This window comes from Pristis pectinata, chromosome 3, assembly GCF_009764475.1.
Source record: "Pristis pectinata isolate sPriPec2 chromosome 3, sPriPec2.1.pri, whole genome shotgun sequence".
Lineage (NCBI taxonomy): Eukaryota > Metazoa > Chordata > Chondrichthyes > Rhinopristiformes > Pristidae > Pristis > Pristis pectinata.
This window is the reverse complement of record NC_067407.1, coordinates 136,253,401-136,314,348: the sequence shown is the minus strand read 5'-3', so window position 1 is coordinate 136,314,348 and position 60,948 is coordinate 136,253,401. Positions and strand designations below refer to the sequence as shown.

The following is a 60,948-nucleotide window of genomic DNA, read 5'->3' as shown; positions in this document are numbered from 1 at the left end:
CACAAGCTGTTGTTGGATATCCTCTGATACAACATACAACACACGATGCACCCGCAAGGCTTGGAGAATCATAGATGACCCCCCTCATCCCTCCCACAACCTATTTGTCCCACTGCTGTCTGGCAAGCAGTACCAGAGCATCCGGGCCAGAACTACTAGACTGTACAACAGCTTTATCCCCCCAGGCTCCTGAATACCCTGGAGGCAGTTTCAGACAAATGCCACGTCAAAAGTTCTGGTTTGCACAACGGCGCATAAGAACTTTGGCTGCTGCTGAACATGTTTATACACTTAGTGCAATACACCGAGTTCTGTATTTCCTTTGTCCAACTCAGTTTTGCACTAACCCTGCACTAATTTTGTATCCTGTATATACCATTTTTTGCACTATTTGTGCTTGCACAATTTCTCTGCCTGCGTTTATTGTATGTCCTCTGTTGTGAGAGTCTGGGGGAAATGACATTTCGTTCCATGTGGTTTACAGCATATCGGTGAATGACAAAGTATAACTTGAACTTGAGGTGATGATTCTATTCTGTGCGCTGGGGAGAGGGTCAGAGAAAAGGCAAAACTCAAGAGGAACAACCTCAGACAAGACGGTCAGATTACATTTAACGACTTTATTGTGGAATATCATTGTGTGAGCACAGAGATAGAGAGAGAGCACACTGTACTCAGCATGGGTAGTGCTGTGTGCATTTAACTACATTCTCTGCCTTCCTTCATTCAGTAAACCACTGCTACCTCTTCCCACCATGGGAAGTGAGCATATATGATTAGCTGTAGAATGGTGATGTAATTTAAAAATAAAATCACTCCTCTGGCTTTTGGCTTGAAGGGTCAGCACCTCTCACTGGCCTGTCCAAATAAAGGATAAAAAGCCAAGGTGCCAGGTGGCCACCGTTCCCAACTTCAGAGGGGCTCGTTTTAATCAGACAACCTTCTCCCTGCTGAGGAGAATTAAAACTGGTACTCAATACCAAATGACCAGCACACATGAAAGCTATTGCACAAATCAGTGCAGACTGCTGTACACATTCACTCACATTCTATGTATGCAGACTAAGCAATGTGTTGAATGGGAGAGTTCTGCAATTGCACGAATATGGACTGTAAACACAAGGGCACTGCCAGTAATGTGCAATAAAGATTGGGTTATACTACAGCAGCCACAGTAAGTCTGCTACAGCAAAACTACCCGCCCACCCTCCCCCCCACATCACCCCCTCTTACCCTGACTAATAAAGTGCTGTGATAACGCAGAGAAAGGCAGGACATGTGCTGTGGGCAGGGAAAACAGGATTCAACAACAGTTGGTTCAACAAGCAGCGGCAGATGATGTGCCAGCTCGCTCTGGGCACCACCATTTCCTGGTCTCTGCAGCAAAAGTCAGGCAATTTGCATCTTTTATTTTTCCTTTTGTGGAGATATGGTTCTCGCTGGGGATGAAGCCCCCTGTTTCTGTAAGATGCTGTCAGTCCCCTCACCTGTTCCTCAGAACTATGGCTGGGTGTGTGGGCTCAACAGGGACCAGTGGGCAGGTAGTTCTGAGGAACGGGTGAGGGGAAGCACCTTACAAAAACAGGAGCTTGCGACCTATCATCCTCATCCCCAGCAAGAACCAAATCTCCACAAAAGGCAAAATAAAAGATGCAAATCGCCCCACGGTTCTTGTTGTTTTGTGAAAAACCTGACAGAGAGTGGGAACAAAACAGAAAACTTGGGACATGGTTCCTTCCCCTGACCTTGTCAGGATTTCAAACCCTTTTGCCAGCTACCCTCTCCCCAGGTTCACAGCACTGAAACAGCAGCCATCCACGTAATCGACTGATAATCAATACTTGGCTAATTAGCTGGTCTGCTAATTGTGGTGGAAGTCAGAGAACTGGTCCAACTACTGGTAATGGGATCAGAGTGTCCATACCTGCCCACCCCCTCTCTCTCTGGGTCACCCTGCCCGTCTCTTGACACACTGAATCAGAGCAGCTTTCTTTCTCAGGCCAGAAACTACAAGCTACAATGGCAGAGTAAGCAGGAAAGCCAGTGCTGACCCCGGACAAGAGTTCCGGCACACACCCACCTCCGCCCCAGACTTTCAGAAGCAGAGCTGACTGTCAGCTACCTGAAATGGGCTTGGGTGCGTGGGCTTGACAGGGACCAGTGGGCAGGTAGTTCTGAGGAATGGGTGAGGGGAAGCACCTTACAGAAACAGGAGCTTGCCACCTATCACCCGCACCCCCAGCGAGAACCAAATCTCCACAAAAGGCAAAATAAAAGATGCAAATCACCCCATGAAACTTGATGTTTTGTGAAAAACCTGACTCTTTTGCTGAGGATAAGTTGGAGGAACATAGTCTGTTCGAACCATTTGCTCAGTACTCCAGCAGTAGTGGGACCTTACAAAAAGAAAATGGACAAGTCGCATCGCCAAGAATGCCAGGCAGCTGACCGTGGTACAACTGATGCATCCCATTCCTTCGAGACTGGCCACTTCGGAGAGCAGAGCTGTGAAGACCAGCACTGGCAGTGGTTAATGGTAGGTGCAGCAGACTCTCTCGGAACTTCCGGCAAGAGGCAGCGCCAGTACTAGAGAGCAGGTTCAGAGAACGGTGTCTGTAAATAAGAGCACAGCATGACACTACTTCATCAAGTACAACTGTCAACTGGTATTTGCGTGGAGCTGAATTCATAGACCCCCCCTCCCCCCCTTCCATCCTCAGGAGGTGGACGCTCTTGGGACATCTTGATTATCAGCCAGGTTCAGTTTCTGACTAGTATACATGGTGGGTTAAGAGTGAATAACAAACAGCTCAAGTGCTTCACACTCCTCCCTTCCCTGCCTTTCGAAAGCTTGTGCTAACCACGTGGTATCACCTATCGTGCAGATAAGAAGGGAACAAGGTAGTCCTTCAGCAGCAAGCCATCTGCTGGAGGACCTCAGCGAGTCGGGCAGCATCATTGAGGGGAAAAGGAACTGTCGACGTTTCGGATCGAAATCCCGTATCAGGACTGGGTGGAGACACAAGAGACTGCAGATGCTGGAATCTGAAGCAACAAACAAGATGCTGGAGGAACCCAGCGAGTCAGGCAGCATCCGTAGGGGGGAAGGAACTGTCAACGTTTCGGGTCGAAACCCTGCATTGGGACTGGATAGTCCTTCAGCTCCAATTTAGAGGGCAAAAGGGGAGAGGGGAAAGATTTAATGGGGACCTGAGGGGCAAGGTTTTTCCACACAGAGACTGGTGGGCATATGGAACGAGCTGCCAGAGGAAGTGATAGAGGCAGGTACAATTACATTTAAAAAGACATTTGGACAGGCACATGGATAGGAAAGGTTTAAAGGGATATGGGCCAAATGTGGGCAAATGGGATAAACATCTTGGTCTGAATGGACAAGTTGAGCCAAAGAGTCTGTTTCCGTGCAGTATATGACTCTAACTGTAGAGACTACTGTACATGGAATAGAGCCATAGAACACTACAGCACAGAAAACAGGCCATTCGGCCCTTCTAGTCTGTGCCGAATGGCTGGCCACATTTCAAAATGCTTTTCAAGAAGCTGTAAAGTGCTTCGACACATTTTAAAATCATGAAAGGTAGTATGGGAATACACTTCCTTTGTTCCTTTTTCCTTAAGCACGATCTTGATTACTTCTGTTGGCGGGGAGTGCAAGAAGTTTAACCAGATAAAAGGATACATCGAAGAGCTCAGTTCCTCCAACTGCAAGAGAGAAGAACAAATTCCTGATTACAGGAGATTAATTAAAAATTTGCACCAGTTTCACTATACAGGATACAAGTGATATCCCAGACACAGCTGTGAGTCAGAAAATGGAAGGGAGGGAAGAACTCAGAAAAGTTACAACCGCCGGGGAAGTGGTACTGAGCAAACTGTCGGAGTGACAGATCTCTGGACATCACCCTAAGGTCTTAAAAGAAGTGGCTGGTGCGATAGTTGATTCGTTGGTTTTAAATTTCCAAAATTCCCTAAATCTGAGAAGTTCCATTAGATTGGCAAGTAGCAAATATAATTCCTTTATTCAGGGGTAGCTTCTTCAGGCAAAGGGTGGTGTGTATGTGGAATGAGCTGCCAGAAGTAGTGGTTGAGGCAGGCACATTAGCAAAATTTAAAAGCCATCTAGGTAAGTACATGGATAGGAACAGGCGTAGGGACAAATGGCCCACTCCTGCTCCTAATTCACATTTGGAATTATGACATTCTGCACAAGTTCTTAACATGAATAAAAACATGAGTCCCTTCAGTGTGCAAGAGGGACTACGGTATTTCTCCGTGTGGACAGAAATATCTGAAAGCTCCAATGGGGATGGCACAGACAGGGCAATGGTTAAAACAGTACACAGAAGTGTGATTGGTCATTTCTTTTATAAAGAAAAACATACTTTGAATGTGAGCAGCAGTGCAAGGCTTTGATTTATCACTCAACCTTAGTGCCCTGACATCAATAAATCTGAGTGCGGATCAAGGCAAACATTAGTGTGCGTGACTGTGACTGTTTACCACAAGCAATGAAGCATGTCACCTACTTCCTTTTCTACTCAGGGTCTGAGGGACAAGCAACCAGCTCACTTTTGCTGCAAGGTGCTGACCACCTGATCTGGACAATAATTTTAAAAAGTTTCAACAAGCCACATGAAAGAAACCGTTGCTGTGGGAAGGTGAATTCTTCAATCCGTTGCAGTGGAGTGGTACAAAATCAGTGGCTTTGAGGCCTTTGTGCATATGACAATAAACCCGACTTTGACTACAGAAAATAGTTCACAGTCAAACACTTTACGTTGGTGTGAGAGTGGAATCACCTAAAGGCAAGGACCGGACAAAGATGTAGAAGTGGTGTCACAGGTAGACAGGGTGGTAAAGAAGGTTTTTGGCATGCTGGACTTCATCAATCATGGCACAGAGTAAAGGAGCTGGAATGTTATGTTGCAGTTACGAGACGTTGGTGAGGCTGCACCTGGAGTATTGTGTTCAGTTTTGGTTACCCTGTTATAGGAAAGACGTCACTAAGCTGGAAAGAGTGCAAAGAAGATTTAGAGAATTTTGCCAGGACTCGAGAGCCTGAGTTATAGAGAGGTTGGGCAGGCCAGGACTTTATTCATTGTAGCATAGCAGACTGAGGGGTGATCTTATAGAGGTGTATAAAATCATGAGGGCCACAGACAGGGTGAATGCACACAGTCTTTTTCCCAGAGAAAGGGAACCAAAAACTAGAGGGCATAGGTTTAAGGTGAGAGGGGAAAGATTTAAAGGGACTTAAGGGGTAAGTTATTTACCCAGAGGGTGGTGCGTATGTGGAATGAGCTGCCAGAGGAAGTGGTTAAGGCAGGTACAATAACGACATTTAAAAGACACTTGGGACAGGTATGTGGATAGGAAAGGTTGAGAGAGATATGGGCCAAATGCAGGCAAATGGGACAAGCTTAGATGAGAATCTTGGTCGGCATGGACAGGTTGGGCTGAAGGGCCTGTTTCTGTGCAGTACGACTCTATGATGGGAGATTGCCTCCTTTCATGAACCAGTTGGGGTTTTATAATACGTGTACCAGCAGAGCTCAGGGCAGTGAATCCAATGATCACTCAGTTCGTGGGAGTCTCTGGGAACACGACCTGGCAGGATCACATCCTCTTCACCTGCTCCAAGGGATCCGAGGTGAATTGTCACAATTCCACTTGTTATTACTTCCTCACGAGGCTAAGGAAATTCAGCACGTCCCTCTTGATCTTCACCAACTTTTATCGATGCACAATAGAAAGCATCCTATCTGGATCCATCACGGCTTGGTACGGCAACTGCTCTGTCCAAGACCGCAAGAAACTGCAGAGAGTTGTGGACACAGCTCAGCGCATCACGGAAACCAGCCTCCCCTCCATGGACTCTGTCTACACCTAATCAAATCTACATCATCTACAAATCTACAAATCTGTCTACATCTAATCAAACGCCCCACCCAGCCTGGTCATTCTCTCTTCTCCCCCCTCCCATTGGGCAGAAGACACAAAAGCCTGAAAGCACGTACCACCAGGCTCAAGGACAGCTTCTATCCCTCTCTTACTAAACTATTGAACGGTTCCCTAGTACAATAAGATGGACTCTTGACCTCACAATCTACCTCATCATTGCCCTTCAACCTTATTGTCTACCTGCACAACACTGTAACTGTAACACTATATTCCCTGTAGATCACTCATGTGATGAAATGATCTGTATGCATGGCATGTAAAACACAGTTTTTCACTGTACCTCAGTGCATGTGACAATAGTAAGCCAATTACCATTTTGACTTAACTATGAGCACAGAGTCCCTGTACTTCTGGATCAGGACACTTTTGCATTGAGTGTTACAGTTTTTAAAATTCTTCTCAGCCCTCTCCTCCCAACCCTCGGGTTCCAAAGCTGATGCAGCCGGCTGCTTGCACTGGGACTTACGTTCGTCAGTAGTTTGTCCAGGTTCACGTCCACAGCTATATTCCCCTGTTCATCTCCAGGTTCTTCGAGGTCGCTGTAAAGGTCGAAGTGCAGGCGTGCCAACTTCTCCTGCATCTCACGCACGTGCTCCATCTGCTCAATGGAACACTCGTTGCCTGTAGTGACAGAGAAAACAATCAGCTCTCATAAAAGCAGAGAGGACAGAGTAGAAAAACAGAGGCATGAGCCACAGATGGTGCACTGGGAGGCAGGAGGAGTTTGGGCCAAATCACTTATGCAAACAAAGGTGAGCACTTCCTTGTGGACCTTTGCCCTCTTTCTCCCAGCCTAACTTTAACCACTTCTCTCCACTTCACCATCCATTCTGCAAATTGCCCAGTGACCACAGGTGCTGTGACCATGGTAAGGAGTCTATTGTGTAGTACTTTTGCAAAGTTTGGCCTGAGTTTTACGGAGAGGTTGGATAGTGTAGGACGTTATTCCTTGGAGCGTAGGAGGCTGAGGGGTGACCTTATAGAGGTGTATAAAATCACGAGAGGCAGAGATAGGGTGAATGGACTCAGTCCGTTTCCCAGGAAAAGGGACTCAATGAGGGTAACACGGTAGTGTAGCGGTTAGCATAACGCTATTACAGCACCAGCAACCTGGGTTCAATTCCGGCCGCTGTCTGTAAGGAGTTTGTACGTTCTCCCCGTGTCTGTGTCGGTTTCCTGCGGATGCTCCGGTTTCCTCCCACATTCCAAAGACGTATGGGTTAGGAGCTGTGGGCATGATATGTTGGCGTTGGAAGAGTGGAGACACTTGCGGGTTGCCCCCAGCACAGTAACACAAAAAGACGCATTCCACTGTGTTTCGATGTACATGTGACTGATAAATATCTTATCTTATAAAAAACTAGAGGGCATAGGTTTAAGATGAGAGCAGAAAGGGAGCTGCCGAGCAACTTCTTCACACAGAGGGTGGTGTGTATATGGAACGAGCTGCCAGAAGAAGTGGCTGAGGCAGGTACAATAACAACATTTAAAAGACATTTGGACAGATACATGGACAGGAAAAGTTTAGACGAATGTGGGCCAAGTGCAGGCAAATGGGACTAGCTTAGGTGTGCATCTTGGTCAGCACGGATGAGCTGGGTTGAGGGTCTGTTTCCACGCTGTATGACTCAACAACTCTATAATTTCAGTCACAGCTCATTAAAGTTGTCACTGTGCCTCAGATTCAGCCAAAAAGTTACGGGAAATCCATGAATGGGGTCTCTGTAAAGGAGGTATGCCAGGTGCACTTCAGCATGTAATGAAGAGCTTTGGTGATCTGCATTGGGTCTCTGCTGAACTGAGTCCAGCTCCACTAGGAAATGCAGGTGTCAGTTCAGAGAAAGAAAGGCTAAGTAATATCAAGCACGCAACCCTGTGCACCTTGTATAGTCAAGGCTGAGGTAATGAGACCCACGCTGTACTTTGGACAAGGATCTTCGAACCAGACAGAAAGAGCCTTTTTACCAAACGCTTGAAGCTTTCCAGAGTGGAAGTCGTTTAGGAGGCTGAGCAATCCTCTCTCCATCTCTTTCACATCAGATACATCGGTGAGGAAGGAATGCTGGATGGGGGCTGCCTGGGTGTTCTTTCCAGCTGAAGTCTGTGGTTTAGGCTTCTCTATAACAACCCTAAGGTCAAAGAAGGGAAAGAAGGGAAAGAAGTGAGAGTCAGGGTGGTTTAAAGTGGAAAACCAGGGCTTCACAATAAGAGCAATTTGTGCTCCCCAGGCGTTAGGACAATTGCTTCACTGCTACATACCATAGGGTCCTGCTTTATGACCTGCTGATCTTCCCCCTTTAAGACTACAAAGTAATAGGCCCGATATCAATCAAAAGCTATTTAGTCCTGCACATCCTAACTGCTGAGGAAAGTTAAAAACTTCTTCAGAAACCCAAACCAATCTTGACTGACTTCCTTATTACTTTATAACATGGACATTTGCAAAGGTGTCAAATGTCCACGCTTGTATACGAAAAATATAAATGCACAAGTATTATTACCTAAAGGAGGAATGGGTGACAAAAAAAAATCAATCTAAAAGCTTAATCAGTTGTTCAATTTATGTCACCATCAGCTGATAGTGTCATCTCCTGAAGATTTAACAAAGGCCAGCACAAACTTTACAGCAATTCACAGTGAGGAAGTGTATTTTTAAATATAAGAATCAATTATTTGCAACAAGTATACATGCATCTAACTTTTTAAAAAATATGTATTCCCTCCTTTACTGAAGGTGCAGAAGTAATTCTACAAGGCAGTACCTGGACACAACAGTCTGGATGAGGCTACAGATAGTGCAGTGATGTCAATGTTTAGAAAAACATTCCTCCCTGGTTTCTCCCCTCTATCTAGCCAGTGAGGTAATGTTAATCACAACATCCTGACCCAGCTGAGATCAGCTCATTTAAGCTCTTTAAGAAGTTGGACTTGGGACCTGTCTGGTCTGTACCGTCTTGATACCACATCAGATTTATTTACTCAGTACACCATGGTACTGCGGTCCTTTGTTTAATGCAATCAAAATTTCCGTAAATCTTGGTAAAACATTAATGAATCCTATAACAATATATCCTTCCTTATCGGGTTTTGGAGGAGTAGTAATGATTGATTTACTTCATGTTCACTCAGACACAGTGGAAGCTCACTGTTTGAATCATTGCTGCTGGTTTCAGTGGAGCCACTCTGCTGAGTAAAAGGTGAGGGTATGAAAATAGAACAATACAACAATTAATACAGTGACGAGCGCAAGAGAGCAGAATGGTGTGAAGTATAGTAGTGCATACTGAGGGAGTGCAAAAAGAAATGCTAAAGTGACAGTAACAGAAGAGGTAGAATGAAGGGTTTGAGGGTGTAGCAGCATCACCAGGAAGGGGAGATTGGTTCAGAAGTCAGATAGCATACTCTTACTGTTGCTATCAAAAAGAAATTGTGATAGCAGTGATCTCCAAAGCGGCAAATTAATCCACAACTCGATACAGACCAAGGGGGCAACTGTTTGCACGTACTTGTGGCAACACAGCTGGAGGCCATTTGGCCTGCCGGTCCCATGCTGGCTCCCAGCACAGCAATTCCATCAGGTCCCGTTCCCCCCTCCTTCTTTTCCCTGTGGGCTTGAAAAAGTCTTATTCTCTCTCACCTGCCCAGTTACCTCCACAAAGGGGCAGTTTATAGTAGCCAATTAACCAACCGGCACACTTTTGGGATGTGGCAGGAAACCAGAACACAGAATGGTGGGGGGAGATAGAAAGCAGAATCAGGAAGAGATTGTAACTCAGTCTGATCTTTTCTTAACACACTGTGGACTGCTGGGCAAATGACTACCAAAGGCAGGAATATCAGTGATGGTATCCAACGTGTTTTCTGTGTGGAAGCCCACACAGTTATGGAGAGAATGTGCAAACTCCACACATTGGGCAGTGCCCAATCAATGAATTCAGCATCTAATCTCATGTAAATCTTGGACCTTGTATGTGGCAGTTACAAGACAGGGGTAGCCAATCACACAGACTTACATCTGACGTCCTTCCATAGGCCTGTCCCAGAGTGATATTTTGCAAATGGAGCTGATGTCATGACCTTCAACACTGCAACATTTCCACCACAGGGTTAGGATTGCAGAGTTGTTAAGATTCGGAAGCACGGACACTGTGTCCTGCCAGTGCTCTTGCCTACAAGTAGACTAAGTTAACACGGTTTTCCATCATGCAGCTCAGTGGAAAGAGCAGTATAATTGCCCTCAATGTCACAGAATGCTTGGGAGAAGGAAAATACTTCTGTGTTGTATGACTTTATGACATTGGATACCATCAACTGATATTCCTGCCTTTGGTAGTCATTTGCCCAGCAGTCCACAGTGTGTTAAGAAAAGATCAGACTGAGTTACAATTTCTTCCTGATTCTGCTTTCTATCTCCCCCCACCATTCACCTCGGGGAGAAAAATAAGAGAGTTGGAGGATCTGATTGATGGCTACTAAGCTAAACATGATGGTCCTTGCAGAAACCGCTCTGGTCAACACCCACGTTGATCAAGTAGGTCCTTCAGTAAGGCACAACTATAATTAAGGGTCCTGATGAAGGATTTCGACCCGAAACATCGATATGTGGCAGCCCGCACATGCGCGACTCGAACCGCCATTGGGAGGTGCGGGCAGACACACGGTAGCGCGTTTTGAACTACCTGCTCGGGGCGGACCCTCCGGGGACAGTTTGACGTCATTTCCGCCCCGCGGGATGCAGGGGCCCATGGGTAGGGAGATTTCACATGCTTTGGAGAATCAGTAAAGGATTTTGAGTTCAGTACTCTCTGCCTCGTGTTCCTCGAGTAGCACGTTGCGTGCGGCTACATTGGTGACCCCGATGTTCCAGACAGCATCTGGAGCCAGCGACTCAGCGACCAGCCATGAGTTCGAACAACTCGCACAGCATGGTCTCTCTGAAGCTCCCGACCTTCTGGGCCACTCAGCCCCATGTTTGGTTTGAGCAGGCTGAGGCCCAGTTCAATATCAGAGACATTACAGCCGACACCACGCGGTACTACTACGTGGTCAGTGCACTCGACCAGGACACGGCAGGCCGGATCATCGATTTCCTACGCCAGCCACCAACGGAGGACAGGTACACTAAGCTTAAGGCGCTCCTGATCCGTATCTTCGGACTCTCCCGCAGCGAATGGGCCGCGCGGCTCCTACACATGGACGGTCTGGGTGACCGCACACCATCCGGGCTCATGAATGATATGCTGGTGCTCATGGACGGCCATAGGCCGTGCCTTTTACTTGAGCAGTTGTTCCTCAAGCAAATGCCAGAGGACATTCGCCTACTCCTTGCGAGTGAGGATTTCAGCGACCCATGCAGGGTGGCGGCTAAAGCAGACGTCCTTTGGTAGAGTAAGCAACACAGAGCAGCCTCCATCGGCCTAGCCACGAGCGCACGCCCCAAAGCCCAGGCCCCGCAACCGAAGCTGTCGAGACCCATGGGGGAAAAGGACGAAAGTTCGGAACAATGGTGTTTCTATCACCAAACTTGGGGTTCAGGCGCGCGCTACTGCTGTCCACCATGTGCTTTTCCGGGAAATGCTGGGGCCAGCCATCGCTAATGGCTACGACAGCTGGCCACCGGGACAGCCTCCTGTACCTCTGGGACTGACACTCCGGGCGGCGCTTCCTGGTAGACACCAGAGCCAAAGTCAGCATACTTCCCCCCTCGAACATGGACACTCGTAACGCGGTCCCAGGCCCCAAACTCACCGCTGCAAATGGCACCAGTATTCGGACATACGGCTCACGAACTATCCAACTACGTTTCGGGTCCAGCCGTTTCACCTGGACTTTCACATTGGCAGCTGTGTCACAGCCACTACTAGGGGCAGATTTCCTACAAGCCAACTGCCTCCTGGTCGACCTAAAGGGCCGGCGTTTGGTCCACGCCAAGACGTTCCAGACTTTCCAGCTAGGAGAAGCCAAGCTACCAGCCCTCCACCTGGATTCCGTGACCCTCTCGGGTAATGAATTCGCCAGGGTGTTGGCAGAATTCCCCTCCATAGTCACCCCCCAGTTCTCCACGGCCGGCCCCAAGCACGGCGTGCAGCACCACATCCCCATGCAAGGACCGCTGCTGCACGCCCGAGCTCACAGGCTCCCACCCGACAAGCTCCACCTCGCCAAGGAGGAGTTCCGTAAGATGGAGGAGATGGGAATTGTAGGCCGCTCAGACAGCCCGTGGGCATCCCTGCTGCACGTGGTGCCCAAGTCCGCAGGAGGGGGGAGGCCCTGCGGAGACTACAGAAGGCTCAACGATGCCACAACTGCCGACCGATACCCAGTGCCCCACATCCAGGACTTCACGGCAAACCTGCACGGAGCGACCATCTTCTCGAAAATCGACCTGGTCAGGGGATACCATCAGTTCCCAGTGAACCCCGACGACGTGCCCAAGACAGCCCTCATCACCCCGTTCGGCTTGTTTGAATTCCTGAGGATGCCTTTCGGTCTCAAGAATGCAGCCCAAACTTTCCAAAGGCTCATGGACTCGGTGGGACGCGGTCTGGATTTCGTTTTCATTTACTTGGACGATACCCTGGTGGCCAGCAGTTCACACCAAGAGCACGTGGCACATTTGCGCCAGCTCTGCCAATGCCTGAGCAACCACTGACTGGCAATCAATCCGGCAAAGTGCCAGTTCGGGCTGACAGAGATCGACTTCTTGGGCCACAGAGTCAACCGACATGGCACAGTTCCCCTACCGGACAAGGTCCAGGCCATCCGCCAGTTTCCCAAGCCCAGCACGGTCAAGGGCCTGCAGGAGTTCGTAGGGATGGTCAACCTTTATCATCGGTTCGTGCCGGCGGCGGCACACATCATGAGACCCTTGTTCAGCCTGATGGCCAGCAAAGCCAAAGAGGTGGCATGGGACGCGGAGTCCACGGAGGCGTTCAAGCAGGCCAAGGAGGCGCTGGCAAAGGCGGCCCTCCTAGTGCACCCGAGAGTCGAATGTACCCACGGCACTCACAGTCGATGCTTCCTCCGGCAGTCGGCGGAGTCCTGGAGCAGCTTGTCGAGGGCCAGTGGCGACCATTCGCTTTCTTCAGCCGGCACCTACGGCCACCAGAAGTGAAGTACAGCGCTTTCGACAGAGAGTTGCTAGTGCTTACCTGGCTGTCCAGCATTTCCGTATTCCTCCGAGGGAAGGGAGTTCACCGTGTATATGGACCACAAGCGCCTCATCTTTCGCACTGGCCAAGGTATCGGACCCCATGGTCGGCTCGGCAGCAGAGGCACCTGTCCTTTATTTCAGAGTTCAGCATGGGACATCTGCCACATCGCGCAGGGAAGAACAAGTCGTCGCCGACACACTGTCTCACCCCTGCCTCCACTCAGTGGGCATATCGTCCTCAGGAATAGACTTACGCAGCAACTGGCGGAAGCACAACGGTCGGACACCGAGATCCCGGCTTACCGCACCGCCGTTTCGTGGCCCCAGTTGGAGGACGTCCCCATCGGCCCCGGCAGCAGATCAACTTCCTGTGCGACATGTCTACCGGCAGACCCCGACCTGTGGTACCAGCAGCACTGGAGGCGCCGGGTGTTCGACACTCTGTACGACCTGGCCACCCGTCCATCAGGGCGTCCATCAAGCTGTAGCAGACAGATTCGTCTGGCACGGTGTTTGCGCAAACAAGTTGGACCCAGAGTCCGTGACCTGCGTACACTTGTCCAGGGATCCGACCAAAGTCCCAGCGGGCACAGTGAAGGCTCCCATCCAAGCAGTTCCAGCTGACCGCACAGGCGGTTCCAACACATTCATGTGGACATCATCTGGCCCCCTGCCAGTCTCCCGGTGGAGCACCAGGTATAATTCTTTACCCATGGTAGACAGGTTCAACCCCAGGATGGCCGGAGAGCCATACCGCTCACAGATCACCGTCCACTGAGTCCTGCGCCAAGGAATCGCTACATTACAAACTGGATCGCCAGGTTCGGCCCACCCAACGGACATCATCTCTGACAGAGGGGCGCAGTTCACGTCTGGTTTGTGGACAGCACTGGCGCAGCTCCTGGGCACCCAGCTGCATCACACCACAGCGTACCATCCCCAGTCCAACGGTTTGGTAGAGCGATTCCACCGGCATCTCAAGTCAGCCTTGGTGGCGCGCCTCAGGGGCCCCAACTGGACAGATGAGCTTCCCTGGGTCCCACTGGGCATCCGCACAGCCCCCAGGAGGACCTGGGCACCTCCTCGGCGAAATTGGTCTACGGCGCCCCCCTGACGGTCCCAGGCGAGTTCATACCAGAGGCCTGAGGTTCAGAAGAAACTCCAGCAGCGGTACTAATGAGGCTGCAGGACAAGGTAGGGACCCTGGCACCGGTCCTGACCTCCAGGCATGGTCCCATGCTATCCTTCACCCCTGAAGACCTCCGAGGCTGTGGGTACATTTTTATTTGCAGGGGCATGCACAGGTCACCTCTACAGCGGCCGTACGAAGGACCCTTCAAGGTGATCCAGCACAACAGATCCACCGTGTGTCGTGGAGGTGGGTGGGCAGGAAGATATTTTTTACAGTGGACCGCCTCAAACCGACACACTTGGACATTGAGCAACCAGTGAGGGTACCCGCACCGCGCCGGCATGGCAGCCACCCCGGGCAAGCCACATGGATTGGGGGCTCCATTCCCCGATGGACGTCTCTGGGTAGCGCATTGAGTAGAGCATCTACTGAGCATCGTTGAGCATCCTTGAGTAGTGCGTTGCATGCAGCTACAGATAATTCCTTTTCTCCCACAGATGCTGCTGCTCAACCTGCTGAGTTCCTCCAGCAGATTGTTTATTGCTATAACTAAGGGTTGCCGTAAATAAGGATTAAAAGCACCCTCACCGTTTAACTCATGCTAGATGTAAATTGTCAAAATAGGAGGCCAACAGATATCATACAAGGACAATGTCACTTCCATAATCATGAAGGGCAAAAGAAAGCCTCAACATGCAAACTTGCTTTGCGATGGATTATAGCATTTCTCCACTTTACCTTTAGAGTGCCTCCACTCAGTTCAGTAGCCCCTTTGCATGAAGAAGCTCCAAGCAAAGGCTGATGGTTGAGAATCTCGGACACGGTTCAAAAATACACAATAATTTCATTAAAATATTAGATCTTGTGATGTCACTCACTAATAACTAGATCTTGTCTGACCTCTGACCTCATAATTGTAAGCAAGAGAAATGCAAGGATTCTTCCCTCCTATTTATGGTTCAGGTCTCCAGTCAGGACTTCTCAACCTTCTGGACTCAGCAATAATCTTACCATGCAACCACTGCTCACGTTCTCTCAGACAGAAAGTGCTGGCAATCTCCCTACTGGCCAATTCCCACAGATTTCCCCATGAAGTAAGGGAGGGGCAGGGGGTGGGGATATAAAGCAGAATCAGCTAAAAATAAATCACAGCTCAGAGACCGCAGAAGCTGCAAACTGGAGCAAAAAAAAAACAACTGCTGGAGGAACTCAACAGGTCGATCAGCATCTGTGGGGGGGGAAGAGGAACTGTTGAGGCAACACACTCAAATCCTGGAGCAAAGAATGAGATGCAGGAGGAACTCAGCAGATCAGGCATTATCTGTGGAGGGAAAGAGACTAATGAAAGGTCGCAACTCGAGATGTTGACTGCCTGTTTCCCTCTACAGATGCTGCCTGACTACCCGAGTTCCTCCAACAGCTCGCTTGTTTTTTGCCCCAAGACTCTGACATCTGCAGTCTCTTGTGTTTCCATATTCAAATGCTGACTGACAGTCACCACCTGGGCATGCACATGCAGAATGGCCACTTTGTCAAGGCGCCAGAAGGCTGTTGGCACCCACGGAACTGCACACACAAGCCGAAGAGATAATAAATAGGTTACATAAAAAAAAGAAGTTCCTCATATTTAACCTATGCTTAAAAGGACCTGCACATCTGAATGTAGTAATAGATGATTACAAAACAGGAGTGTGTTTTTTCCATGAAGCTAACAATTATAAAATATATAATGATCTTTTACGTTTGCCTAAAAGCAAAAGGATTAATATTTCAAACAAATCTAAAACAACGCCTATTTTCTCTGAACTACACCTTTAGTAAACAGGTTTAAAAGATATCAACACTGTGAGAAAGGAACCTTAAGCTCCAACACCCTTCACCTACCACGAGGGGGAGACTGGCTAGTTGGAAAACTTTTTGTCAGTTTATTTCAGCTCCCAAACGTTCATGATAAATCCCTCCCTTCCATATTCAAATGATCCAATCAGTGTTGGTTCTCACATTTTGACTGCACTAAATGAAATGCACCTCTTTAACTAAAATGTTTCTCTCCTCTACCACCAGGCACACAAGATAGAGGGTTCAGAGGAGATTTACGAGAATGATTCCGGGAATGAAAGGGCTTACGTATGATGAGCATTTGTCGGCTCTTGGACTGTACTCACTGGAGTACAGAAGGATGAGAGGGGACCTCGTAGCAACATTTAAAATGTTGATAGGAAAGGATAGAGTAAATGTGGCTAGGCTGTTTCCCTTGGTGGGCGAGTCCAGGACCAGAGGGCACAATCTTAGAATTAGAGGGTACAGTTTCAAGACAGAGATGAGGAGAAATTTCTTTACCTAAGAGGGTGGTGAAATTGTGGAACTCCTTGCCACGCACAGCAGTGGAGGCCAGATCAGTGGGGGTGTTCAAGGAGGAGATAGACAGATATCTAAATAGTCAGGGTATCAAGGGATATGGGGATAAGGCTGGAAATGGGATTAGAATAGTTTTTTTCCCACCCCATTTCTTTTTCCCTTTTCCTTGGAGCAGACTCGATGGGCCGAATGGCCTGCTTCTGCTCCCTTGTCTTGTGGTCTTGTGATCTTGTGATAACCAGATTCTCAACCCAATATACTAACAGCATATTTTAAAAACTTATTAAAGTTGAAACAGTGAATGCAACTTGAATGTAGCTTATGTAGATACAGTCACTGTAGAACATATAGCAGAATCCCTGCCCTCTGAATGAAGTTCAACCTGTGACTTCCACTTCTTCCTTCTCAAATCGTTAATATTGATGAAGATCTGGCTCAGTGGGTGCTCCCCAGGTCTGAGTTGTCTAGTCATAAGAGTTATATAGCACAGAAAACAGGCCCTTGGGCCAACTCGTTCATGCCGACCAAGCTGCCTAACTGAATTAGTCCCATTTGCTTGCGTTTGGCCCATATCCCTCTAAACCTTTCTTATCCATGTACCTGTCCAAATGTCTTTTAAATGTCATAATTGTATTTACCTCAACCACTTCCTCTGGCAGCTCATTCCATATACCCACCACTCTCTGCATGAAAAAGTTGCCCCTCAGGTCCCCTTTTAATTCTTTCCCCTCTCACATTAAACCTATGCCCTCCAGTTTTGGACTCCATTACCCTGGGGGAAAAGACTGTGGCCATTCACATCTATGCCCCTCATGATTTTACACCTCTATAAGGTCCCCCCTTAGCCTCCTATGTTTGAGGGTAAAACAGTCTCAGCCTATCCAGCCTCTCCATACAACACAAACCCTCCAGTCCCGGTAACATCCTCGTGAATCTTTTTTGCACCCTTTCTGGTTCCTTTCTCGTATCTTGGTTTCCTTGATTGTGGAGGGTAGAAGAAACGTCATCAAACCCATCAGTGTCATTCAGTAACAGAACACATGCGAACAAACCAGCCTGACTGTAGAGCAGAAGAGCAAGTGGACAAATAGGTTAAGATGCAGCTTAGCCATGAGCCAACAGGCTTCGGGGGCCACTCTCCATTTCCCCATGTTCTTTTCCTCACCTCCTCTCTTTACTCCTGCCCCCATTCCCACTTCCCTGTCTGCACAAAAAAATACCTAAAACTCTATTCACAAAACAAAACATAGAACAAACCCACTATTTCATACAACTGGAAATTTATAAATGATTCACTCCTCAATGTAGTGTACCCAAGCAGTGTATGGAACAAAAGATCTGATGTGACAATAGCTCCACTGCTGTCACTGAGCCCAATGTATTAACACTAATATGCTGGGAAAATGATGGGTAGCCACATGATGTAATTAGATCATTACCTGAAACTTCTTCACCATTCCTGACTGATCTGTAACCTACAGCTACTCACGGCAATGTCAGGGCTCAAAACACCATGCCCAGTTCAAACAAAGCCCATGTCATACAGTACAAAACGAACTCAATTCAAAACCTGATGACAGGCTAAAACTGCAACTCTTGACATTGAGACACGGCTCTCCATCAAGTAAAAATAACCAGTATGCATTCCTCCATCTTTACTTTGGAAGAGCTCCAAACCTATGCTGCTTAGTTATATTTCCTGATTGTAAGCACCCAATGTGAAATCAGCATAAGATATGCTCTCTCCCAGAGTTATTGCTCATGCTATGCAGGCAACAAGTATTCATAAAGGGAAAGCACATTAAAAAAGAGCAACTGCAATGGATTTTCCTAATGCTATGAACTGAACAGTTTAAGTTACTGAAAGCTTGTTGAGACCAGCCTAGAAGATAAGTACAATAGCGAAGCATTCCAATTCCTATAGCATATAAATCTGCCTATGACTAACATAAATTAGCAGTGCCACTCACATTTTTGTTTCATTTTGCAGCTTCTTGTTCTTTTATGGGCCTGTCCCAATGTTCAGACGTTCCTCATGCATGGAATAAAATGTGCAATGCACTGTTATGGTTATATACCCCAGCAGTAGGCACGCACTTTGCACACTTTAAGAAAGTTAATGGCAGATCCTCTGACAGACTGTTTCCTAAATTCAAGCAGCAAGTCAACCTCTTCTGAAATGATGGGGGAGTAAAGGGTAAATAGATTTAAACATGTTATAATTCTTCTGGGAGCTCCTGAAGTTCGAGAGGATAATAAAATGTTGCACTGTTCCTGTGCAAGTAAAATACAAAAAACAGTTGAAATAGAACGTTTGATGGAACATTCTTCAGTCACCTCTAGAAAACTTTACAAAATGAACAAAGTGGAACGGAATGGAAAAGTTGGCTCAATCAACTCCTTCAGGGAGGGAAACCTGCTGTTCTTACATGCTTGTACTGTACATGATTCAATCCACATCAATATGACTGACACTTAAGTGCCTCAGAAGTGACTTAGAAAGCCCAAGGGCTCACCTCACTAGAGATGTCCACATCTCAAGGAGGAGAATAAAAAGTATTATACCTTCTCAACTTTTGTCTTGGAGCAGCCGTCTGTCCTCCTGCGTTCATGGCCACAGTCTTACCGGGTACCACGTTTTTCTTGCTGCTCACTGGAGGAGCTTGTTGATTTGTAGAGGTCTTAGGGCTTCTGCGTTTCAGTTTCTTTTCCTCCATTCTGTTGACTTCTCAGAGTCTGCCAACAGGAATACAATTAAAACAAATGTTAGAAGGCTTAAAAAATATCCAGATAACTAGCAGCTGATACCCAAACTGCTTCAAGTAAAATGCAGCTGAAATCCTTTTCATTTCTTCCTCTTAAGAATATTGTTGGGAGCGAGGCAACCCTGACCTATACAGGAAATCGAGGTATGACCTTCGTAAGCTATCAGGAATGCCAAGAGACAATACCAGTCCAAAATTGAGTCCCTGACCAGCCATCAGTTGTGGCAGGGCTTACATGCTATAATGGACTACAAAATGAAATCAGGCAGTATCGCTGACAACATTGCAGCTCTCCCTGATGAGCTTAATGCATTCTATGCATGTTTTGAACAGAAAGGCAATGAATCGACACCACCTGCCCCGACAGCTCCAATGCACCTGAACCCACAGTCACCGTTGTAGAGTCAGATCAGCCTTCTGGAGAGTAAACCCGTGGAAAGTGTCCAGCCTGAATGGAGTCCCAGGCCGTGTCCTTAGATCCAGTGCAGATAAGCTGGCGGGAGTACTTGCAGAAACTTTTAACCTCTTTCTATTCCAATCAGAGGTTCCTACCTGCTTTAAGAAGACCACTATCGTCCCGCTGCAAAAGAAAAACAAGCTAATGTGCCTTAATGACTATCACCCAGTGGATCTAACATCCACCATCATGTAGTGCTTTGAGAGGCTGCTCACGGCACACATCAGCTCCAGCTTCCCAGACAACCTTGACCCACTGCAATTCACCTACTGCCAAGACAGGTCCATGGCATGCGCCATCTCCCTGGCTTATCTCTGGAACATCTGGATAACAAAGACACCTACATCACTGAGAGGTGGCACATGAGATAAGTAGCCCATTTTGATCAAGGAAAGGAGATCATTTTGATCATTGTGCTCTCTGCCACAATGAAGGTCATTGGCAATGTCCTCCTCAACTTGCTTCTCTCAGTGGCCAAAGAGTTGCTCCACGAATTGCAGTCTGGATTCTGTCCATCTAGAGTGGATGTGATCTTCACTGCGCGACAATTCCAAGAGAAATGCAGGGAGCAGAACCATCCACTATACGTGGCCTTTCTCAACCTCACTACAGCTTCTGACTTCATCAGTGAGAGAGACAATTGAGCACCCTCCTTAAATTCAATGGCCTGCACAAATTCACCTCCCTCTTACTATTGCTTCATGATGGCATGCAAGCCATGATCCTAACTAATGGATCCAAAACAGAGCCAATCTTAGTGAAGACTGCGTCAAGCGAGGCTACATCACTGCCCCCATTTATATTTCAGTCTTTCTTGCTGCAGTATTGTAGCTCACCTCAAACAAGCTTCCTACTGCAGTGAAACTAATCTACAGGACAAATGGAAAATTGTTTGCCCAGCGTCATTTCCACTCCAGAACCAAGGTCACCCCAGCCTCAGTAGTTGAGCTGCAGTGCACAGACAGCTTGCACGTTAAGGGCCGAGCTGCAAATTATTGTTGATTCAATCACTGAAGTATACAAAAAGATGGGCTTTCACTCAACATCTGTACAACAGAGATCCTCTACCTGCTGTATAACACCATCCTCTGACAATAAAAGGTTGTTGCTGACGTGATGTACCCCAGGGAAAGAATAAAAATGAATAAGAACAAATATGTTGTTCTTGCCATGGTCAGTGGCAAGGTTCAGGTACACTGGCAGGTTTAACACAAGAAGAATGACAACTAGTAATTGTTTCAGTACCTACGTGAACATTAGCTGCCACATTCACCGGTGCTACAACTGTGGTTATAGTGCAAATTAATAATTCAAAGGCACTTCATTGCAACCTTACCATTTTAGTTTATCCAAGGCTTTGAAACAAAAATTAAACTCATTAATTAAAATTCTACACTGTATGAATAATTTGGAGTTGATCTGTGAGATTACATAATTGTTTTGTAATGTTCTAATAAAATTTGGTTTCATGAAGCAACAAATCAAGTGCACAATCTGTGTTCCAAACTGTCAGGCTTTCTTTGTTAACATAAGTGGCATGACATGATAGGAAAGTTCGGAATCAGTAGACAGGAACCACAATATAAATTCCACCCTGGGATGACTCAGGATCCTGCGCTGGCTGATGCAAAAACAAGTATTCACTTGCTTATAGATGTTGGTCCAGTGGTTAAGTTCCAGAAACAAGACCCAAGATATAAATTAAGTGTAAAAGGTACACCAACAGCTTGATAAAACTAAAAAAAACTTAACACTTTTACTGTTTCACCAGTAACATAACAAACATTACATTTAAAATATATGAACACAGCAACTGGAAACATTCACAAAGAATATTGAGTCAGGGGAGTACCATAAATGCATTTAAAAAGAAGTTAAATGAACAAGCAAGAAAGAAAGGAAGATGCTGATAGGGTGTGGTGAAGTAGAATGGGGAGGAGGTTTTTTGGAGCACAAGCTCTGGCAAAGACCAGATTGACCAAATGACCTGTTCCTGTGTAAAAATCTCAACCAGTCTGAAGTCAGCATTATGTTCCTACTGGCAACAATTAGATCAAACATTGTTCTGGGAGAGCATAACTTGGCAGTCACCGTTCTTTAACACATTCTCTTGACTCGCAACCTTCTCAGAACCACCTTTGGCAAAAGATCAAAAAATTATTTTCTTGATCTTATGCCAAAGTTGCTCTGTGACCAGACAGAAGGAAAAGCTATTCCTGATACACTTTCACTTCTACTCAACATCTGTAAAACAGAGATCTTCTACCTGCTGTATAACATCACCTTCTGACAATAAACCTGCAACAACTTGGCCATAACCTCATATTCAGCAATTCTTTTCAGTGTTTCATGAGCACCCAGTAGGCTGGAAAGTAAAAGTCAACCTTCTAAAGTGGGAATTATCATCATTTAAAACTGACAATACCAAAAGTACGTACTCTCCAGTTTCCTCAGGGAATTACAGTGTTGTTAGCACATTACTTCTCCAATTTCCTTTGTCCACACTGTACTAGAACCTGATGCTAGATCACAGATATTGTACTTTAACAAATTCCCTCTGATGGACGAGTCATCCACAAAGGAGAGGAGCAGGAGAGAGAGATGGAAAAGACAGTGAGAGATACTAATTTGTATAGGATGTTATCACATTATCAGTGTATCACAAAGCCCATAGTAACCAATGAATTACTTTTTATACACCATCACTTGTCCTTGCATATTGCAAGAAGGAGGAACATAGAACAGTACAACACAGAAACAGGCCCTTCAACCCACAATGTTGTGCCGAACTAATTTAGCTAATGACACTTAATTAGTACACACATTCCTAGTGGTGTTAAGAAATTGTTAACCAGCTCTTCTTCAGATAATGCCATGGACCTTTAATATCTAGTATTTAAGATGCATATTAAAGATTCCATCCAAATGGAACCCCTTTGGCAGTGCTGTGTGTGCTCTTTTCCATCATCATCTTTATTGTTTTAACTCCAGATTGTTAACCAAATTAAAATTCCACAGCTGCCGTGCTGGGATTTGAATTCTGACTGTAACTGGATTGCCAGTCCAGTAACTTAACCACTGGACCACCAATGTTGCACCGTAATGTTAGCATTGATTAGATACTCAAATTTTGGAGTGGGTCAAATCTATAAATGAAGAGGAGCCCTTCAAGCAGTTTATTATTTGAGAAGAGAATCTATTTAGTTCTCTGAAATATCCTTTTGCCTTGCCTCCTCCTGAGGAACATTAAGGTCTTGTTTGAGAGCACCATTACTAAATACGCTGTTCGTGTGAATCCTAACCAGCAAATTGGATAATCCTGTCCTTGCCCAATGTCCCCACACGCAAGTGTACACGCATATTCCAACAGGCACCACTGAGTAGCAATTAAGAGGCTGAGCTGACTTTTGCCCTACTGGGAGATACAAGCTAAATGTGTCATTGTGACTGCCAGTCAAGGTGAGATCAAATCATTTAAATATAAATCTAGCTCCTCCCTGCCCCATGGAAAATCAGAACTATAGCTGGGCAACAGAATAGCAGGCAATTGGCACTGTCTTACAACTTCAATGTCCTGGGCGTTGTCTGTGTGGAGTTTGTTCTCCCTGTGGTCATGTGGGTTTCCTGCAAGTGTTGCGGTGTCCTCCCACATTACAAGACATGCTGGCTGGTAGATTAGACTCAGGGGATAGTTAATGGGCATGTGAGAGAGAATGGGTTACAGGAAATGCGTAGGGAGATAGTATTGATCTGAGAGCCGGCATGGATTCAATGGACCAAATGGTCTCCTTCTATTCCATTAGGAAATATGAAGGGCAATCAGAGTAACTAGATCAGCTTGGGACCCTTATCCTTTAAAAGTGATGTCTCAGAGCTGGTCTTTCAGAGTCATGCATTAACAGAGAAAGCAACACCTGAATAAAACTTTTGGATAGATCAGAATAGCAGGAATAAGAGTGCCCAGGTTCAAGGCTGCAAAGGGAACATTTAAAACATGTCAAATATTGCTTTACAAGGTGATGATCAGCAGCTGCAAAAGTCCTCAACCATCTTATTGGGAGCCCATAATATTTGCTTCATTTAGAAAACAGCTAATTAATTGCCTACCATTTGATTGAAGATAACCACAGTAGGGTAAAATTGTAACTAAGATTTTAAAGCAATAGAAAATGCTTAGTTCAGGTCTCTAACACTCCAAAGCATACACCCTTTTGCACCAGAAAAAATGGACAAATGAATGCGATTATTTAAACTCCCTACACTATCCAAAGTACTCCACCCAAACAGCTTGAGAAAAACAGTTTAACAGCACTGATATTACTGCTGATTATTCTGATGGGAGTTAAGTGAAGGAAGTGGAGAGCGTTAACACAGTTGTTTGCACACACACCAACTATTAAGGTAGTTGGTTGAAGTCTCTCATAGTTTGGAGCCAGAAGTGGAATACGGAAAAAGTGCCACATTGTCAGAGAGTGACTTTCCAAAGGAGAACTTAAGGCCTCCCCCATGTGCTCTATTCTTTGAAAGGTCTTAAGTATCTGGAAAATATATTGGGATATTCTGAAGCAGTGAAAGGAATTATAAAAAGTACAGGTTTCTTTTACTGAGGAAGAGAATTGAAGAGCAGCAGCCACATTCTTCTTCCATCGCAACAGATTTCCTGGACTCGAGCAAAACAAAACTACAGGTTCTCTGGTCTGGTCATTCTGATCATTGTGGGACAACATTTGAGGGAGATAGACTTGCACCTAAACAGAGCCTTTCCTGATCAGAGGGCATCCTAAATTGTTATGTAGCCAGAATAAATACACTTACGGTTTGATCTCAGTTGCAATGCAAGAAATATACTCAATTTTGTACACAACAAGCTTCATAAACAGGTTGCAACCCGTTAAATTTGTTTGTGTGTTGTTAACTGTATTACAAATTCAGCAAGCTCACAAAACAATACAAAGAGAAATTCTGTGGATGCTGGAAATAACAAATTCAAAACAGAAAATGCTGGAGGTCAGGCAGACAAAAGAAGCAGAGTGAACATTTCAGATCAATAAACCATGCAAAGAAAAAGGCCAGCTTCTAAATAGGACTCCCATTATAATGCAGTAAAACTGGTGTCAAAAATCTCTCCAATATTTACTTCGACTACACTTCCTCCCATGACTATTTGCAAGGACTCCATTCTCCAATTCTTTATTCCTTGGCAATATCGTATCTGTTCTGAAGATGATACTTTCTACACCCAGTGCTTCTGAAATGTTTTCCTTCATCCTTAACTGTGATTTCCCCTACACTGTGGTTAGCAGGGCTCTTAACCACGTCCGTTCCATTTCTTGCATTTCTGCTCTCAACCCCTCTCCTCCCTCCTAGAGCAAGGATAGGGTTTCCCTTCTTATCACCTTCCACCCCACCACTCTCCACATTCAATGTAATTTCCGCTACCTTCAACATGATGCAATCACCAGACATCTACTCCTACCCTTTCAGCACAAAGGGACCATTATCGCCATGAAGTTTTGGTTCATCTTCATCTGCTTCCTTTCTTAGTGTGTTCATAGGGTCACACAGCACAGAAACAGGCCCTTTGGCCTACCACGTCCATGCCAATCATCAAGTAGCTATACTAATCACATTTATCGGCACTTGATCCAGTGCCTTCAGTGACTTAGTAATTTAAGAGCTGGTCTAATTCCTTCTTAAATTTTGTGAGAGTACCTGCCTCCACTACACCCTCATGCAGTGCTTTCCAAACTCCAATATGATTCAGGTGAAAAAGATCTTCCACAGATTCCCCTCTAAACCTCTTACCTTCCCTTAAACCTATGCCCTCTGGTTATCTACCCTATCTATGCTCCTCATAATCTTGTACACCTCTGAGTGTTTTAAGTGAGCTCATCAAGAGATATGGGGATGTTGCAGTAATCCATTATAGTCAAAGGAACAGGGACTCATTCACTGATGTGTTAACATTCGCTGCAGATGGACCTGCAGAGCAGGATGTGGGAGGACGTTATACATCATCTGGCTAATGAGAAGAAACCACAGGAGATACCCTACCTACCCTTTTACCTTCCAGTCATCCAGTGACAGGTACTTTATCCAATTTAGAAGCAGAAGATACAAAAGCCTGAAAGCATGACCACCAGGCTCGAGGACAGCTTCTATCCCACTGTTACAAGACTATTGAATGATCCCCTAATATATTAAGATGGATTCTTGACCTCACAATCTACCTCGTCGTGGCCCTTGCATCTTATTGTCTGCCTGCACTGCACTTCCTCTGTAACTGTGACACTTTATTCTGCATTCTGTTATTGTTTTCCCTTGTACTACCTCAATGCACTGATGTGTTGAAATGATCTGTATGGATGGCATGCAAAACAAAGTTTTTCACTGTACCTCAGTACGTGACAATAATAAACCCAGTTATCATATTTGGCATGCAAAACAAAGTTTTTCACTGTACCTCAGTACGTGACAATATTAAACCCAGTTATCATATTTGATGCTCATACAGACTACATTGCAGAAACCAAACACAGATTTCACAGCATTTTTGTTCAGTCCACAGGGATAATCCTGAGATTCTAGCTGCTTGCCAATTCAGTCCTCCATCCCACACCAACTCTGATTTCTTCCTCTTTGACCCCTTACACTGTCCTGCTGAAACCCAACTTGAGGAAGGGCCTTCATCTTCCAACCCGATCTGGCCAGCTCTGATAAAAGGTCATTGACCTGAAATGTTAACTGCCTTCACAAATACACCTCACCTGATAAGGTATTCCCAGCATTTCTTTCAAATTTCTAAATACTTGTTCTGTAGCTCACTGCTCCAGCAACTTTTTCCTGTGTCCTCATATTACTCATTAAAATTGATCAGCTCTGATCAATGATTCACCACCACACTCCAGCCGGCACTAACCCTATTTGCATCATTCAGTCTCTCTTTGTCTCTACTACATCACAGACATTCTCTTTCTCCACACCTCCCTCTTTGCAATTTAAAAACATCTTTGATTTCTAACTTTTCCTAGTCCTGATAAAAGGTCATCGGCCTGAATCATTAACTGGTTCTCTCTCCATAGATACTACTTGGCCAATTGAGTTTTTAATTTCAGATTTCCATCTGTCACAGAAGGATATGATTGTGCTGGGGAAAGTTCAGAGGACATTCACCAGCATGTCAATTGGATTGGAGGACTTTAATTGTGGTGAGAGATTGGATAGGTTAGGCTTGTTTTCCCTGGAGCAAAGAAGGGGAGGGGAGGTGACCTGGTATAGGTATATAAAATTATATGAGGCATATTTAGTTAATCTTTTTTCTCCCATGGTAGGCCATCAAAAACAAGAGGGCACGGGTTTAAGGTGAGAGGAAGCAGTTTTAAAGGGGACCTGATGGGTAAGTTTTGTTTTTACACCAAGAATACTTTTGTCAGAGGAAGTAGTTGAGGCAGGTAGAATAACAACATTTAAAAGACATTTGGACAGGCGCAAGGATAGGAAAGGTTTAGAAGAATAATAACCAGGGAAATGGGACAAGCTTAGATAGTCATCTTGGTCAGCATGAACAAGTTGCACTGAAGGGCCTGTTTCCCTGCTGCATTACTCTATAAGAGATTGGATAAATTGGGTTTATTTTCCCTAGAGCAAAGAATGCTGAGGGATGACCTGATAGAGGTATGTCAAATTAGAAGAGGCATAGATAGTTAAAAATGTTTTTCCACAATAAGAGTATCAAAACCAAGAGGGCATAGGTTTAAGGTGAGAGAAAAGGAGTTTGAAAGGAGATCTAAGGGCTGTTTGTTTTACACACAGAGAATGGTCGATATCTGGAACTCGTTGCCAGAGGAGGTGGTGGAATCAAATACAGTCACGTAGATGCCACGGCCAAGAAAGCTCACCAGCGCCTCTACTTCCTCAGGAGGCTAAAGAAATTTGGTTTGTCCCCTTTGACTCTCACCAACTTTTATCGATACACCATAGAAAGCATCCTATCTGGATGTATCACGGCTTGGTACGGCAACTGCTCTGCCCAGGACCGCAAGAAACTGCAGAGAGTTGTGGACGCAGCCCAGCGCATCACGGACACCAACCTCCCCTCCTTCGACTCTGTCTTTATGTCTCGTTGTCTTGGTGAAGCAGCCAGCATAAGCAAAGACTCCACCCACCCAGGTCATTCTCTCTTCTCTCCTCTTCCATCGGGTAGAAGATACAGGAGCCTGAGGGCACGTACCACCAGACTTAAGGACAGCTTCTACTCCACTGTGATAAGACTATTGAACGGTTCCCTTATACGATGAGATGGACTATAACCTTATGATCTACCTTGTTGTGACCTTGCACCTTATTGCACTGCACTTTCTCTGTAGCTGTGATACTTTACTCTGTACTGTTATTGTTTTTACCTGCACTACATCAATGCACTCTGTACTAACTCCATGTAACCGCACTGTGTAATGAATTGATCTGTACGAATGGTATGCAAGGCAAGTTTTTCACTGTACAATAATAAACCAACACCAATGTTGAAGAGACAGTTAGACAGACACTTAAATAGGCAAAGCATTAGAAGGCAACACAAGAGACTGTAGATGCTGTCATAGCAAGTATAGAAGGATATGGTCCTAATGCCGGCAACTGGACTGAGTGAGGATGGGCAAACGGGCCAGTATGGATATGATGGGCCAGTATGGATATGATGGGCCGAAGGGCCCGTTTCCGTCCTGTATGTCTCCATGGCTCTTGTGAAGCGTCTCTCCTCTTTAAATGCTGCTTATTGTTGTTGAGGTGAAAATGCTGAGCGTCGTGCAAGCGGGGCTCCGTCCTTACCAGGCGGGGCCAGGGCCAGGGCCGGGGAGGTCACGTCCCGTCTACGCCGGCACAGAAGGAAGGGCCATGGGGCAGCAGGCACCGCTAGTCGGCCCGCGTCCGGAGACGGAGCGGCAGGTCCGGGAGAGGAGAGGCGAGGCGAGGCGGCCGGGCTTGGACAGAGGACGCGCGTCCGCGGTAATCGGATGTGTTCAGCTTGAATCTCCCGGCGCCTCAGGCCCTCGGTGATCCGACCAGGCCGCCCGTTGCCATGGCGCCTGACGGCCTCACACACCCTCCTCTCTGTCGCCGGAAGCTGCGGCCGTGTCTGGGCATGCTGGGAGTTGTAGTTCTATTTGGCCCGACGCCAGTGCCAAGCAACCAAGCCCGAACTACAACCCCCAGAGAGCCAGCGGCGGGCCAGTGGAAGACCAGAGCTTTCAACAGACAGCAGCCCAAGTCCATAATCATCAAAACAAATGGGAAGGTAACTCACCTCAGCAACTACTCGGGGCATAACTGACAGCACTAACTAAATACTAACTAAAGAGCTCACAATCTACCTTGTTGTGACCTTGCACCTTATTGCACTGCACTTTCTCTGTAGCTGTGACACTTTACTCTGTACTGTTATGTTTTTACCTGTACTACCTCAATGCACTCTGTACTAACCCAATGTAACTGCACTGTGTAATGAATTGATCGGTATTCTAGACAAGTTTTTCACTGTACCTTGGTACAACTGACAATAGCGTAATGCTATTACAGCGCCAGTGACCCAGGGTTCAATTCCCGCCGCTGTCTGTAAGGAGTTTGTACGTTCTCCCCGTGTCTGCGTGGGTTTCCTCCGGGTGCTCCGGTTTCCTCCGGGTGCTCCAGTTTCCTCCCACGTTCCAAAGATGTACGGGTTAGGAAGTTATGGGCATGCTGTGTTGGCGCCAGAAGCGTGGTGACACTTGTGGGCTGCCGCCAGCACATTTTCAGTAACGCAGAAAGACTCATTTCACTGTGTGTTTCGATGTACATGTGACTAATAAATAAATATCAATACCAATACTGCATCACTGAACCAACAAAGGACAAGAATAAATGGACAGAGTGGGATTCTGGAGCAAAAAAACAGGATGTTTGTGCAGAATCAGATTTACTATCACTGACTTGTTTGATGTGAAATTTGTTGTTTTGTGGCAGCAGTACAGTGCAAAGACATAAAGTTACTGTAAATTACAAAAATAAATAGATTGTCCAAAGAAGAGGAATAACAAGGTAGCATCTGTGGATCACACAGCATCTGTGGAAAACAAAACAGAGTTAATGTTTCAGGTCTGGGACCTTTCATCAAAACTAGAAACGTGAGAAAACAAGCATGTTTTAAATTTTGGTGGGGGTGGGGTGGGGAAGGTCGGAGAAAACGGAGAAGTCCAGTCTGACCTGCCGGACATGTCTTCCTGCCCTGCGTTTTGCAACTCCTACATTTTTTGTCGACGTTCTCACTCTCTAACTGCTCCCATTCACTCATTGACCAGATAATCCTGTTTACAGTTTATCCCCATGCTCACCCTATGAGAGACTTCCCCCTCTCTGTAGCCTAACAAGCTTCCCAGTTCTGATGAAAGGTCTTTGACCTAAAACATTAACTTCCCACAGATGCAGCCTGACCTGCTAAGTATTTCCAGCATTTCATGCTTTCATTATAGACTAACTGGGAGACCAAAAAACACTCTCCCTTTCAGAACACTTTACCTTGCAACTGTAATCTGTCCTTTTATCTCTTCCCTTCCTAGACCCTCCAGATAAAGCAGCAATTCACTTTCACTTCTTCCAACTTGGTGTATTTAATTCAGTGCTTATGGTGCAGTCTCTTCTACATTGGAGAAACCAAATGCAGTTAAAGTGACTGTTTAAAAGAACACAAAAGATACAGTTGGTGCTGGAATCCAGAAGAAAAAACAGAAGGCTGGAAGAACTCACTGGGTCAGGCAGCTTCTGTGGAGGCAAAAAGTGTAAGGTAACATTTCAAGTCAGGACTGAGAGGGAAGAGGAAAGATTGCCAGTACATAGCAGTTGGAAGTGGGGGTAGGTCGAAGCTGGTAGGTGATGGGTGGGTACAGGTGGGCAGGGGATGATGGGCAGATGGTGCCAGGTAGGGCAAGGGAGTGGGAAAAGTGAACAAAGGCAGAAGGAAGCTAGGTGGACAGGTGAGTGTGTGTGGGAGGAGAACACGGGGGATGTGGGTTGCCTGAAATTGGAAAATTCAATTTTCACACCATTGGGTTGTAAGCTACCCAAGCAGAATATGAGACATTGTTCCTTCAATTTGTGTTTGGCCTCTCCTTAGCAATGGACAAGGCCAAGGACAGACAGGTTGCTGCAACAGTGAGAAGAAGAATTAAAGTGACATATATCTGGCTTTCTTTGCGCTTTGTTCACCTTTTCCAGCCCCTCTCCCCACCTAGTTCCATCTGCTCTTCAGCCCCCCACCCCCCCCCCCAATCTGGCTCCACCTTTCATCTACCAGGCTCTATCCCACCACCCCCGACCCCTTTCGTACTGCTACACGTCGGCAATCTTTCCTCTTCCCCCTCAGTCCTTATGCAGGCTCTCAACCCAAAACGTTGACTTACACCTTTTGCCTTAGCTGCTGAGTTTTTGCGGTGTGCTGTGTTTTGCTTTAAAGAACACCTCTGTCCTCTACAGGGTGACACTCGGCTTCCAGTTGCTTTTCTCTTTAATGCTCCATCACACTTCCCAATCTGACCCCTCTGCGTTTAACCTTATGCACCGTTCCAGCAAAACTCAACATAAACTGGTGGAGTAACACCTCACCTGTTTAGGTACATTGCAGCCCTTGAGTTCAGCAATTTCAGACAACCAGCCTTTCCTGCTTCATGTCAAAACTGAAGAGTTCTGCTTAGGGTCATAAATCTGTAACATTTTTCTCTCTTCACAGATTTAAAAGGGACATCAGGGGCAGCTTCTTCACATAAAGGGTGGTGTGTGTTTGGAATGAGCTGCCAGAAACAGTGGTTGAGGCAGCCACACTAAAAACATTTGAAAGCCATCCAGATAAGTACATGGATGGGCAAGGTTTAGACGGCTATGGGCCAAACACAAGCGGATGGAACTAGCTTGCTGGGCAACACAGTCAGCATGGATGAGTTGGGCTGGTTCGGTATTGGTTTATTATTGTCACTTGTACCGAGGTACAGTGAAAAACTTGTCTTGTATACTGTTCGTACAGGTCAATTCATTATACAGTGCAGTTACTGTACATTGGGTTAGTACAGAGTGCATTGATGTAGTACAGGTAAAAACAGTAACAGTACAGAGTAAAGTGTCACAGCTGCAGAGAAAGTGCAGTGCAATAAGGTGCACGGTCACAACAAGGTAGGGACATGTTTGGCATCGCTTTATGGGCCGAAGGGCCTGAATTGTGCTGTAGGTTTTCTATGTCATAGTCCATCTCATCGTATAAGGGAACTGTTCAATTGTCTTATCACAGTGGGGTAGAAGCTGTCCTTGAGCCTGGTGATATGTGCCCTCAGGCTGCTGTATCTTCTACTTGATAGAAGAGGAGAGAAGAGAGAATGACGCGGGTGGGTGGGGTCTTTGATTATGCTGGCTGCTTCACCAAGGCAGCGAGATGTAAATACAGAGTCCAAGGAGGGGAGGCTGGTGTCCGTGACACGCTGGGCTGCGTCCACAATTCTCTACAGTTTCCATGCTCTATGACTTTATGACAGATGCTACCTGATCTGCTGAATATATCCAACATTATTTGGAGACAAGAGACTACAAAGTCAAATCGAGTTTATTGTCACATGCACAAGTACGTGTGTGCTGGAATCTGGAGCAACAAACAATCTGCTGGAGGAACCCAGCAGGTCGAGCAGCATCTGTGGGAGAAAGGAACTGTCGACATTTCGGGTCAAAACCCTGAGTCCTGATGCAGGATTTTGACCGGAAACATTGACTATTTCTTCCCCCCCCCTCCAGATGACCCGCTGAGTTCCTCCAGCAGATTGTTTGTTGCTCCTTCATTTCACACTTTCAGCACCTGCTGCGTTCTGCATCTTACAGTTCCAGCAATTTTTGCTCTCTCTTCTGCTCTTTGACTTGCACTTCCTCCAGGCTGATCAACTTATAATTAACAAACATTCACCACCTTCTGTGAGACAACTGTAGCAACCTCTGTGTCACCTGCATTCTTTTGGTCTCCACCCTCTCACAGACATTCCCTTTGTGCTCTCCACCCTTCCCCCTTCTCTGCAATTTAATATATGCTTGGTTTCTCACTTTTCCAGTTCTGATGAAAGGTCATTTATCTCAAATGTTAATTCTCTTTCTGTCTCCACAAATGATGCCTGACCTGCTTTGTATCTCCAGAATTTTAAAGTTTCCAGCAATTTGAAATTGGAATTGCTTTATTATTTTCACATGTACCAAGGTACAGTGAAGATCTTGTCTTGCATACTGTTCATACAGATCAACTCATTACACAGTGCATTGAGGTAGTACAAGGTAAAGACAATAACAGAATGCAGAGTAAAGTGTAACAGCTACAGAGAAAGTGCAGTGCAGGCAGACAATAAGGTGCAAGGTCATAACAAGGTAGATTGTGAGGTCAAGAGCATCTTATCGTATGAGGTAACTGTTCAATAGTCTCACAACAGTGGGGTAGAAGCTGTCCTTGCTGGTGGTACGTGCTTTCAGGCTTTTGTATCTTGTGCCTGATGGGAGAGGAGAGAAGAGAGAATGTCCGGGGTGGGTGGGTCTTTGATTACACTGGCTGCTTTACCGAGGCAGCGAGAAGTATAGACAGGGTCCATGGAGGGGAGGCTGGTTTCTATGATGTGCTGAGCTGTGTCCACAACTCTCTGCAGTAAATTTTCACTTTTATTCTAAATGGGGGAAATATCTAAATGTAGGATAATTCACCATAGTATCTACATGCAAGGTAATTCACTATAGTCACTAAAATATAGGGTAATTTTTTTTCATATTTGGGATCTGGACGCTATTGGCAAGGCCAGCATTTAGAATGATAGAGTTATACAGCATAGTAACAGGCCCTTTGGCCCAACTCGTCCATGCCGACCAAGTTGCTTACCTGCGCCCAACCCCAACTGTTCATAAGAAGGTTGTCATGAGCTGCTTTCTTGAATTGTTGCAGTTGTTCTGATGAAGGGCTCCCCCAGTGCTGTTGGGCTGGGCTGATTGATGATGAGGGATTGGCAAGATATTTCCAAGTCAGACTGATGTGCAAAGTTGGAGGAGAAGCTGAAGCCGGTGATGTGCCCATGCGTTTGCTGTCCTTGTTCTTGTTGGTGGAAGAAGTCGGGGGTTTGGGAGGTACTGTCATAGTAGCCTGGGTGCATTTTGTGGACTGTGTGCTCAGAGGCTAAAGAAATCTGGTTTGTCCCCTTTGACTGTCACCAACTTTTACCAATGCACCATAGAAAGCATGCTATCTGGATGTATCACGGCTTGGTATGGCAACTGCTCTGCCCAGGACCGCAAGAAACTGCAGAGAGTTGTGGACACAGCCCAGCGCATCACGGACACCAGCCTCCCCTCCTTAGAGTCTTTACCTCTTGTTGTCTTGGTGAAGCAGCCAGCATAATCAAAGACGCCACCCACCTGGGACATTCTCTCTTCTCTCCTCTTCCATCGGGTAGGAGATATAGGAGCCTGAGGGCACGTATCACCAGACTCAAGGACAGCTTCTACCCCACTGTGATAAGACTATTGAACAGTTCCCTTATATGACAAGATGGACTCTGACCTCACGATCTACCTTGTTGTGACCTTGCACCTTATTGCACTGCACTTTCTCTGTAGCTGTGACACTTTACTCTGTACTGTTATTGTTTTTACCTGTACTACATCAATGCGCTCTGTGTGAACTCAACGTAACTGCACTGTGTCGTGAATTGACCTGTATGATCGGTTTGCAAGACAAGTTTTTCACTGCACCTCGGTACAAGTGGCAATAATAAACCAACACCAAATCGATGTTTAGGGTGGTGAATGGGGTGCCAATTGATTGGGCTGCTTTGTCCAGAATGGTGTTGATCTTGAGAGTTGTTGGCACTGCACTCATCTGGGTACATCCTGTTCACAAAAAGCAGAAGAAATGCAATCCAGCAGGCTACCACCCAATTGCTCTACTCTCAATCATAATCAATGTGATGGAAGCCATCGTTGACAGGGCTACAACGTGGTACACTCACCAAGGACTTGTTCACCAGTGCCCAATTTTCAGTTCACCAGGACCTCTTGGCTTCAGTCCTCATTAAAACCTTGGTCCAAACATGGACCAAAGAGCTGAATGCCAGAGATGATGTGGGAGACTCTGCCTTTGACATCAAGGCAGCATTTGACTGAATGTGCTTTCAAGACATCCTGGTAACAGTTGTCAATAGGCAGCTAATGAAAAACACTCCAATGGCTTGAGTCATTCCTCACACAAAAGAAGATGGTTGCAGTTGTTCGAGGTTAATCATCTCAGCCCCACAAAATCTCTGTAGGTGTTACTTAGGGTGGTGTCCTTGGCCCAACCATCTTCAGCTGCTCCATCACAAGGTCAGAAGTGGGGATAGAATCATAGAATAGTATGGCACAATACAGGCCCTTCAGCCTACAATGTTGTGCTGACCTTAAAACCTTAAAAACTATCTAACCCCTTCCCCCCACACATCCCTCTATTTTAAATTCTTCCATATGCTTATCTAGCAATCTCTTGAATTTGACCAATGTACCTGCCTCCACCACCACCCCAGGCAGTGCATTCCATGGGTTAAAAAACCTCCCTCTGATATCTCCCTTCCCACCCATTACTTTAAAGCCATGAGCTCTTCTATTGAGCATTGGTGCCCTGGGAAAAAGGCGCTGGCTGTCTATTCTATCTATTCCTCTTAATATTTTGTACACCTCTATCATGTCTCTTCTCACCTCTCCAAGGAGTAAAGCCCTAGTTCCCTTAGTCTGTCATCATAATGCATACTCTCTAAAGCAGGGATGTTTGCATGTTCAATTGTACCTCGGTACAAGTAACAATAATAAACCAATACCAATTCCATTGCAACTTATCAGCAAATGAAGCAGCCCATGTCTCAATGCAGAAAGACCTGGATAAAATATTTAAAATATTTTCATTATAATGACATTCAGACCGGCTAACATGTGGCAAGTAACATTCATGCTAGACAATGACCATCTCCAGTAAGAGAGAACTTAACTACCTAACTTTGACATTTAGATCAGATTAGTTTATTGTCATATACACCAGGGTGTAATGAAATTCCTTGCTCACGTGAATGTCATTACCAATGTCAAGTCCCCCACCATCAATATGTGTGCCATAAATGACCAGGAACTCAACTGGATAAAACATATAAATACCATGACTACAAGAGCAGGACAGAGACTAGATATCCTGCAGTGAGCGCTTCACTTCCTGACACCCCAATGTCTTTCCACCATCTCCAATGCACAAATCTGATGGAATACTCTCAACTTGGTGAGCGTGCCACGTTGTAGCCCTGTCGACGATGGCTTCCATCGCTTTGCTAAAGATTGAGAGTAGAGCGATTGGGTGGTGGGTTGCTGGATTGCATTTATTCTGCTTTTTGTGAACGGGATAAACCTGGGCAACTTTCGACATTGTTGGGTGGATGGCAGTGTTGTAACTGGACTAGAACTGCATGCCTGGAGGAGCAGCTAGTTCTGGAGTGCAGTGTTACACAGCTCTGTCCAGTCCATCTTCACGGTGCATTGCTTCAGGAAGCCTAGTAATATTGTCAAGGATGCCTGCTGCCCTGGCCATTCACTTTTCTGGGAGAAGATACAGGAGGTTGAAAGCCTGGACATCCAGACTTAAAAACAGCTTCTTCCCCACTGCTGTCAGACTTCTGAACCAATCACTTCTTTCACATCCCCTTTGGTACTGCCACATTATTGGGCTCTTAATTCTACCTGTTCTGTTATTGTCACTTCAGTATTTCTTTTGCACTACTTCAGATTACAGTACAACCTTTGCACCAGTCTGCCATTTTGTGCTCATTATTGTATTGGTATTGGTTCATTATTGTCACTTGTACTGAAGTACAGTGAAAAACTTGTCTTGCATACCAATCATACAAGTCAATTCATTACACAGTTCAGTTACATTGGGTTAGTACAGAGTGCATTGATGTAGTACAAGTAAAAACAATAACAGTACAGAGTAAAGTGTCACGGCTACAGAGAAAGTGCAGTGCAATAAGGTGCAATATTTATTATTATCATGTATACTGTTTACTCTGTGAGCTTCATGTGAACAAGGAATTTCATTTTACCCTGGTGTATATGACAACGTGAGGTGTTGTACTTTGGGAGATCAAATGTAAAGGGTCTCCCAAAGGACTCTCCAGTCCTGGTGAAGGGTCTCGACCTGAAACGTCGACTGTTTATTTCCCTCCTTAGATGCTGCCTGACCCGTTGAGTTCCTCCAGCACTTTTTGTGTATTGCTCCAGATTCCAGCATCTGCAGAATCTCTTAAACCTTACTGCAGTAATAGGGTGTAGGATAATTCATTACAGGAACAGAATGTAGATTAATTTGTTGCAGTAAATAAAATGCGTGGTTTAGATGTAAATAAGTGCAGGGCAATTCACTGCAGAAACTAAATGAGATAAGATGTTATAAGATATTTATTTATTAGTCACATGTACATCGAAACACACAGTGAAATGCGTCTTTTTGTGTTACTGAGAATGTGCTGGGGGCAGCCCGCAAGTGTCGCCACTCTTCCAGCGCCAACATAGCATGCCCACAGCTCCTAACCCGTACGTCTTTGGAATGTGGGAGGAAACCGGAACACCCGGAGGAAACTCACACAGACACGGGGAGAACGTACAAACTCCTTACAGACAGTAGCGGAATTGAACCTGGGTCACTGGCGCTGTAATAGTGTTACACTAAGCGTTACACTACCGTAAATAAAGACTGATTTCCTGGAGTTACTGAATGTAGGGAAATTCAATACGGTAACTGTAGGCTAATTCGCTGTAGTAACTAAATATAGAGTAATTCATTATAGTAACAAAATGTAGGGTAAATCCCTGCAGCACTAGATGTCGAGTAATTTACTCTGATAACCACATATAGTATGAATCACCTGAATTAATAACTAAAGAGCAGTTCATGAATTGATAAATGTAGGGTAATTCACTGTAATGACTAAATACAGTATAGTTTAATCCATTATAATTAAAAGCAGGTTAATTTATTTCAGTGACTAAATGACAGTAGTACAGTAAAGTTAAATTCTTTACAGTTGCAAAATGTGGAATAATTCACTGCAATAACGAAGTCTAGGATAATTTCACTACAGTAACAAACGTAAGGTAACTTAACACAGTAGTAACTGTGCAGTAATTCACTGGAGTAACTAGATGTAGAGTGACTACCTGACTAAAGGTCAGGTAGTTTATTGCAGTAACCAAATGTCAGTAGTTTACTACAGTTGAAAATACAGGGTAATTCATTATGTAGTAGATGTAGATACTTCAAAAAAGTAGTTAATGTGACCTAATTCACCACAGTAGTAATTGTCAAGTAGTTACTTACAGTAAATAAATATTGGGCTATTTACTGCAAGATTGAGTAGTTATCCACAGTGTGTTAATTCACTGCAGGGTAATTAATTTGGTGTATAAGAAGGTATTTCACCACAGTTGTAAATGTAGGGTAAGTCACTAAAGTAGCAAGTGTAATAGTAATTCACTACAGTGAGTAAATGGAGAGTAATTTAGGATAATTCACTATAATAACTTAATGTTTTGTAATTAATTCCAGTAACTAAATATAGGGGAATTCACTACAATAGTAGATTTAGAATAATTCAATAATGTAACAAGGTAATTTGTTTCAGTAAATAAATACAGTAGTTTACTTGTCAGTTTATAGAGGATGATTCACTATAATAACTAAATGTATTGTAATTTATTCCAGTAGCTAAATGTAAGGGGAATTACCTACAGTAGTAGATATCATATAATTTACTATGGTAGTAAGTTAGTTACAAAATAGAAAATGGAGGGTAATTTACTGCAATACTAAATGTTGGGCACTTTACTCCAATAAGATAAGATGGTTTACTATAGTAGTAGATTTAGGTTAATATACTACAGTAACATCGTGTAATTTATTACACTAAATATTTAGAGAGTTGATCACTTGTTAGTAATGTAGTGTGATTTCCTATGATCAGCAGGTTTAGGATTATTCACTATCATAACTAAATTACCTTTGACAATAGTAATTGACTGTAGGGCAATTCACTAAGTCAGTGGCTATAGTATAATTCATGACAGCAGTAAGTGGAGTATTAAATGATGGATATCATGGTAGTGAATGTAGATTATTACAAAGTTGAGTTTATTGTCACATGCACAAGTACGTGTGCACAGGTGCAATGAAAAACTTCCTTGCGGCAGCATCAGAGGCACATAGCATCAGATAAGCAGCATTCACAAGAAAAACATACATTATACATAATTTTTGCAAGAAAGGACACAATTAGAACAAAAGAAAACAAAGTCCATTTTAGTGCAAAGTGATCAAAGTGGTCATAGTGTTGCTGTATTGAGGTGGTGATTAGGGCTGTGCAGGTTGGTTCAAGAACTGAATGGTTGAAGGGAAGTAGCTGTTCCTGAACCTGGTGATGTGGGACTTGCTTCTGTACCTCCTGCCCGATGGTAGCTGCAAGATGGAAGGTGGGGATCTTTGATACAGTAGTAAATGTAGGGTACTTCACTCCATTAACTAAATATTGTGTAATTCTATCCAGTAACTAAATGTAAGGCAGTTCACTACAGAGTGTAATTTAGTGCAGTAAATATATATTGAGTAGTTCACATGTTAGTAAAAGTAGGATGAATCAATAGCTAAGTTTAGGGTAATTCATTGTAACTAAAAGTTGGAATTCATTGCAGTAACTAAATTTAGGGTATTTCGCCATAATAAGTGTACAGAAACTCACTACAAAAAGTGAACGCTGGAAATCTGAAATGAAAACAGTAAATGCTGGACAAACGCAGCAGTTCAGGCATCATCTGTGGAGAGAGAAACAGCATTGATGTTTCAGGTTGATAATCACTCATCAGCTCCGATACAAACTGTAAAGGCTGGTTATCTGAAGTTGCTGATTTCATTAAGAACATGAGAAGAGCATAAGAAAACTGGAGTAGACTGTTCGGCCCCTCTGACGTGCTCCATCATTCAATATGTCTGTCCCAGGCCTCTTCATCTGTCTCAGTTCCCCTTCGTCCTCAATTCACTGATCTTACAACAATTTACCTCCGTCTTCTTTAAAGCCAGTTTGTGCCATCTCGGGGATGCAAAACAGCAGCTCACCACAACTCCTTAAACAGCACCTTCCAACTCCAATTAAGTAATTCCACCACCCCTATGAGAAATTCCTATGCACCTCAGCTTTAAATGATTATCCTCTTATCTCGTAACTCTGTCCCCTCATTCAAGATTCTCCCACTAGTGGAAGCATCTTGACCTCTACCTCATCATGCCCTCTACTTCCCTGTTATGTCCCTTATGATTATAATGAGTAAATTTTAATCAAAATAACTGCAGATGCTGGAAATCTGACAAAGGGTCTTCAACCTGAAACCTTAACTCAGCTTCTCTTTCCGTGGATGTTGCCTGACATAAGGAATATTTCCAACTTTTTCTGCTTTTATTGTTGGATTAACTGTTAATTCATTTTTTATATATTCATTCAAGGGATGTGGGCTTTGCAGGCTGAACCAGCATTTAATTGCCCATCGCCTGTTGCCCTTAAGAAGGTGGTGGTGAGCTGCCTTCTTGAACCGCTGCAGTCCTTGAGGTGTGGGTGTACCCACAGTGCTGTTAGTTCCAGGATTTTGACCCAGCAACGGTGAAGGAACGGCGATGTATTTCCAAGTCAGGATGGTGTGTTGGCTTGGAGGGCAAATTCCAGGAGGTGGTGTTCCCCATGGTTTTGCTGCCCTTGTCCTTCTCGCTGGTAAAAGTGGTAGGATTGGGAAGCGCTGTCTAAGGAGTCTTGGTGAGTTGTTGCAGTGCATCCTGTAGATGGTACAAACTGCTGCTACTGTGCGTCAGTGGTGGAGTGAGTGATGGCTACAACACATCTCGTTGAAAGATGAGATGGTGTTCTCCAAACTTAGAATGAGCTCTGTTGGAACAGTATAAAGACGGCAGTGTCAGAATGGGATGGAGAATTAATGCGGTGGGCAACTGGAAGCTCAGGGTCACCTTTGAGCCTGAAAAAAAATGTGTTGAAAAGTAGTCCCCAATCTGTTTTTGGTCTCCCCTGTGTAGAGGCAACTGCATAGTCAGCACTGAATGCAACACACTAAATTGGAAGAAGTATAAGTGAATCGCAGTTTTACCTGGAGGCAGCATTTGTGTCTGTAGACGGTGGGAAGGGCAGATGTAAGAGGACCGGTTTGCCTCTCCTGCTGTTGCATGGTCAAGGCTGTGAGGTGGCTGCAGATGGAAGAGACCATCACAGGGAATGGGCCCTCCGGAACGCTGGAATGTGAAGGGGAGGAGAATGTGACTCAGGATGGCACCACGTTAAAGGTTTTGGAAATTGTGATCTGTGGAAGGTGAGAGCAAGTTGTTCTGGGCGGGCAACGAGGGGTGGGAGCGGAAGTGTGGGAAATCATACAGAGATGGTCGAGAGGCCGTTGACTGTAGGGAAAGGGAAGCCACTGTTAAGCAGAATAGGAAGACATTTTGGAAGTGTTGTTAAGGTATGATCGGAAGAGATATGATGGAATTGAGAGACTGAGAGAATGGAACATCTTTAAGGGAAGCAGGGTGGGAAGAGTGGGATAACTGTGGAAGTCTGTGGTCTTGCAATGAAGAGTCATCACTGACCTATCCCCTGAGCTGAAGACAAAGAAGTCAAGAATGGCAAAAAGGAAGTGTTGAAGATGGACCAAATAAAAGTGAAAGTAGGTCAGACTGTTACGGAGCAGGTTGCTATTTGGTGAATGTCCCTTTAAAATACAGTACAGTAGAGAAGTAATGTGTGTGTGATGTCATTACAACAACAAGACAACAACGTATTCTCTCTCTACATTTTCTCTTCAATCAACTGTAGTTTTGCAAAAGCCTTTGCTCATGTTTCACCTGATGACTTGCTGAACTGAACTTTGAGACTTATTCCTGGACTTGGAGTTTGGGAATTTGCCGCACACACACTTCAAGTTTAGTTTTGGGGTTAATGTTTAATATCTAACATTTTTACTTTTCTTATTATTATAAGTAGTTATTAATAAAATAGTTTCTAACACATACATGACGGTGTGTTTCTTTTGTTGCTGGTACGTAACACAGACTAAAGTAAGGACTGCTCCATGTACCCCACAAAGAGAACGGCATACTTGGACCCATGACCAGTCCCACCTTTGATTTGGAGAGAGTGGAAAAGTTGTTCAATGCAGGAACTTTTAGTCAGGCGAATGTGGATGGCAGTGGAGGAAGATGACCGACTGGACCTCTGTTCAAGGAGGAAGTGAAGGCCCCCAGACATCCTGGTAAAGCATGGAGATGCCCTCTCACAGCTGATGCCACCAGTACTGAAGTCATTCATTTTGTATCAGCCTCATCTTATCACAAATATTCCCTTTGTACACCTCAGCCCTCGGCCTCCTCCGCAACTTCAAACATATTTAGTTTCAGGTCACTGGGCTGAAATGTTAATTCTGCTTCTCTCTCCCCACAAATGCTGACTGACCTGCTGAGTTTTTCCAGCATTTTCTATTTGTATTAAAGAGGATTTTAAAATTAATTTGTTGCTTAGCTGAGAGCTAACACAGGTGTGATGCATCAATGGAGCTTAATTTCTGTAAATTATTAATCCCCTGAATGGTGTGGCATTGAGCTGATTATAAAATATCAGGTTTAATCCTCACTTTGATAAGTGATTTCCCAGTCAATGTGGGAAATCATTTATCAGTCTCTGTTGGTAATGAAAAGTCAGCGATCCAGACTGCTGTGGGAAGAGAGCATATCAGATGAGAATATGAATGGGGAAAACCAACGCCTCCTCACAGTCAAATGGATCGCAATCAATGTTCAGGAAGTGTACACTTGGCAAAAGGTGTTGTAAAATGATCTTGCTATGGATTCGGCAGTTAATGTCAAATCTTTTTGAGTAAAGTGAATAGCATGGTTAGTTATAATACTCAAAGTCAAAGTCGAGTTTATTGTCATATGCACAAGTACATGTGTGCACAGGTGCAATGTAAAACTTACTTGCAGCAGCATCACAGGCACATAGCATCAGATAAGCAGCAGTCATGAGAAAAACATAATGTAAATACAATTTTTACAAGAAAAAACACAATTAGAACAAAAAATGTTCATTTTAGTGCAAAGTGGTCACGGTGTTGCTAAACCACAGTGATTAGGGTTTTGCCAGTTGGTTCAAGAACCGAATGGTTGAAGGGAAGTAGCTGTTCTTGATGGCACCCAAGCACTCCACTGTCATTGAGCAATGGTGGATATTCAGATTCAGATTAGTTTATTGTCATATGCACCAAGGTACAATGAAATTCCTTGCTCGCACGAAGCTCACAGAGTAACAGAGAGTGAGGGGAACAGTCAAGTCCTGTAGGTGGTACAGAAAAGAACCACAATCCTGTTTCTGGTATTGAAAGGTTATTGAACAGTGCAGCACAGGAACAGGCCCTTCGGCCCCCGATGTTGTACCGAACTAATTAAACCAGTAATTAAATGCCTAACTGAACTAATCCCTTCTGCCTACACAATGTCCATATCCCTCCATTCTCTGCACATTCATGTACCTAAGAACCTCTTAACTGCCTCATTTCAATTACACTGAAAGGCAGGAGAAACACACACAAAATGCTGGAATTCAGCAGGTCAGGTAACTTTTATGGAAGGAAGTGAACAGTTGACACTTCGGGCCAAGACCCTTCAGGACAGGGGGCTCTTTAACTTTGAATGAAGCAAACTGAGAAAGGGACTTTAAAGAAGGGCTAAGAATAGTAAAAGTGGTGTAAAATAAAATTAGCCTGGAACTCAAATTCACAGTGATCCAAGCCATGGGCATAAAACAGTACAGAACAAAGCAGAAACGATTAGGAAGAATTTATTCTCGTGAAGAGTAATTGATTTTTGGAATGAAATTTTAATTTAGTGAAGGCCAAAAAACATAAGGAGACTAATTTGAGACAGAGTAATAGGAATGGAAGATTATTTTTACTTTGAAAGGAAATCGGGAGACCACAGTCAGTGCGGATCGGTAGTAACATCTCCTCCTCGCTGACAATCAACACAGGCACACCTCAAGGAAGCGTGCTTAGCCCACTGCTCTACTCTCTCTACACTCATGACTGTGTGGCTAGGCACAGCTCAAACGCCATCTATAAATTCGCAGATGACACCACTGATAGCAGAATCTCAGATGTCAATGAGGATGTGTACAGGAGTGAGATAGATTGGCTGGTTGAGTGGTGTCAAAACAACAACCTCGCACTCAACGTCAGCAAAACCAAAGAATTGATTGTGGACTTCAGGAAGGGGAAGTCAGGAGAACACACACCAGTCTCGTTCAGGGGTCACTGCTGGAAAGGGTGACCAGCTTCAAGTTCCTGGGTGTCAACATCTCAGAGGATCTATCCTGGGCCCAACACATTAATGCAGTCATGAGGAAGGCACACCAGTGGCTGTACTTCATTAGGAGTTTGTGGAGATTTGGTATGTCACCAAAGACTCTTGCAAATTTCTACAGATGTACGGCAGAGAGCATGTTGACTCACCGCCTGGCTCCAACGCGCAGGATCTAAAGAGGCTGCAGAGGGTTGTAGGCTCAGCCAGCTCCATCATGGGCACAACCCTCCCTGCCATCGAGGACATCTTCAAGATGTGGTGCCTCAAGAAGGTGGCATCCATCATTAGGGACCCAGAACATGGCCTCTTCATGTTGCTACCATTGTGGAGGAGGTACAGGAGCCTGAAGACCCACACTCAACGATTCAGGAACAGCTTCTTCCCCTCCATCATCAGATTTCTAGACGGTCCGTGATCACTACCTCATGATTCCTCTTTTGCACTATTTATTTATTTTTATAACACAGTAAATTTTATGTCTATGTCTTGCACTGTACTGCTGCTGCAAAACAACGAATTTCACAACACATGTCAGTGATAATAATTCTGATTTTGAGGATGAGCCAAGTGGTCTGAATGCCTCCCTCATCCATATTGATCTTGTGACCTGATGACTTCTCCTCTGTCCCTGCAGACAAGCGACCAGCTTCTCTCCAGTGATTAATTCATGTTTGTACAACAGCACTTTAATTTTCAATGGTAACATATTCATTCACAGTGTGGTGGGGGAGGAGGGTTTGTTTCCCCATTTATTTCAGATTAGCGTCGGCTCCAGACATCCTACTCTCTCATTTTATATTTTCCTCATTTCCTTCCATGTTCTCTGTTTTCCTACCCTCTTGTGACGACAGCCTCAATGACAGTGTTTGCAATGTAATACCTAAGCTAGGGAGCCTTACACACTCCAGGGCATTGTCGATGACAGATCAGCAGCCCTGGCCGATTAATGGGACCTGCGGTGCTAGACTTGCTGATAGCATTCTTCCTCTTCAATCCCAATCAACCCTAGCTTGTGGTGCCTAATGAATCAGAATCAGGTTTATTATCACTGACTTATATGTCATGAAATTTGTTGTTTTGCAGCAGCAGTACAGTGCAAAGGCATAAAAATTACTACAAATTACTACAAATAAAGAAATACTGCAAAAAAATTGTGTTCATGGACCGTTCAGAAATCTGATAGCAGAGGGGAAGAAGCTCTTCTTGAATCATTGAGTGTGGGTCTTCAGGCTCCTGTACCTCCTCCCCGATGGCAGTAACGAGAAAAAAGCGGTCAACTATCTAGTTCCAACAGCTTTTAAAAGAGTCATATTAATTTGGTAATTGATTGTCAGCTACAGCATAGTGTATTCAGCAGAGGTGAAGCATTTCAGCGTGAAAGTGATACTAAACTTTCCTGTATTTCACTCTCCTATGTTTATAAATTAACCTGCACTTCTACGCTCCCGTAATAACAGATTTGCATTTATAAAGCTCCATTCATGACTCAAGGCATCCTGAATCAAGTAAAGTATACTCTCGGCCATCTGGTATCCATGGGGAATAGGGGAAGCTGCTTGCATGAGAATTACTGATCAAAAGCATTACTGTACATCACACACTAGTATTCTGCGACTAAACCTTTAAATAAATTGCCGAAGTACATGTCATCTCCTTACCCTTTTAAGTAACAATGTTTTACACTGCAATTCTATATTATAAGGCCAAATGGTATTAATGTAAAATGCAGCAAAAATAAATCAAATGAATGACTGCACTCATCATTGCCAAATCTTCAAAGAGGATTTTGCTGCCTAATCAGCCTACAACTGCACTACCCTTGTGTATAAATGTAAATAAACTAAAAGTAAAATTCACTGTTTAAGCTTATTATCATAAAAACAGCTTTTTGCCAGTTTCTTGAGAACTCTGGATGCACGAATAGCAGATAAACAAGAGTTGTAGCTCTTAGCTACAACTTGTATAGAACTGTAGCTACTGATGTCGGCAATTTCCACAAAGGTCTCATAAACAGCTATGTTATAAAGATATAGTGCTGGTTAAGATATGAAGGACAGACACCCCATCTCTCCTTCAAGGTGGTGTCCTGTCCTAGTACCTCCCAAGAGATACTTTAATATCTCATCTGTAAATTGGATTTGCCAACATTGCAGCAGTCCTTTGGCATTGGTGTGTCAATCTTCGGTTTAGCTATCAACTATAGCATGAACTCGCAATGTTTTGCAACTCACTGAGCCAATCATTATCAAGTAATTAGGCTTTGAAGGTCCCCAGGATCCTGGGTCTTGTGCACCTAATGCCGATGTTTAGTTGGGAGAACAATACCCCCAAAAAAGTGTAGCAAATTCTACCTTTACCTATCTGGATGTCTCAGTGACAAAGACCTGGAGTGGATGTAATGTGTCAGACTCTCATATGTATCCTGGGGCAGTATCATATTACCACAGGCACCCTTATCCAATTGGCTACCCTTAATATGAACTAAGAGAGGTTGCTTGATTGTCCGCAGGTTATGATTTTTGAGCTCCACCTTGTCCCAACACACAATTTTTTGGTGCTGATCATTGCATGATGACAAAGAGGCAGAGTCCCTTCTATTCCCTGATTCACTGAGAGAAACTATCTCCACGTGCCGCTATCCTGATTTGGAACATAGAACAGGGCAGCACAGGAACAGGTCCTTTGACCTAGAATTACCGTGCCTATCATGATACCAATTTAAACTGCACATCTGCCAGCACATCTGTCTGTATTCTTCCATTCCCTACCGGTTCATGTATCTGTCTAGATGCTCCTTATACCTAAATGCCTCTTATAAATGCTATTGTATCTGCTTCTACCACTCCTGTCAGCACATTCCAGACACCCACCACTCTCTATGTAAAAAAAAACTTGCTCCATAAATCTCCTTTAAACTTTCCCCCTCTCACTTTAAAGCTATGCCTTCTAGTATTTGACATTTCCATTCTGGGAAAAAGATTTTGACTATCTACTCTATCTAATGCAGCGGTTAGCGTAACGCTATTACAGTACCAGCGACCCGGGTTCAATTCCGGCCACTGTCTGTAAGGAGTTTGTACATTCTCTCCATGACTGTGTGGGTTTCCTCCGGGTGCTCTGGTGTCCTCCCACATTCCAAAGACATACAGGTTAGGAAGTTGTGGGCATGCTATGTTGACACCGGAAGTGTGGCGACACTTGCGGGCTGCCCCCAGAACACTCTACGCAAAAGATGCATTTCACTGTGTGTTTTGATGTACGTGTAACTAATAAAGACATCTTATCTATGCCTCTCATAATCTTATAAACCTCTATCAGGTTGCCCCTCAGTCTCCAGAGAAAACAATCCAAGTTTATTCAACCTCTCCTTATAGCTGATATTCTCTATCGCAGGCAACATCCTGATGAACTTCTGCACCCCTTCCAAAGCCTCCACATCCTTCCTGTAATGGGGCAACCAGAACTGCACACAATGTTAAATATATGGCCTAATCAAAGTTTTATACAGCCGCAATATGACTTCCTGTCTTTTATACTCAATGCCCCGACCGATGAAAAAGTCTGCCGTATGCCCTCTTTACCACCCTATCTACTTGTGTTACCACTTTCAAGGAGCTATGGGCTTGGACCCCAAGATCCCTCTGTCCAGGTCTAACAAAGTGTTACACTTTTATAAATACCATCCTTCACATGGTTTGGTAAACTAATACCCTATCTCCCCCATCAGACACACGTATAAGATCGGGGCACAAGAGACTCCAGATGCTGGAATCTGGAGTGACACACAATCTGCTGGAGAAACTCAGTGGGTTGGATGAAAGGTCTCGACCCAAAAAGTCGACTATCTACTTCCCTCCACAGATGCTGCCTGACCCGCTGAGTTCCTCCAGCAGATTGCTTTTGCTTGTAAAAGATCCCATGACATTGCCTTATGGAAGAAAAAGAGAGTTGATTCCAGTATCCCAGCAACACACAAAGGCACTGGATGAAGGGTCTCGACCCGAAATGTCGACTGTCCACTTCCCTCCACAGATGCTGCCTGACCTGCCGAATTCTTCCAGTACCTTGGTGTGTTGCTCCAGATTTCCAGCATCTGCAGTCTCTTGTGTCTTCAGTCCAGTATCCTAGACAACATTTATCTCTGAGCAACCATCACCAAAACAGATTATTTCTCTCAGAATTGCGAAGTTATGGGAATTTGCTATGTGTAAGCTGGATGATGTATATCCAATATTATAACAGTGACTGTTTAGTGCTTTGGGATATCCTGTGGTAACAAAAGGATCTCCCATCACTAAACACAAAAAAAAAAACCCAAATATTTATTGGAACTAAACTGAAGAACATATGATGTAAAAGTGGCTCCTTGTGTCTGCTCCACCATTCAATAACATCATGGCTGATCTTTTACCTCAGTACCATCTTCCTACACTGAGCCCAGATCCCTTGATTCCCTTAATGTTTAAAGTTTGTCTTGTCTTTGGACTCTCCTGTTGAAGGTGATTGATGAACGAAATGAACCCTCCATCACACAAGTGAAAAAAAAGTTATAATGTAGATGAAGGTTATTTTTATTTGGTTCATGTGGCACCAGTACAAAATAAATTGAATTAAAAATTAAGCCTGACTTAATAAAATATAATGAACCAGATGCACACACAGATTTTTTTTTGTATTTAGCTGACCCAATTAAATTGTAAGTCTCCCAGGGTAGTGCAGTTAATGATGACATTCATTTCTTTTCACTGCCTTATTATTAGTACAAGAACTCATTAGTGGCCACTAGTACTAAAATTTCTGGATTAATTATGTTATTTGCAGTGCTTCAACTTGCAGGACCTGTTTGTCATCTGAAGAGTCATGACTCTCTTCTCAACTAATCCATTGTCAGGCATTGCATCAGCTGTGTTGTTGAAAGCCTGTGTGCATTCATGAAATTTTTCTCTCTGTGATGCTCCACTTAGTCATAAATCAGTGAGCCCCTAGATTCAAACTCTTAATCACCCTTTTGTCAACTCCGTGTTCCGTTTTAACACATGTCTGCTCAGCAGTCTCCTAATCTGCACCGTACATTATCTCATCTCCAACTCTCCTGTCTATATCCAGTCATAGAAATAACTGCGTAGATGGAGACCATTTGGCCCATTGTGCCCATGCCAGCTCTTCACTTAGTCCCATTCCAATACTCATTCCCCACAGCCCTGTGCATTTTCCCCCCTTTTATTCCACTTCCTTCTGAATAAGAATATTCTCACCCCTTTTGCAGATGTGTTGACACAAGACACTGCAAATGCTGGAACCTGGAACAACAGCGGGACTCAGCGGGTCAGGCAGCATCTGTGGAGGGAAATGGACAGTCGACGTTTCGGGTTCAGACCCTTCATCTGGACTGGAAAGAAAGGGGAAGATAACCAGTACTAAAAAGGTGGAGGGAAGCTGCGGGGCAAGAGCTGGCAGGTGATAGATGGATCCAGGTGAGGGGGGGGGGGGCGGTGATAGGCAGATGAGGGTGGGAATGATGTCCGGAGCTGGGAGGTGATTGGTGGAAGTGACAAAGGGCTGAAGATGATGGAATCTGATAGGAGAGGAAGGTGGAGCTTGGAATAAAGGGAGGGAGGTGAGGAGGGGAACCAGTGGGAGGAGTGTGTGTGGGTGATGGGCAGATGGAGAGAGTGGGCTGGGGGGAGATAAAGGGTGATGGGGGCCAGTTGGATCAGGAGGACAGAGAAAATAAGAAGAAAAATAAAAATAAGGGAAAAGGGACACAGGGAGAGCAGGTACCAGAAGTCTGAGAATTCGATGTTCATGCCGCCAGGTTGGAGACTGCCCAATCGGAATGTGAGGTGCTGTTCCTCTAACTTTCGTTTGGCCGTGACCCTGGCAGTAGAGGAGGCTGTGGACAGATGTGCTGGTGCGGGAATGTGAATTGGAAATGAAATGGCTGGCCACTGGGAGATCCCGAGGTGCTCAACGATTCCAGATGTGTAAGTTGGTTTATAACCCCTACTCTCCTATGGATCTTTTGCCTGTGTCCTTAAACTTGTTCACTATTGACTCTAATCATACCGATAACTCATTTTCATCACACTGTTTTCTCATCAGGAAGTCCTTCAATGAGCTTGCTGCACTCTGCAACTTCCTGAGTTTTCCACTGCAGACTTGTTTTCCCTACCTTTCTTCTTCGTCATTTCACTCTGTTTGCCCCCTACCCTGGAATTTTCTTCCAGATTCTACCTTATTCCATCTGCCAGTCCACTAATCCTGTCTCACCCCCCGCCCCACCTCTTTATACTGGCTATCTTCCCCCTCCGCTCTCAGTCCTGATGCAGGGTCACAACCCGAAATGTCAACCATTCCTTTCCCCACCACGGATGCTGCCTGACCCGCTGATTTCCTCCAGCAATTTTCTCTTTGCTCTTATTGTACTGAATTGAAGTGATAGCTTCTATCCTGCCATTATAAGACTCTTGGACCTCTTCTACGATAAAAATGAACTCCTGATCTATCAATCTACCTTGTCATGACCCTTGCACCTTATTGTCTACCTACACGGCACTTTCTCTGTAACTGTAACATGATATTCTGCATTCTGTTATTGTTTTCCCTTTTGTACTACCTCAATATATTTATGTTTGCAATGATCTGTATGGAAGGCATGCAAAGCAAAGTTTTTCACTGTACCTCAGTACATGTTACAATAATAAACCAATTACCAATATTTTAAAAACTCTGATCATAAGTACTTAATTAGCTGTAAAGTGATTTGAGTTGTGAAAAGTGCTATATAGAAACAAGTTCTTTCTTTTTTATTTAATCTGTTTTTCTTGACCTGACAAAAAGGAACCAGTGCTGTTGAACTGAACCAAAATGTCTGAGGAGACATTATACCCAGGCTAATTCTGCTGATATATGTGGACATTGAGAATCCCACTAATCAAAGGAGAATTGAGTTCTTTGAGCAATTGTACAAACAAGTTGAGACACTAACCGGTTGTTCATTTTAATGTTTGTGAGACCATATTTTGAGCGAGGCAGCTGATATTTTCCCATCGTTAAACCGGTGACTGGACTTAAGGGAACAGCACTATGTGTTTGAGATGAGGTGAGGTTTTATGTAAATGCTGGTCTCTTACTAAAAAAAATATGTGTATCTTTGAATCACCAGATTAAAATGTCAAGATCTGACCAACAGTGGAACAGAACTGTTATTGCTCAAAAGCAAATTAAACCTTTTTTCAAGTTTCTGCAAGTCTTACAGAAAAATAGTCCAACTCACTGTCAGTCACTCTGTGAGAGTGCTGACATCTTGGGTAAACGGCCTAATATATTGTATACATTTGGCCACCTTGGGGTCAATATACAAACAGAGCACTAGGGAAGTATTGTTGTTCAGCCAACACTCACAATTTGCCTGCCAGTCTTCCAGTGTTTGGATATATATATTTAAAAAGCCTCACTTTCTCAGTGTAATCCTCTGTTCAATTTTCTGATCAAATTATAAGGGAATAGTGAGCACTTCACATTTGAAATGGATGAAGACAAAATTTTTGACCCACTTACTTTGTCCCATACATCAATAAAGCATGCAGAGGTCAATGAAACATTTTCTCGTGTTCAGGAAATGAAATGCCTGGAAGGCAGCTAGGACGGACAGGATATACCCTACAATTGTTGAGGAAATGTGTGAGGAAATAGGCAAAGGTTTGACAGGAACATTAAGTGACGTATGCACAATGGAGAATGCAATCCCAATATCTGAAAAGAAGCAAAACAATATTGAGGGATGAACTTGGAAATTGTGAGCCATGTAACCTTGTGCATGGAGTGGAGAATCCCCTTTTTTGTATAAAGAGGGTAATAAAAAGCTTTATGTTGCATCTTTATAAAACTCTGGTTAGGCTGCAACTGGAGTATTGCATTCAGTTCTGGTTGCCCATTTCAGGAAGGATGAGGAAGCTTTAGAGAGGGTGCAGAAGAGGTTCACCAGGATGCTGCCTGGATGAGAGGGTGTGAGCTAGAAGGAGAGGTTGGACAAACTAGGGTTGTTTTCTTTGGAGCAGTGGAGGCTGAGGGGAGAACTTTATAAAATTATCAGAGGCATAGATAGACTAGACAGCAAGTTTCTTTTTCCCAGGGTCGAAATGTCTAATACTAGAGGGCATGCAGTTAAGGTGAGAAGGTGAGAAGGGAAAGTTCAAAAGGGGAGTGTGGGGCAAGATTTTTTTTCCCAGACAGAGAGTGGTGGGTGCCTGGAATGCGCTGCCAGAGGTGGTGGTGGAGGCAGATACGATAGAGGCGTTTAATATGCAGAGAATGGAGGGATATAGAGTCATAGAGCATGGAAACAAGCCTTTTGATCTAACTGGTCCATGCTGACCAAATTCTCATCTAAACTAGTCCCATTTGCCTGCGTTTGGCCCATATCCCTCTGAACCTTTCCTATCCATGTAATAGTCCCAAGTACCTTTTAAATGTTGTTAATGTACCTACCTCAACCACTTCCTCTGGCAGCTCATTAAATATATTGACCACACTCTGGGTGAAAAGGTTGCCCCTCAGGTTCCTATTAATTCTCTCCTCTCTCACGTTAAACCTACGACCTCTAGTTCTTAATTCCCCAACCCTGGGAAAAAGGACCACGTGCAGGCAGAAAAGATTAGTTTAAATAGGCATCATTACCTTAATTAGTTCAGCCCAACATCATGGGCCGAAAGGCCTGTTCCTGTGCTGTACTTTTCTCTGTTCTATGTTCTAATAATAGGTTGTAATTATTTACTAATGCTGCACATTTCTTTGGAAAGGAAATTAAACTGCTCATGAGATCCTTCCAATGGATATTGTTTACCTGTAACTTTAGAATGCATTTTGATGAAGTTTCACGTGTGAGTCTTTTGCAATTGGCAATTTAATTGGTTGACCTCAAAATACAAAGCAGCTAGAATTAACTTCGGGCGATCGGGGAGTTTCATTTGGGACATCTTGTAAGAGATTAAATGAATTGAAGCAGAATAGATGATACATTGTCCAAAGTGTGAAGTTGGATGGGCTCAATGTTTAGTTTCTCTCTCATTCTCTCTCTCTCTTTTCTTGAAAGGGATATGGGAGTGGAAATGAGCCAAGGTCTCAGAGAAGCTAACCTGGCCCAGTGTTAGTGCAGGTAATACCAATATGTCAGCGAATGTTCGTGAAATATGCTTGTTAACATAGAACATAGAACACTACAGCACAGTACAGGCCCTTCAGCCCACAATGTTGTGCCGACATTTTATCCTGCTCTAAGATCTATCTAATCCTTCCCTCCCACATAGACCCCAAGATCCCTTTGTTCCTCTGTTCTAAGCATACTTCATGGTAATGACCTCTGTTGAACACCTGTTTAATAATTTTATATGATACCAAAAGTTATCATATTTTTTTTCCAAATTCATAGAACATAGAACAGATAAGATAAGATATCTTTATTAGTCACATGTACATCAAAACACACAGTGAAATGCATCTTTTGTGTCGGGTGTTCTGGGGGCAGCCCGCAAGTGTCGCCACGCTTCCGGCACCAACATAGCATGCCCACAACTTCCTAACCCGTACGTCTTTGGAATGTGGGAGGAAACCGGAGCACCCAGGAGAAACCCACACAGACACGGGGAGAATGTACAAACTGCTTACAGACAGCAGCTGGTATCGAACCCGGGTTGCTGGCGCTGTAATAGCGTTATGCTAACCGCTACACTACCATGCCTGCCAGATAGTAATTAAATGCCTAATTAACTGCCAAGGGGCCAGTTCCTGTGCTCTACTGTTCCAAGGGAACCACATGAAGAATCAGTTTTGGAGTGATCAAACTGAAACATTAATTCTGTTTTCCTCTCACCGTAGATGCTGCCTGACCTGATGAGTTTTTGAGCGTTTTCCGCTATCATTTCAGATTTCCATCATCTGCAATTCTTTTTTGCTTTTAGTGTTGCAACCTCTGTTGATCTGTTATAATCCCCTGTCTTTGCCAGGCAGATGAATTTTTAACTTGATGAAGCTGTATAAGTGCCAGCTGCTGCTGCCTCAAGCTCACTTTTTCTTGGTTTTCTGTTGCTGTTTCTCACTAACTCTTGCTCCTTCTTACTCTCTGATACGAGAGCTGTGCACAGCTCACCATCACTGTTGTCTGTCTCACTGAAGAATTCCCAGATTCGCTGCAGTTTCAGTTTTCTTTCTATTGCTTATGCTGAGTTCAGTTCCTTTCATTCTCAATTTTCTCACGAGTTTACTCTTTCCTGCCCTGGGTTCTGCTCGAACTCTTTCCTTGTTTCCTGTCGAGGCTAATCCCTCATGTCGTTGCTAGGAAATACTGGAAGAAACATGAAGTAGGATTTGGAAGATAACCAGTTAGATATAGTAGATTCCCTGCAGTGAATTTAGGCTGATGTTCACAAGATGTTTTACAAGAAAGACTTTAAATTTTCCCATTTCACCACAGTGTTACAACTTTCCAATGTTCCTGGAAGTAAACTCTGCATAGTTATCCTTATGTCAGTGGGTGGTAGCTCTCCCTTTTCTGTCATTTTGTTTGTTCCTGTGCTGTACTGTTCTATGTTCTATGGGATTTAGACCATGTGCAGGCAGACGGGGTTAGTTTGGATTGGCATCATGGTTGGTGCAGATATCCTGGGCCAAGGGGCCATTTCCTGTGCTGTACCGTTCCATTAGCCCACGTGAAGAAGGTGCACCATGGTCTCTACTTTCATAGAAGCTTAAGGAGATTTGGTATATCATCAAAGACTCTGATAAACTTCCATGGAATTTATCATTGCTGTATGTAGAAATTTGCTGTGTGCAAATTCTCTTTCAGATTATTGAATTGCAATTGGTTTATTATTGTCACAGTGAAAAACTTGTCTTGCATACCGTTCATACAGATCAATTCATATACAGTGTATTGATGTAGTACACAGAAAAACAGTACCGAATGCAGAATAAAGTGTCATAGCTACCGAGAAAGTGCAGTGCAGGTAGACAATAAGGTGCAAGGTCATAACGAGGTAGATTGTGAGGTCAAGAGTCCATCTTTTCATACTAGGGAACCATTCAATAGTCTTATAACAGCAGGGTAGAAGCTGTCCTTGAGCCTGGTGGTACGTGCTTTCAGGCTTTTGTATCTTTTGTCTGATGGGAGAGGGGAGAAGAGAGAATGTCCAGGGTGGGTGGAGTCTTGACATTACAAGAGTGACAACATTTCAAAAGTGGTTCATTAGCTGTAAAAACCTTGTGGATGTCCTGCAAGGAAATTGAAAGGTGCTATAGAAATGGTTTGGCATATCATTGAAGACTGACATACTTCTAAAAAGCATTCTGACTGGTTGCATCATGGCCAGATATGGGAACTCCAATGCACAGGAACACAAGAGCCTACTGACTGGTGGACTCAGCCAGTTCCATCACGGGTACAGCTCTCCCCACCGTCGTGGACATCTACAAGAGCCGATGTTGCAGGAAGGCGACATCCATCATCGGAGACCCCCACCATTCGGGCCATGCCCTCTTCTCGATGCTGCCATCAGGCAGGAGGTACAGGAGCCTGAAGACCCACACCTCAAGGTTCAACAACAGCTTCTTCCTCACTGCCATCAGGTTCTTGACCCCATCTAATTCTACCTCGGACTAAATTTCTTTTTCTCTCTCACAACTTGCACTACTGTTGTTATGTTTATTTTGTTGGGTTTTTTTGCACATGTCTAAGTTATGTATAATTTATGTTAATTTATGTTAAATTATGTTTGTATTGTACTGTGCTGCTGCTGCAAAAAGCTAATTTTCATGGAATTTCTACTCTGGGCATGAATGAACATAAACTTGAACTTGAAGTACTACCTCTCACTGACCTGTGTTTTATTTAACTAATTTTTGGAAGGATTGAATCAGTTGTTTTTTGTACACTCTCTGAACTGCCCTCCCTTCCTTGTGACTCCACCTCCTGGACCACCTGCCAAAGCTGACCTGCACTGAGATCATATCCTTCAAAGTGTTCTACCCTGACCTTTCCTCCACCAAAATACTTAATAGTCCAATGTTCTTCATGAGAGCCGCCCAGCTTCCATTCTCCATAAACTCCCAACTTGCCAAGACTAAGCTATTGATTTCCTACCTTGCAATGAGTTGGAGCCAGTGATTTGAGCACATAACCCAGGCCTGATACTCCACTCCTGTACCAGCGGAGTGCTGCACAGCTGCTGCTTTCCAGATGTGACTTGAAAATGAGGCCTAGTTGGTTCTCTCAGGTGGTTGTAAGAGATAGAACATAGAATGTTGCAGCACAGTACAGGCCCTTCGGCCCACGATGTTGTGCCAACATTTTATCCTGCTCTAACATCTATCTAACCCTTCCCTCTCACATAGCCCTCCATTTCTCTATCATTCATGTGTCTGTCTAAGAGTCTCTTAAATGTCCCTAATGTATCTGCCCCCACAACCTCTGCAGGCAGTGCATTCCACACACCCACCACTCTCTGTGTAAAAAACTTACCCTTATACCTTCCTCCAATCACCTTAAAATTATGTCCCCTCGTGTTAGCCATTGTCGCCCTGACTGTCCACTCGATCTATGCCTCTTATCATCTTGTACACCTCTATCAAGTCACCTCTTATCCTCCTTCTCTCCAAAGAGAAAAGCCCTAGCTCACTCAACCTATCCTCATAAGACATGCTCTCCAATCCAGGTAACATCCTGGTAAATCTCCTCTGCACTCTCTCTAAAGCTTCCACATCCTTCTGATAATGAGGCGACCAGATCACATGACATCATTTCAAACACAAGCAGGGGACCTACTCTGTTTACTTCCTCAGTCAGCATGAGGAAAACAGATTTTCAGGTCATGATGCTGTTCATGTGATGATACCACTGTTATCGATGACACCACTGTTGTCAACTGGGTCAACAACAATGGTGAGACAGAGTACGGGAAAGAATCTTGTGTCACGCTGTCAGAACCACAACCTAGCCCGTAACATCAGCAAGACGAAAGAGTTGGTTGTTGACATAAGGAAGCAGGGAGGGTGAACCCAACCATGTCCTCATCAACAGAGCTGCTGTAGAGATGGTTGACTGCTTCAAGTTCCTTGGCATCCCCCTCAGCTGGTCCCTTTGCACTGGTGCGGTGATCAAGAAATTGCATCAGCGTATTTACTTTCTTAGGCATCTGAGAAGATTTGGCTTGTCCACGAGGATTCATTTGTACGTCTACAGATGTATTATAGCGTGTCTGTGTGGGTTTCCTCTGGGTGCTCCGGTTTCCTCCCACATTCCAAAGATGCACGGGTTAGGAAGTTGTGGGCATGCTATGTTGGCACCGGAAGCGTGGCGACACTTGCCGGCTGCCCCCAGAACACTCTACGCAAAAAGATGTATTTCACTGTGTGTTTCGATGTACATGTGACTAATAAAGAAATATCTTCTACCTTCTGGGAGAAGATACAGGAGCTTGAAAGACTGGACAACCAGACTCAAGTACTGTTTCTTCCCCACTGCTGTCAGACTTCTGAACCAGTCACCTCTTTCACATCCCCTTCCTGGTGGTGCTGCCGTGTTCTCGGACTCTTGAATCTACCTCCTCCGTTATTGTCACTTTAGCATTTCTTTTTGCACTACTTCAGCACAGTTGAACTGGAAAGAGTGCAAAAAAGATTTGCAAGGATGTTGCTAGGATTAGAGGGCCTGAGTTATAGGGAGAGGTTGGCCAGGCTAGGTCTTTATTCCTCGGAACGTAGGAGAATGAGGGGCAACCTTACATAAGTGTTTAAAGTTTTGAGAGGCGTAGATAAGGTGGTCTTTTTCCCAGGGTAGGGGAGTCCAAAACTAGGACTCCCTAGGACTAGGATTTACTAGGATTTAGGGATACCACTGTTAACTAGGACTAACTAGGACTATTGTTTAGGGTGAGGGGGAAAGATTTAAAAGGGACCTGAGGGGCAACTTTTTCACACAGAGGGTGGTGAGTATATGGAACGAGCTGCCAGGGGAAGTGGTTGAGGCAGGTACAGTAGTATCATTTAAAAAACACTTGGAGGGGCGTGGCTTCGAGGGATATGCAGGAAATTGGGACTGGCTGGGTGGGCACCGTAGTCGGCATGGACTGGTTGGGCCGAAGGGCCAGTATTTGTGCTGTATTGTTCTATGACTGCTGTTTTATTTGTGGTTGTATTTATTAATACTATGTACATATTTCCTCTGTGAGCTTCACACGAGCATTGCACCCTGGTGTATATGACAATAAACTAATCTGTAATCACAAGTCAACTTTTACATCCCCCACATTGCAGCAGTGAACATACTGGCTGTAAAACGCGTGCCATCTTGAAGTAAGGGAAGGTGCTATGTAAATGCGTGTCATTTTTTAAAATCCAACTCATTGATCACTTCCATTTTCCCGCAGTAAAAGTAAAATCTTGTGTTGCTCTTTGAGAGTGGCCAACCATGTGTCATTGCTAAAAAAAAGCTTTTAACTCTCTTCGCCATTCTCTTACAAATGTTTTCAGATGGCGATGAGGATGTGTACAGGAGTGAGAAAGATTGGCTGGTTGAGTGGTGTCACAACAACAACCTCGCACTCAACGTCAGCAAGGCCAAGGAATTGATTGTGGACTTCAGGAAGGGGAGGTCGGGAGAACACACACCAGTCCTCATTGAGGGGTCAGCGGTGGAAAGGGTGAGCAGCTTCAAGTTTCTGGGTGTCAACATCTCAGGGGATCTATCTTGGGACCAACACATTGATGGAATTATGAAGAAGACACTCCATCGGCTCTACTTCTAATGAGTTTGAGGAGATTTGGTATGTCACCAAAGACTCTTGCAAATTTCTACAGATTCTACAGGTGGGGAGCATTCTGACTGGTTGCATCACCACCTGGTATCGAGGCTCCAATGTGCAGGATTGAAAGAGGCTGCAGAGGGTTGTAGACTCAGCCAGCTCCATCATAGGCACAACTCTCCCCACCATTGAGGACATCTTCAAGAGGCGGTGCCTCAAGAAGGTGGCATCCATCACTAAGGACCCTCACCATCCAGGACATGCCCTCTTCACTTTACTACCATCGGGGAGGAGGTACAGGAGCCTGAAGACCCACACTCAATGATTCAGAAACAGCTTCTTCCCCTCTGCCATCAGATTTCTGAACGGTCCATGAACCTATGAATACTACCCCTTTATTCCTCTTTTTGCACTATATATTTATTTATGTAATTTATAGATTTTATGTCCTGCACTATACTGCTGCTGCAAAACAACTAATTTCACTTCATATATCAGTGATAATAAACTTTTTTGATAATGAACCAACACTTTTTGAGATAAGCTTGTCAAACAAGATGGGGAGCACAGTGTTGCAGTTAGTCAAGCTGCTGCCTCACAGCTCCAGGGACCCGGGTTCAGTCCTGACCTCCGGTACTGTCTGCGTGGAGTTTGTACGTTCTCCCTATGACTGCGTAGGTTTCCTCCGGGTGCTCCCAATTCCCTCCCACATTCCAAAGATGTGCGGGTTGGTAGGTCAATTGGCCGCTGTGAGAGGTAGGATCTTTGGGAGTTGATGGGAATGTGGGAAGAATAAAATGGGATTAGTGCAGGATGAGTGTAAATGAGGGGTTGATGGTTGGTGCAGACTTGGTCGGCTGATAGGCCTGTTTCTGTGTTGAATGACCATGAAGTGACTTTATCAACCACATACCTGTTTGTAGACTTCTCCACAGATTCCAAATCATGACATCTTTTTTCTCCGGCTACTCGTAAAGAGCATTAAAGGTTTGGATAACCTTTATAGGAGTTGGGACATCATGTTGCATCTGTACAAGATGCTTGGTGTGACCACACGAGAAGTACTGTGTGCAGTGCTGGTTGCCCAGCTATAGAAAGTGTGTCAGTAAGCTGGAAAGGGTGCAGAAAAAATTCACGAGGATGTTACTGGGACTGGAGGGCTTGAGTTATAAGGAGAGGCTGGATAGGCTGGGATTGTTTTCCCTGGAGTGCAGGAGGCTGAGGGGGGACCTTAGTCATTGAGTTATAAAATAAGATAAGATATCTTTATTGGTCACACGTACATCGAAACACACAGTGAAATGCACCTTTTGTGTAGAGTGTTCTGGGGGCAGCCCGCAACTGTCGCCACGCTTCCGGCGCCAACATAGCATGCCCACAACATGCCGTACACCTTTGGAACGTGGGAGGAAACCGGAGCACATGGAGGAAACCCACGCAGACACGGGGAGAACGCACAAACTCTTTAGAGACAGTGGCCAGAATTGAACCCGGGTCGCTGGCACTGTAATAGCGTTATGCTAACCACTACACTACAAGGCCTTTCAGCCCAATGTCTAAAATCATAAGGGGGCATAGATAAGGTGGATGGTCACAGTCAAAGCTAGAGGAGTCTAGTTGGCCTATGTCCTCTAGTTTTACCCCTCACAGCAGCCAACTAGACTAGTGGGGTCTAAAACTAGAGGACATAAGTTTAAGGTGAGAGGGAAAAGATTTAGAAGGGACCTGAGGGGCAACTTTTTCACACAGAGGGTGGTGGGTATATGGAACAACCTGCCAGAGGAAGCTATAGACACAGGTACAATGACAATGT

The 60,948-nt window shown here is 44.6% G+C and overlaps 1 protein-coding gene across 2 annotated transcripts; it reads right to left on the bottom strand.

Annotated features, from left to right (window-relative positions):
* Nucleotides 1-603: 603 nt before the first annotated feature.
* Nucleotides 604-28,979, bottom strand: ccdc28a (coiled-coil domain containing 28A). 2 transcript variants are annotated; one of them, XM_052013116.1, is made up of 6 exons: nucleotides 28,671-28,962; nucleotides 19,188-19,358; nucleotides 7,945-8,108; nucleotides 6,446-6,600; nucleotides 3,698-3,720; nucleotides 604-2,771 (listed from the first exon to the last, which is right to left on the bottom strand). In XM_052013116.1, the coding sequence occupies exons 2-6, from the start codon at nucleotides 19,337-19,339 to the stop codon at nucleotides 2,717-2,719; spliced, it is 549 nt and encodes a 182-aa protein (XP_051869076.1). In that variant the 5' UTR covers nucleotides 19,340-19,358; nucleotides 28,671-28,962; the 3' UTR covers nucleotides 604-2,716. The 2 variants fall into 2 exon arrangements, with proteins under 2 accessions (XP_051869076.1, XP_051869077.1); XM_052013117.1 differs by lacking the exon at nucleotides 3,698-3,720 and having other exon boundaries at nucleotides 604-2,613; nucleotides 28,671-28,979.
* Between the last annotated feature and the right edge of the window lie 31,969 nt (nucleotides 28,980-60,948).

What these genes read in the sequence shown, in the direction of transcription:
- ccdc28a (XM_052013116.1), bottom strand. Translation starts at nt 19,339, where the DNA reads ATGGAGGAAAAGAAACTGAAACGCAGAAGCCCTAAGACCTCTACAAAT. An exon ending in TGGAAAGCTTCAAGCGTTTG is followed by an intron (nt 6,601 to 7,944) that starts GTAAAAAGGCTC and finishes CTGTCACTACAG; the next exon opens with GCAACGAGTGTTCCATTGAG. An exon ending in TGGACAAACTACTGACGAAC is followed by an intron (nt 3,721 to 6,445) that starts GTAAGTCCCAGT and finishes TCTCTCTTGCAG; the next exon opens with TTGGAGGAACTGAGCTCTTC.